Raw genomic sequence first — 67,736 nt, forward strand, 5'->3', positions numbered from 1 at the left:
CACCCTTTGTTTATTACGAAATACTTTTTACTACATTTTCCGTGGTCTCTGCTCTGGCATGCAGTACCTGTCCACCCAGCGTAACAGTAAATCATTATTTATACTGTCATTATTTATACTGTTATACTGTATATTTTGTATTTTTCATATTTTGTATTTTTCATTCTTTTTTAATAGATGTGTCTGCACCTACTATACCAAAACAAATTCCTAGTATGTGTTTGATCATACATGGCAATAAACCTTTTCTGATTCTGATTCTGAATCATTCAATAAATTAATAAACAGGACCCCCCCCACCTCAAAAGTTACTTCACTGTCACGTATTTTTATAAGAACTTACCAACTTAATATGTGTTGTTAAACATAAGTACATATGCATAAGTAGATTGTGAGCCAGTCTGGTTGCTGTGGAACCTGAGTGGGGGGGGGGGGGGTGCTTCATTTAGCTGGCTTAGTTTTTTTGGTTTTCTTCATACATCATATCCAACGCTTCAGTCGTGCATTTTTTTTTTCTTGGACGTAAGCACTTTGTTGCTTATCATTGTCGTGACATAAATGTGACAAGAAAAGAACACCTTGCAGCTTGATGTGACAATTTCACCGCATTTAGCTTTGTTCTTCTTACATCTGAATTCTGAGGAAAATGTCTCTTAAACAGAATTATGAGACAAAGCATCGAATTTTTCATAAGACAACCCCTTTCAGTACTGGCCATTTGAGACCATTTTGACTTATCTTAGCACAGAATGTTATGTTCTATATGCTAATATGTAAACCCACCAAAAGAAAGATTAGACACCAGTCTTTCATATTTGAAAAAAATTAGTTTGTACGTTTTTTCTTTCTTTAGTAATCAGAACATAGGTCGGTTTCGGGAAAATATCAGCTGCCTACTATAAACGGGAAAAAACAGCTTTATTTAAACAGATGTATTTACAAATATAACTATATGAGCTATTTACAATGTTCACATCAGCATCAGGTTCTCCAAAAAAACAAAAAAAAAACGCATTTATTAAAAACAGAAAAATATACAAACTTTTTCAGTGCTTTGGTTCCGATTTTCTACAATAAAAGCTCTGATAAAACATTCCACTGTTCTCAAATATCTTAATTTTTATTTTTCTGCACAAAATAAGATGAAAAATAAACAAATCAAGAATAAAGAAAATCAATCAATCAGTAATAAATAAATATAATAAAAATAATACAAAACGGCAAATAATAAAAACCACATATAGTTATTTATTCCAAGTTATTTCCTTTAAACTTAAATAGCCAAAAACTTACCACTTCCACACGGATAGGGAGGATAACTATTAACAGTTATTTAACCTTTAACATGAACATGAATCAAACGTAATAATTTTTTCTGGGTACATGATACCATACAGCATCCATATCAAACTTGCGCAGGCCGCACTAACATTAAACTTTCATATCAAGGCGGGGGTCTCAAACTAGTGTCCTGCGGGCCATATTTGGCCCGCGGGTTGCGTGTTTGAGACCCCTGCTCTAGAGGGGTCTGAATACTCCCATTAATATAGCGACAAAGTAGCTTCATTGTCAACATTGATCCCTCCTGCTACGTCTTCTTATTCCCATATGAACTGTAATAATAATAATAATAAAACGGCAAATAATAAAAACTTTAGAAACCACATATAGTTGGTGAGTAGACAAATGATTTTTTTCAGATTAAAATGAACAAAGCATTATTAGAGCCCTGTAGACATGACAAAACACGACTATAGTCACATTTATACTCTTTTTATTTACAACATATTGCGCAACTGCAGGGTCTTGAGACACATGCTAACTCGCAAACTAGAGAGCTAGCGACCTAAACGGTAGCCTTCAAGTTATTTCCTTTCAACTTAAATAGCCAAATCTTACCACTTCCACACGGATAGGGAGGATAACTATTAACAGTTATTTAACCTTTAACATGAACATTAATCAAACGTAATATTTTTTTCTGGGTACATGATACCATACAGCATCCATATCAAATATTAAACTTTCATATCAAGGCGGGGGCCTCAAACTAGTGTCCTGCGGGCCACATTTGGCGATAAGTAGGAAGTGTTGTGGTCTTCCTTTTCCCAATTAGCCTGACATTTATGACGGTTTCATTTTTGGTATATAATTTTTCATTACTGCGTTTATATACTGTATGGCTTCAATGTGTTCTGTGTACAGTGTGAGTGACTTAGGCATCCATTTTTTGTATTTCTGACTAAAACTTGACTTACATATTATTAGACCGATGTTTTGTACACTCACACGAGTACGCACCAAAGTCAGTTCTCTTTTGCTTTTCTCCCACTTAAACACTTAAAGTATGCACGAGCACCCGTCTCTACACATCTTGGAAGTAATTAGCATGATTGGATGGCGAGGAATGGATAGAAACAGGACGATATGGCGCTGATGAGACCCCCCCCCCCCGCCCCGCCGTGTAGCCTGCCTGGCGCCTCTCCACAGCAACCATCTTTAGAATCTATCAAAACAGAGTGTGTTGTGGAGGAGAGGCTCAATTAAGAACAAAGTTGATTACGCATTCATTAAAGCCCCAGCATCTTGTTCCCCTGCGCCCCTGGACTTATGTCCAAAATATGTGAACACATCGCGGTGTCTCATTCCGCCTTTTGACACAAAAAAAAATAGATGGACTAATATGATAATTACCTGGTACTGTCCTCTTCTCATGATGTCTATGATGCATGGACATTTTACAGTATATCACATTAGGACAAATTAGAGTGTCAAATTTAATTTGGTTGGGCGTGCTGGGATTCTAACGCAATTATTTAACCTTGTACTGACTTAAATAATACGCACAATGTTTTCATGCAGACAATGTTCCAAAACGCATTTATTAAAAACAAAAAAAAAATTTTAAAACATGCGGCCCGCGGGCCAAATGTGGCCCACAGGACACTAGTTTGAGGCCCCCGCCTTGATATGAAAGTTTAATGTTAGCGCGGCCCGCGCAAGTTTGATATGGATGCTGTATGGTATCATGTACCCAGAAAAAATTATTACGTTTGATTCATGTTCATGTTAAAGGTTAAATAACTGTTAATAGTTATCCTCTCTATCCGTGTGGAAGTGGTAAGTTTTTGGCTATTTAAGTTGAAAGGAAATAACTTGGAGGCTACCGTTTAGGTCGCTAGCTCTCTAGTTTGCGAGTTAGCATGTGTCTCAAGACCCTGCAGTTGCGCAATATGTTGTAAATAAAAAGAGTATAAATGTGACTATAGTCGTGTTTTGTCATGTCTACAGGGCTCTAATAATGCTTTGTTCATTTTAATCTGAAAAAAATCATTTGTCTACCCACCAACTATATGTGGTTTCTTAAGTTTTTATTATTTGCTGTTTTATTATTATTATTATATTTATTTATTACTGATTGATTTTCTTTATTCTTGATTTGTTTATTTATTTTTCATCTTATTTTGTGTAGAAAAATAAAAATTAAGATATTTGAGAACAGTGGAATTTTTTATCAGCGCTTTTATTGTTGAAAATCTGAACCAAAGCACTGAAAAAGTTTGTATATTTTTCTGTTTTTAATAAATGTGTTTTTTTTTTGTTTTTTTTTTTTAAAACCTGATGTGGCCCAGTCTCACCCAGACGCTAGCTCCAGTGGCCTCCAAGTAAATTGAGTTTGAGACCCCTGCGCTAAAGGGAGCTGAGTGGAGGCAGACAGGAAGTGATGTCAGGGATTCAGAGTTGAGTTTTCGCTTGCCACAGAAGCTCGTATTAGGGATTATTAGGCCTGTCACGATAATGGATACATTGATTTTTTGACATATAAAAATGACCTCTGGCTATATGTTAGTCTCTTTGTGATTCACAGGCTGGATGACATGAGGGTTCACTCTACATATGTCTGTATGCATTGGCTCTATATGAAGCAAACACAGAGAGAGTACAGCCTCCGTTTGATCCCATAGAAATCCCAAAATCCTTTGCGATCTGAGCAGTGAGCGCGCATAATAACGACATAATATTCAGATTTCTGTGTTTATGTAACATTGATACATTCATATGGCAGACATCAGTCATGTTTTTAATAATGACAAAATGACCTACATTTGGAGCTGGCAATCTGAATAAGGTTTACGTGTCTGTGGATTTACTGACCACCCGCCTGGTGATTCAGACACCCATTAAAATGTCTTTTGTTGATTAATAACCAAGCCTGGGCGATGGCGATGGCGATGGCACGATGGTATGTAACATCAATTTGTTGGAGGGAGTCCTGTCTAATTAACAACGAACTAGATTGAAATTTACACCCATCGTTACACAACTCAAAGCAACAGGTCATCAAATCAAACGCCTCCCTCGCTCACGGTGTGAGACTAACAAGGAACCAGATGTATGACCATTGATAATGTTTTGTCTTATACTACATATACAGATATAAAAGTAGCCTTTTGGGCTAATTCCGGCATATGTACATGTAACCGTAATTACACGGGTTGTTCATTCATTCATTCATTTTCTACCGCTTTTTCCTCACGAGGGTCGCGGGGGGTGCTGGAGCCTATCCCAGCAGTCATGATGTGCTATATTCATATCACTATATTGACACTTACTATGGTACCCATTATGTCATTGGATGCTCATATCATCTTTTAAAAAAATTAAATTAAATTTAAAAAACTTAAACTATATTTAGGAAAGCAGGAAGTGAACAAATGTAACAGTTACTGATTGTAAAAGTACCAGATGGAGGGGTAAGATTTAATAAGCTTTGCTTCTTCCTACTCCTTTTGGACATGTACGTGACAAAAAAAACAACAACAAAAAACAAACAAAAAAAACCCTTAAATGATATTAGGAAAGCAGGAAGTGAACAAATGTAACAGTTACTGATTGTAAAAGTACCAGATGGAGGGGTAGGATTTAATAAGCTTTGCTTCTTCCTACTCCTTTTGGACATGTACGTGACAAAAAAATACAACCCCCCCAAAAAAAACCTTGAACTATATTAGGAAAGCAGGAAGTGAACAAATGTAACAGTTACTGATTGTAAAAGTACCAGATGGAGGGATAAGATTTAATAAGCTTTGCTTCTTCCTACTCCTTTTGGACATGTACGTGACAAAAAAATACAAAAAACCCCCACAAAACCTTAAACGATATTAGGAAAGCAGGAAGTGAACAAATGTAACAGTTACTGATTGTAAAAGTACCAGATGGAGGGGTAAGATTTAATAAGCTTTGCTTCTTCCTACTCCTTTTGGACATATACGTGACAAATAAAATACAAAAAAACCCTTAAACAATATTAGGAAAGCAGGAAGTGAACAAATGTAACAGTTACTGATTGTAAAAGTCCCAGATGGAGGGGTAGGATTTAATAAGCTTTGCTTCTTCCTACTCCTTTTGGACATATACGTGACAAATAAAATACAAAAAAAACCCTTAAACAATATTAGGAAAGCAGGAAGTGAACAAATGTAACAGTTACTGATTGTAAAAGTACCAGATGGAGGGGTAGGATTTAATAAGCTTTGCTTCTTCCTACTTCTTTTGGACATGTACGTGACAACCCCCCCCAACAAAACTTAAACTATATTAGGAAAGCAGGAAGTGAACAAATGTAACAGTTACTGATTGTAAAAGTACCAGATGGAGGGGTAGGATTTAATAAGCTTTGCTTCTTCCTACTCCTTTTGGACATGGATGTGACAAAAAAATCCCTCCCAAAAAACCTTAAACGATATTAGGAAAGCAGGAAGTGAACAAAATGTAACAGTTACTGATTGTAAAAGTACCAGATGGAGGGGTAGGATTTAATAAGCTCTGCTTCTTCCTACTCCTTTTGGACATGTGGAACTGGGAACTGATTATGGGATGCACTCAATTGAAAAAAAAAACTTAAACTACATTAGGAAAACAGGAAGTGAACAAACGTAACAGTTACTGATTGTAAAAGTACCAGATGGAGGGGTAGGATTTAATAAGCTTTGCTTCTTCCTACTCCTTTTGGACATGTGGAACTGGGAACTGATTATGGGATGCGTTCAATTGTAATCTGATGCATGTTCAAATGAAATAAAACCATTACCATTACCATTACCATTACCATTACCATTACCATTACTGGTAATAATCTTTATTAACTGTGATAGAGTGAAACAGCAAAATCCAGATATACACCGAACTTCCAAGCATACCGACTTAGTTCGACACAAGGCAATGCATTTCCACACAGGAAGTGGAAAAAAATCTTCCAAAAGTTACAACCTCAATCCCAATCATCACCCTGATGTTAGCATCTGGGACCAGAATGATGGAGTGCTGGGTTCTCTCCAAATAACACAATTACCTCTGCAGGATGAGGACCAATCTAAGTGTCATTAACTTGAACATTACCTGTTGAGCCGAAGAATGGTCCTCAATTTGCCGGCGGTGAGAAGCCACTTTGTTGCACCATCTGCACAACACGCCTATTTTCTATTAGAGGCTCATTGACATGCACCAACACATGCGGACAGGAAGAGCCACGGCCCAACGGACTCCATATCCCCCTTTTCAGGAAAGAAGGCGTCAAGGGACAGGTTGCATTCACGGTCTAATCAGATAACACTCCAATTACATCATCTGTTGTGCTCTTGTTATCCTGGATCTTTCTGTTCTCTGCTTGTCTGATACCAAGGAGGTCAGTTCATCAGATCATTCGGTTTTGTCTCTCACAACTGATGGATTTCTTCTCATCGTTATCTCAAATTTAGACTTAGAAGATACTCGATCAAAAGATCAAAAATGGCACCTGGTTTTTTTTTTTTGTCATTTGCTATGAACTTCTGTACAAATCAACAATACATTATACCAAGGGTCTCAAACATGCGGCCCGCGGGCCAAATGTGGCCCGCAGGACACTAGTTTGAGCCCCCCCTCAAACTAGTTTGATATGGATGCTGTATGGTATCATGTACCCAGAAAAAATTATTACCTTTGATTAATGTTCATGTTAAAGGTTAAATAACTGTTAATAGTTATCCTCCCTATCCGTGTGGAAGTGGTAAGTTTTTGGCGTTTTTAAGTTTAAAGGAAATAACTTGGAGGCTACCGTTTAGGTCGCTAGCTCTCTAGTTTGCGAGTTAGCATGTGTCTCAAGACCCTGCAGTTGCGCAATATGTTGTAAATAAAAAGAGTATAAATGTGACTATAGTCGTGTTTTGTCATGTCTACAGGGCTCTAATAATGCTTTGTTCATTTTAATCTGAAAAAAAAAAAGTCCACCCACCAACTATATGTGGTTTCTTAAGTTTTTATTATGTGCCGTTTGGATGGCCGAGGGTGGAATTGAACCCTGGTCTCCTAGCTGCGAGGTCTGCATGCTCACCACTGAGGCCGCTGTGCAGCCTCCGCACGTGTTGTGCGAGTATCAAAATAAACGCACTACTACTACATGCAGAACAATACTATTTTTAGATTAATTCACAACCCACAAGGCATGCTGGGTAACTTTCTGTTGGGAGAGCGCGCTTGGATGTCACAACATGCCTGTTTGCGTGTATATTTTATTGTTCATTCATTCATTCATTCATTTTCCACTGCTTTTCCTCACGAGGGTCGCAGGGGGTGCTGGAGCCTATCCCAGCTGTTTTCGGGTGAGAGGCGGGGTACACCCTGGACTGGTGGCCAGCCAATCACAGGGCACATATAGACAAACAACCATTCACACTCACATTCATACTTATGGACAATTTGGAGTGGCTAAATAACCTAGCATGTTTTTGCACTACTATACATGCAAAACAATACTATTTTTAGACTAATTCATAACCCACAAGGCATGCTGGGTAACTTTCTGTTGGGAGAGTGCGCTCGGATATCACAACATGCCTGTTTGCATGTATATTTTATTGTTATTTATTTAAACATTTATTCATTCATTCATTCATTTTCTACCGCTTTTTCCTCACGAGGGTCGCGGGGGGTGCTGGAGCCTATCCCAGCTGTCTTCGGGCGAGAGGCGGGGTACACCCTGGACTGGTGGCCAGCCAATCACAGGGCACATATAGACAAACAACCATTCACACTCACATTCATACCTATGGACAATTTGGAGTCGCTAATTAACCTAGCATGTTTTTGGAATGTGGGAGGAAACCGGAGTACCCGGAGAAAACCCACGCATGCACGGGGAGAACATGCAAACTCCACACAGAGATGCCCGAGGGTGGAATTGAACCCTGGTCTCCTAGCTGTGAGGTCTGCGCGCTAACCACTAGACCGCCGTGCCGCCCTAAACATTTATTTCATTTGAAAAAAAAAACGCACATGCAAACTCCACCCAAGCGGAGGTTCGAACCCAAGTGTTCCTGATCTGTGTGGTCAACATAATATCTGAATATTCGAAGTAAATTCAACTTTTCGGCTGGTGCGACTTATACGATTATAACAAAAAAATGCAGGAACCAGTATACCGCGAGTTGGAACGCATATTTTATAATATCCAAATATAAAATATGTCAATTTTGAAATGATAAAGTCAGAATTGAACGCTCCAGAACCACAACTGACTAGAAGCCGGTTGACTTCTAAAAGCGGCAGGCTGTACTATTTTATGCTGTAGAGGTCATCGGGGGGGTACTGCTCAATAACACTGCTTGTTTTGACACTATTTATAACAGCAAGGACAACAACAAAACAAGACCCAACCATGTAGAATATAATCCTAAGTATCTTTTGTTACATTACAAAACAATTGAAGTGGACAGCAGAGAACATCCCCAGTAGAATAAAGCTGGCATTAAGTATTAAATTACTTCTTTCCATTCCAATAATACATTCCATTTGCTGCAAGGCTGTTTTTGGGACTGCCATAAATGTATATTTACCACATTTTGTATTTTTCGTAGAAGTCACAGACTGTCACAAATACATATTTTCATATTTTAGCATCCAGCTACAATGTTCACGTCACTATAGCACTGCACCATTTGTACACTGTAACATTATATTATATAAAAAAAAAAAAAATTTTTTAAATTGTGAATCTCCAGGTCACTGAAACAAGATTGCGGTCACCGTCAACTTGCATCGGTTCATATTTGTGTCTCGCTTTCACATCACTCGACGATGGAATTTAAAATAGCTGCTTTTGTATGCTGAGAATAGACCGGGACTGATGGGGGGGTAGCGACTGAGAGGGACGGGGGGGGTAGAATGATGCATTTCAACAGGTGATCACTGTGTGTGTCTGTGTGTACTTGTTCCGACCTGCCTGATTTAGGTAGTACTAATGTTGTCAATCAGTCATTTGCGATGCTATTGAATTTTTGATGTGTCGTTTCAACAATTGTTGCATATGTTTATGTGTCAGTGTATTTGTTTCATCATGCGGGATGTTAAATTTGCCTGATGGGCTTCCTCCGTGCACATTATCTAACTGTCCTTTTGTTGGGCACATGCAACGCGAGCTACCTCTCCGCTTTTACCGTGGTTATGCTAAGCAGTGCCGTGCATCGCTGTACATTAGCAGAATACATAATACCTTTGTCGCATTACAATATTGTTATTCACTTCAACATTGGACTAAATGGGAATACAGAGCAAAACATATGAATAATATCATAAATAGTACATCTAAGGTGTCCTTAGTCATTGGAGTACAGTGGAACCTTGGTTAGCGTACGCCCCGGTTAGCGTACACAAAAGATTTAGGGTTAATATTTTGCCTTGCATCTTGTCGTGTTATTTATCCACTGCGAGAGGCTAACTGTTTTCAAAAACAAAATATCTTTCTTGCTAATAGATCGTCGGCCATTGATTGTCAACAGTGGTTCTTTGCTAACTTAACCCTTTCATGCACGCATGATGATAACCTGCTTCAGGATTTTTTCCTTAAGTGTTTTTGTGACACTTTAGGCATGAAAAAAAAATCATCAACTTCATTTTTAAAAATCATGAATTTTTCAAGGAGTCGGTGAACCAAATATAGTTGTAAGTAAACCAATAAAAACAACAAAAAAATTGTAAACAACATAAAACATGTTTTTTTAACATATTCCAAAACTGCTAAATGTACTGCAAAAAACATTTAACCAAAGAAAAATTAACTTTTTTTGAATAAGTTAAGTTATTACTGTCTACTTAATTCCAACCACAACAATGAGGTATTCTCATTGATGCCTACTACTACTACTACTACTACTACTACACTATACTACTACTACTTATCAATTCCTCAAACCGCTTCATTTTACAATTTGTCCCGGAAAGGGTTAACATAACACTAACTAACATAAAACACATTTTTATGGTTTTACAATTTAGCAAATTTAAATGCATATGAATGATGAATGAAATGAACGCATGAAAACGTAGAGTTACTTTTATATCTTCACTCATAAATTCAATGTTGTTTCTAACCTTCTTTATGAAAATGCTGGCACTCGCAACTTTTTTTTGGCTCCATTTTGGCTTATTTTGGGCTGTGGTTAATAAAAAAAAAAAGCAGGCACTTTAATTACAGAAATAACTCATAGCAAAACACGAAGGTGGTGTCCAAGTTGATATGGTTGCCATTGTCATGACTTTGGCAACAATGAAGGTAAAAGTGACCTTAAATACTCATTTATCCCTTTCATTTGGAATAGTTTTCCAATGTAAAATCCTATAAATGTATTTTGTGTTAACATTTTTGGAATATTATTTCTTATGGGAAATTTGTATAGTCCGGTTACTGTTGATTCTTCTGGGATGGAATAATGACGCTAACCAAGGTTCCACTGTGTTTCCCTCAAATGTACTAAAAATGTTGAAACATGGAGTCCGATCAGTGGCGCAAAAAGGGGGTGCCTTGCATTACGGGGGGGTGCCAAAACAATGGGGGTTAGCATTCTGTATATGCATGTCTAAATGATGTGTTCAATAACAGAGGCAAGTCACTTATTAGGTCTGGAATACAAACCTGATATTTTAGACTGTAGATTAGATAGAATAGATTTGTTTTTAAGGAAGTTCATGTTAGTGCGCCATCTTATTCTGAGCTGATTGATAAATGTTCATTTATAACTTTCATTCATCATTTATATGTATTTTGAATCGTTTTCTGAATGTCAAAGTATCACTGAAAAATTAAAAAACATGTTTTGTGTTAATATTTTGGGCTTTCTGAAATGAATTAAGTGGATTTACATTATTACTTGGTTAGAGTACGTTTCAGTTAGAGTCGGACCTTCTGGAATGGATGTATAACGCTAATCGAGGTTCCACGGGTTGAGTTAAGTTTTGAATGATTTTAGGTCTACTTTTTAGTTTTCCGCTAAACGGCATTAAACACACAGCACGCTGGAACAAACAATAGCAAGGTTTGTACATATGCTAAGTTTTGCGCAAAGGTACGTTGTGTTTTGGAGTGAAAGTGTTTAGAATGCAAAGCGTGTTTGGAATCAATGTTTATCGTGATGAAATAGTCATGTTAACATTTTGGGCTTTCTGAAATGAATTAAGTGGATTTACATTATTACTTGGTTAGAGTACGTTTCAGTTAGAGTCTGACCTTCTGGAACGGATGTATAACGCTAACCAAGGTTCCACGGGTTGAGTTAAGTTTTGAATGATTTTAGGTCTACTTTTTAGTTTTCCGCTAAATGGTATTAAAATGTGTGCGGTAAACAAACAGCACGCTGGAGCAAACAATAGCAAGGTTTGTACATATGATAAGTTTTGCGCAAAGGTACGTTGTGTTTTGGAGTGAAAGTGTTTGGAGTCAATGTTTATCGTGATGAAATAGTCATGTTAACATTTTGGGCTTTCTGAAATGAATTAAGTGGATTTACATTATTACTTGGTTAGAGTACGTTTCAGTTAGAGTCGGACCTTCTGGAATGGATGTATAACGCTAACCGAGGTTCCACGGGTTGAGTTAAGTTTTGAATGATTTTAGGTCTACTTTTTAGTTTTCCGCTAAACGGCATTAAACACACAGCACGCTGGAACAAACAATAGCAAGGTTTGTACATATGCTAAGTTTTGCGCAAAGGTACGTTGTGTTTTGGAGTGAAAGTGTTTAGAATGCAAAGCGTGTTTGGAATCAATGTTTATCGCGATGAAATAGTCATGTTAACATTTTGGGCTTCCTGAAATGAATTAAGTGGATTTACATTATTACTTGGTTAGAGTACGTTTCAGTTAGAGTCGGACCTTCTGGAATGGATGTATAACGCTAACCAAGGTTCCACGGGTTGAGTTAAGTTTTGAATGATTTTAGGTCTACTTTTTAGTTTTCCACTAAATGGTATTAAAATGTGTGCGGTAAACAAATGCACGCTGGAGCAAACAATAGCAAGGTTTGTACATATAATAAGTTTTGCGCAAAGGTACGTTGTGTTTTGGAGTGAAAGTGTTTAGAACGCAAAGCGTGCTTGACAAATATTAGACTTCATCCCTGCGATAGTTCTTTTGTGTCCTGTTCCAGGTTGGCCCGAGTCCGTTGTCAGTCTCTGGAGCATCTCCGTGACGCAGACGAGATGCTAGCAGCTGTTGGAGTCAATGTTTATCGTGATGAAATAGTCACGACAGTGCTTCAGGTAATCATCACTGCTTTTCCAGGAGCGTCTGTTGGGGCTCCCTTGAGCCAAACAGGTGCTCAATCTTGACATGTCTCACTTGGGGGAGGGGGGGGACATATTGGCATGAAAATACTCCCAAACCTGAGGTCCTCCAGCTTTGTCTCTTTGCATGAAAACACTTGTGTGGAATGAAGAGCCGTGCACTGACAGCCTGCTGGTGTCATGTTTTAGCTCAGCTGCTCTAAAATAGACTTGTGAGATGGAGATTGTGTGATGTGTGCAATGCGAGGGCGGGTGTGACGAGCAGAAAGTTGCGTGAACAATCAAGCAGTGCATCTGCTTCTGTGTGCGACTTTTGACGTCGTCGTCATTCCCGAGTCTTTTCCACCAGGTTGTTTGTAAACGACGTTCCAATGTAAAAGCAATCCCTCGAACGTTTGCGTCGTCTTTTTGCACAACTCACAACGTCTGCTCTTGAAGGTTGTTATTGGAATAGAAGCTAGATCCCTCAGACACCGTTTTGGAGACGCTCCAAGATGAAGACCCGTTGGAGGTGAGCTCCAAAGAAGACACCACAGCGGCTCCAACAGGCCCAGGACCGACTCTGGCTTTTGGTTTGGAGTGCTCCATTTCATCCCCCACCTGGACCACCGTGGATACGGTGGTCTCCATTCGGCCGGCTTTGTAGGTGCTTGTCTGAGTTTGAAAGTAACGAGTGGACTTCAGCTCCAGACCTTCGTGTGAGCCTTGAGGGACACAGGGGCAGCAGCGGAAAGCTTGTTGAAAACCGGCACGGAACCTGCAGAGGAATTACAACAGAATTTAATTTATTTTATTATAGTTTTCTCTCCATATTATGTGAAAAAAACTTTTTAATAACAAAATGTAAACAGGAATTGTTTAACATTTACAGTGCCTGCAACTTTTAGTCGACTTGGCAAGAACATTAGTCAGCCTGTCGGCCGCAGACTTGCTCAAAAACTTGCTAAAATCTTTGCTGCTAATGTTAGCGATGACTATTAGCTTTGCATCGATGAAGCAGACTAAACTTGAGTTGCTTTGGTGGTAAGCAAATCAGTCATATGACTCAGCGTTTATCAATGGCGCGGTCCGAGTGTCTTTGAAATTTCCTCCATTCATTCGGTCCATAGTGAGTGTGAATGGTTGTTTGACTATATGTGCCCTGTGATTGGCTCGCCACCAGTCCAGGGTGTACCCCGCCTTTCGCCCGAAGACAGCTGGGATAGACTCCAACATGCCCGCGACCCTCGTGAGGATAGATGAAAACTTATTTTTAATCTGTGATTAAATGTGATTAATTCTGATTTAACTACGGCCACAGTGCGATTAATCGAGATCAAACATTTTAATCGTTTATATTGCTATTTCACAACATTTTGCATGAAAATCGTGGCAAAATTCCAAAATTGATATCTCTTTACATAAAATTTGATGTAATTATTGTAATAGCACATAGAATCATTTTTTTAGTAAGATTTCCTATACTTATTCTAGATGAAAACTTATTTTTTATCTATGATTAAATGTGATTAATTCTAGTTAACTATAGAGAAAAATAAAATTAATCGTGATCAAACATTTTAATCGTTTGATATTTCACAACATTTTTGATTTTTCCATTTTTAATAATGCACAAATTGGAACCCAGTTCTACGTACTTCTATTCCTTTCCTTTATCAATGGCGCAGTCCGAGTGTCTTTGAAATTTCCTATTCATTCAGTCCATAGGTATGAATGTGAGTGTGAATGGTTGTTTGTCTATATGTGCCCTGTGATTGGCTGGCCACCAGTCCAGGGTGTACCCCGCCTCTCGCCCTAAAGCGAGCTGGGATAGGCTCCAGCATGCCCTCGACCCTCGTGAGGATAAGCGGTTTAGAAAATGAATGAATTGACCGATAACCTAAACATGCTTCTCCATTTTCTCTTTGCCGCTCTGCTCCTCGCTGCTCCTCACCTTGCCCTCCCAACTACAATGGGATCTTATGCTAAACCAGGGGTCTCAAAAAAGCAGATATTTACTGTAAACCATAACTAGGACCATATATCCTACTTTTCTATTATTTTTTGTAAGAAGCTCACCATGCCATCTCACTGTCACACAAGAGCAGGAGGCTGTGATTAGTGAAAAAGTTGGTCACCAGCTGCTCTGCATTGTGGAAAATTAGGCCCATAAAAACAAATGTTTTTCCTCCCTAATTGTAGCTGTGCAGCAACACAAAATCTGAGAGGATTATTGGACTGGTTCCAATTGGCCAGAGACACACACATCCTAAATATGCAGATGCATTTGCACGCACGTGTTATCTTTGTGCAAACATTACGTTCAGCACTGAGGCCATATGACTTTTCTGATATTTAATTAAAGTTAGGTTTTTAAATGTAACCCAATGACACAATTCACATAGCTGCATCAAGGTGGCAACCGGAAGTGTGCCGGGGACCGCTTTGATACAAATACGTGTATTGTTGCACTCCTAATGTACAGTCAAAGTTAACACTTTAATGACATGATGTTTCCTTTAACAGCGGTAATTTTTTCAAAAAAAAATCTTTTGAGCTGACACTGTAATAAAAAAACATTTTAGTTTTCATGTGAGAGGTCTCACTCGCTCACATTTTGTATTTGCTGAGCGTTTGGGGGCGACTTTATAAGCGAATATGTTAATAATAAAGAAAAACAGTCATACAAAAATATGCTTGCTGACTGTATTGTTTTAAAATAATGGCCCAGAGTTCCAAAATTTATATCTCTTTATATAATATTTCATGTAATTATCATTGTAGTAGCACATAGAATCGTTTTTAGTAAGATTTCCCCTACTTATTATAGATGAAAACTTATTTTTATCTGTGATTGAATGTGATTAATTCTGAGTTAACTATGACTACAATGCGATTAATCGTGATCAAACATTTTAATCGTTTATATTGCTATTTCACAACATTTTTTCATGTAAAATCGTGGCAAAATTCCAAAATTGATATCTGATATATATATATCATATATATATATATATATATTGATATATATTCCAAAATTTGATGTAATTATTTTAATATAAATTATAATAATTGTAACAAGGAATCGTTTTTAGTAAGATTTCCTACACTTATTATAGATTAAAACTTATTTTTATCTATGATTAAATGTGATTAATTCCGAGTTAACTATAGATAAAAAATAAAATTAATCGTGATCAAACATTTTAATCATTTGATATTTCACAACATTTTTGTTTGAAAATCATGATTTTTTTTAATAATGCACAAATTGCAACCCAGTTCTACGTACTTCTATTCCTTTCCTTTCCCCTCTGGAAAAATGGTGTGACAATGTTCCAAATAAAAATAAAAGTATAGTATTTTACAAACTTGCTGACTGTATTGTTTTAAATAATTGCCCAGAGTTCCAAAATTGATATCTCTTCACATAAAATTTTATGTAATTATCATTGTAATAGCACATAGAATCGTTTTTTTAGTAAGATTTCCCCTACTTTATTACAGATGAAAACTTATTTTTATCGGATTAAATGTGATTAATTCTGAGTTAACTACAGACAAAATGTGATTAATCGTGATTAAAGATTTTAATCATTTAATATTTCACAAAACTTTTCATGAAAATTGTGATTTTTCTTAGTTTAGGCCCCCGCCTTGATATGAAAGTTTAATGTAAAGTTTGATATGGATGCTGTATGGTATCATGTACCAAGAAAAAATTATTACGTTTGATTCATGTTCATGTTAAAGGTTAAATAACTGTTAATAGTTATCCTCCCTATCCATGTGGAAGTGGTAAGTTTTTGGCTATTTAAGTTGAAAGGAAATAACTTGAAGGCTACCGTTTAGGTGGCTAGCTCTCTAGTTTGCGAGTTAGCATGTGTCTCAAGACCCTGCAGTTGCGCAATATGTTGTAAATAAAAAGAGTATAAATGTGACTATAGTCGTGTTTTGTCATGTCTACAGGGCTCTAATAATGCTTTGTTCATTTTAATATGAAAAAAATCATTTGTCTACCCACCAACTATATGTGGTTTCTTAAGTTTTTATTATTATTATTATATTTATTTATTACTGATTGATTGATTTTCTTTATTCTTGATTTGTTTATTTATTTTTCATCTTATTTTGTGTAGAAAAATAAAAATTAAGATATTTGAGAACAGTGGAATGTTTTATCAGAGCTTTTCTTGTAGAAAATCGGAACCAAAGCGAAGTTTATTCATTTTTCTTTTTTTTTTTTTTTTGTTTTTTTAGCTCCAGTGGCCCCCCAAGTAAATTGAGTTTGAGACCCCTGCTGTAACTGAAGCATGTTGCAATTGACGTATAAGGGACGTTCATTCGGGGGTTGACTTTCCGCAACACTTGCTGCTGGCAGGTGTTCATTTACATGTCTCATCATGCGAGGTTTACAGTAAAAAATTACAGCGGTGATAACCGGAACAACTGAGGCGAGGCATTGTGGAATCTCCGGGAGAGGGAGAGAGAGGGCAGTGAATAAAGAGGAGAGGGAAAGAGATAAGAAGAAATTGATGGCAAATGGAAAAGAGATAACCATTATTTGATTTAAATCATCTGAATTGGTGGAGACAAAGTTTATGACGAATGACTAAACCTCAGCATCTATTAGGACGCTCACATATTTCACTTTGTCGTGTTGAACGAATTTTCAAGGTGAAAATACCCACAGTGTGACGGCGAGGAGACGATTAACACCTTGTCTATTTTTTGCTAAGCTAAATATACACGACAGGCATTGTCCTTTCATAAAATAATATTTATTGCAAAACTGCTTTTTGTCTTCAATTGTGTTGCCATCGACTAACAATTTGATGAAGTGTGACAAACACGTACCACACCACGATATTTCTATTTGGTAGGGGTGTGTATTGGCAAGAATCTGCCGATACGATACGTATCACAATACGATATATCCCGATATTGTTAACAAGGCGATATTTTATTTATTTTTTTTTTCTTGTAGTTAAAGATTATTTCCTGGAAAAACTGAATTACACCAGCGATATGCACTTACTAAACACATTTTTTATTCCATTAGAACAGTATGTTATGCTGGATCACAAACTTTAGTCTGTAAAAATAAAGCTTTAACATCCAGCTTTAAATTTACACAAAAAAAACCCATAAAAAACAAATAAATTAAATGATGTCTCAAGATCAAGCTCAAATGTTCACATTCTATTAGCTGTGAAAAAATGCAGTCTAAGTCTAAGTCTAAGTCTCCTCCCTATCCGTGTGGAAGTGGTAAGTTTTTGGCTACTTAAGTTTAAAGGAAATAACTTGAAGGCTACCGTTTAGGTCGCTAGCTCTCTAGTTTGCCAGTTAGCATTGAAGCATTGAAAAAGTTTGTATATTTTTCTGTTTTTAATAAATGCGTTTTTTTTTTTTTTTTTTGGGAAACTTGATGCGGCCCAGTCTCACCCAGAACCTAGCTCCAGTGGCCCCCAGGTAAATTGAGTTTGAGACCCCTGGTCTATGATAAATGCATATCATACTTTTTATCGCCGAAATGATATTTTCTTCCACCCCTAGTATTTGGTATAAATATTTGATAGATATATCTGTTTTATATGAACAGATAATATTAACAGACTGTGCTGTATATCAGTTGAGAGTGCAGATACTGACCTGCTGTTGAGGCAGCAGTAGATGATGGGGTTGTACATGGTGGAACTCATAGCCAGCCACATAACGGCCAAGTAGACTTGCTGGATGAATCTTTCCTCAAACATATCGGGGAAAAACTGGTGCAACAGGAAGTACACGTGGTAGGGCAGCCAGCAGATGGCAAACGTACAAACGACCACGATCATCATCTTCACCACCTGCAACGCAAACAAAAAAAAAAAACAAGTCACATCGAAAAACATGTTTATAACCTTCTAAATATATTTTTAAACATTATTAGAGCCCTCAAGATATGAAATAACACCTCCTGTGGATAGGAAGTGAAGTGACATGGAGTTTTAGCTAGCCATAGGTTACATTAGCACATGTTAGGGATGATTGTTATTATTATTATTATTATTATTATTATTATTATTATTATTATTATTATTATTATTATTATTATTATTATTATTATATCTCTGCTAAATTGGGTGATACTAGTATAAAGGCAACTATAGGTGTGTTATTTCATGTCCAAGGCGCTCTATTAATATTAAAAACTGTATTTAAGACCGTAAAACAGATTATGCTCTAACAAAGAAAATCTTATTGTTAGGTGAAATGTGTCGTATAGTTGGATTTTTTTATTCATAAATTTGACATTTCCGCAGTTGGCGCATAGAAAAATTGTTTACAACTTTATGAATGTGTTTTTTTTTTTAAAACATTAGAGCAGGGGTCTCAAACATGCGGCCCGCGGGCCAAATGTGGCCCGCAGGACACTAGTTTGAGGCCCCCGCCTTGATATGAAAGTTTAATGTTAGTGCGGCCCCAGAAAAAATTATTACGTTTGATTCATGTTCATGTTAAAGGTTAAATAACTGTTAATAGTTATCCTCCCTATCCGTGTGGAAGTGGTAAGTTTTGGGCTATTTAAGTTGAAAGGAAATAACTTGAAGGCTACCGTTTAGGTCGCTAGCAGTCTAGTTTGCGAGTTAGCATGTGTCTCAAGACCCTGCAGTTGCGCAATATGTTGTAAATAAAAAGAGTATAAATGTGACTATAGTCGTGTTTTGTCATGTCTACAGGGCTCTAATAATGCTTTGTTCATTTTAATCTGAAAAAAAAAAAATTAGCATATTCGCATTAATACACAACAGCGTACCTTGCGTTTGGCGGTCAGCTGCTCCTTGTAGCGGTCAGAAGAGTCTCCCGGGATCTCGCTGGCCCAGAGACTAAGTCCCACCACCAGGTAAGCACAGCCCATCACCAACAGGGGAAGGAAGTAGATGAGGATGGCCACGCACACGTAATACCTGTGGAAATACACGCATGCATCTTCATTAATCAAGGATGCTCCATCCATGACCAGGGCAGACGTCTTCCTGCTGAATGATGACAAAAGCTGATGACATAGCTACAGCGCTAACGTGTAAGTCTTCCTTAATAGCAACATGTCACATAGGTCCGGTGGTTTTCCAACAACACCAGGTCTTCACCCTCCTAATGGCTAGAGGTTAGCCATTAGCTATTGCCTCAAAGTTAGGCACTGGCTACTTGCTAGAAGTTAGCCTTTAGCTAATGGCTAGAGGTTAGCCATTAGTTATTGCCTCAAAGTTAGGCATTAGCTAAAGTTAGCCTTTAGCTAATGGCGAGAAGTTAGCTATTAGCTAATGGAAATAACTTGTTAGCCATTAGCTATTGCCTCAAAGTTAGGCATTAGCTAATGGCTAGAGGTTAGCCATTAGTTATTGCCTCAAAGTTAGGCATTAGCTAAAGTTAGCTTTAGCTAATGGCGAGACGTTAGCTATTAGCTAATGGCTAGATGTTAGCCATTAGCTATTGCCTCAAAGTTAGGCATTAGCTAATGGCTAGAGGTTAGCCATTAGTTATTGCCTCAAAGTTAGGCATTAGCTAAAGTTAGCCTTTAGCTAATGGCGAGAAGTTAGCTATTAGCTAATGGAAATAACTTGTTAGCCATTAGCTATTGCCTCAAAGTTAGGCATTAGCTAATGGCTAGAGGTTAGCCTTTAGCTAATGGCTAGAGGTTAGCTATTAGCTATTGACTCAAAGTTAGGCATTATAGCTAAAGTTAGCCTTTAGCTAATGGCAAGAAGTTAGCTACTAGCTAATGGCTAGAAGTTAGCCATTAGTTATTGCCTCAAAGTTAGGCATTAGCTAAAGTTAGCCTTTAGCTAATGGCGAGAAGTTAGCTATTAGCTAATGGCTAGATGTTAGCCATTAGCTACTGCCTCAAAGTTGGGCATTAGCTAATGGCTAGAGGTTAGCCATTAGCTACTGCCTCAAAGTTGGGCATTAGCTAATGGCTAGAGGTTAGCCTTTAGCTAATGGCTAGAGGTTAGCTATTAGCTATTGACTCAAAGTTAGGCATTAGCTAAAGTTAGCCTTTAGCTAATGGCAAGAAGTTCGCTACTAGCTAATGGCTAGAAGTTAGCTAGTAGCTATTGCGTCAAAGTTAGGCATTAGCTAATGGCTAGAAGTTAGCCTTTAGCTAATGGCTAGACCTTAGCCATTGGCCATTGCCTCAAAGTTAGGCATTAGCTAAAGTTAGCTTTTAGCTACTTGCTTTAGCATTAGCTAAAGTTAGCCTTTAGCTAATGGCTAGAAGTTAGCCATTAGCTAATGGTTAGAGGTTAGCCATTAACTATTGCCTCGAAGTTAGGCATTAGCTAATGGCTTGAAGTTAGCCTTTAGCTGATGGCTAGAGGTTTGCCGTTAGCTATTGCCTCGAAGTTAGGCATTAGCTAACGGCTTGAAGTTAGCCTTTAGCTGATGGCTAGAGGTTAGCCATTACCTATTGACTCGAAGCTAGATATGAGCTAATGGCTAGAGGTTAGCCATTAGCCATTGTCTCGAAGTGAGGCATTAGCTAATGGCTTGAGGTTAGCCTTTAGCTGATGCTAGAGATTAGCCATTACCTATTGACTCGAAGCTAGATATGAGCTAACGGCTAGACGTTAGCCATTAGCTATTGCCTCAAAGTTAGGCATTAGCTAATGGCTAAAAGTTAACCTTTAGCTGATGCTAGAGTTTAGCCATTAGCCATTGCCTCGAAGCTGGCCATTAGCTAATGGCTAGAAGTTAGCCATTAGCCTAGCTTGGAGCCCTCAACTTCCTCTCACAACGCCCACAGTGCTTTCTAGTAGTAGTGGGCGTGGAAGCTCCTGTAACATCTAAATATACGTCTCATTAATGATAGAATTTATTTTATTTTTAGAATATCCCAAGGACCATGACAAAAAAATGCAGTGGGTCGAGAATGGTCTTGGTGCCGCACTTTGGCTACCATTGCTCTACCAGTCTAACCACGTTTGAGGACAATAAGAAGTATAGGACTCCTCTGTGGAGTTAACAATTTTTTGTTTTTTAGTTTTCAGAAAGTAAAACATTCTTCATTTTGAATGTGCCTGCCGTGTTTTTATGATTAGCATTTGTGGTCAAAAGGCTATTTTGGGTGCATTTAGCCAGACGGCAGCATACAATTTCAAGATAATCATGCTTGCCGGGGGGGGATTTTGAAGTTAATGGTTTTGGCAGTTGTGGCTCCCCCTATGTGTCGTCAATGGCGGCCATGTTTTTCAACCAATTTCTCTCAGATTTGGTGTACTGGTGCCAAGGTAATTAAAGATACAGTAATCACTTTGCACTTCATGAATTGCATGGTTTCACTCTGTAATGGTTTTTTCAAAAATATATTCATTCGTACATCATGCAGTTTCGCAGTACAATATCCCTGAAAAAATATGCATATTTTTGCCGAAATTAACAATTTTTAAGGATAAAAACATTTAAATGAAGCTACATACAGAAAGCATTTAAAAGACATATGGAAAAAAAAGTTTATGATAATGTGTACTAGTCTACATTGGTCACTAGGTGTCAGTAATGTTACTGATTGGGAGACACACAAGCACCAGACCTTAACAACAGGCTTTTATTGCAGGTTTGAATGATTACTCACTCACAATCGTCCCTAATATCAGACACTAATAACTAATAAGTAATAACCCACGCCAAGCTAAAACTCAACTCTGAACCACCGATCTCACTTCCTGTTTACCACTCGCCCATATTTATCATATTTATAGTAACACATGTCTTAAATTGCTTATTTTCTCTTATGATTTTAATATTATGTCTACTATAGTGGGTAATGTTGACTATAGGGGTGTTATTTCATGTTTAGGAATCTCTAATGTAAAAAAAAACCCATTTAGAAACAATTTTTCTATGCACCAACTGCGGAAATGTCAAATTTATGAATAAAAAATCCTACTATATGAACCATATTTCACTTAACAATAAGATTTTTTTGCTGTTTCACTCACGTTTTTTCAAAAACACAGTATATTAATTATTAAATCATGCTGTTTCATGGTTGAATATGGCTTCTTCATAGCCAAGAAAATATGTATTATATGTATACATAGCATATATGCATTCAATTGTAAATATTTTGGTCAGAATGAAACATTTTCAAGCATTCAAAGACACCGTGATGATATTCTGCAGCGGTCACTAGTTGTCAGTCATGTTGCTGTAATGTTTGGTGAGACACACAAGCACCAGACTTGAACAAAAGGCTTTTAGTGCAGGTTTGAATGATAACTCAGGCACAATCGTCCCTAATACCAGACACTAATAACTAATAAGTAATAACCCACGCCAAGCTAAAACTCAACTCTGAACCAACGATCTCACTTCCTGTCTACCACTCGCCCATATTTGTCATATTTATAGTAACACATGTCTTAAATTGCTTATTTTCTCTTATGATTTTAATATTATGTCTACTATAGTGGGTAATGTTGACTATAGGGGTGTTATTTCATGTTTAGGAATCTCTAATGTTAAAAAAACACATTTAGAAAAAAATTTTCTATGCGCCAACTGCGGAAATGTCAAATTTATGAATAAAAAAATCCTACTATATAAACCGTATTTCACTTAACAATAAGATTTTCTTTGTCAGAGTATAGATAATCTGTTTACAACCTTCAATAATTTTTTTTTAAATATTATTAGAGCACCCTGGACATGAAATTTAGCAGATATAAATAATTGTAAATAAGCCATAATGACATAAATAAGACTCGTGCTTATGTGTGTTGCTGTAAATGTGCTTTCCTAGGGAAGCATGAGTGGTGGACAGGAAATTACAGAGTTGCGTTTAATTTCTCCGTGGGTTATGGCCGCAACAGTAGCCTGTGTTTTTATGAGGGATTTGAACTGGGACTTATTGTGCTGTTACTGTTGCGACACAAACAGTAGAGAACGCTTTAACGCTTTAACTCTCGTACTGTATTCTTGCCTCCGGTGGTCTGGTGCAATGACAAAGTGGCTTTAAACCAGCGTACATTGAAGCTGTTTTAGACAGTAAATCATGCAAAAGTACTTTGGAACCCTAACACAATGCCCAAGGGAATTTTTTGCCGCATATTTGAATATTAGGAGTGTCGTGCAAAGTCAGAGCAATTGAAGCAGTTGCTAATAAGACTCTAACTTGGACTTTCTATGTTTGTCTGAAACCTGGTTAAAACCCTCAACTCCTATTTTTACTATTTTCCATGTACCTGGCTACAATATCTTTAGACAAAATAGGTCTCAAACATGCGGCTCGCGGGCCAAATTTGGCCCGCAGGACACTAGTTTGAGGCCCCCCGCCTTGATATGAAAGTTTAAGCGCAAGTTTGATATAGATGCTGTATGGTATCATGTACCCAGAAAAAATTATTACGTTTGATTAATGTTCATGTTAAAGGTTAAATAACTGTTAATAGTTATCCTCCCTATCCGTGTGGAAGTGGTAAGTTTTTGGCTATTTAAGTTTAAAGGAAATAACCTGAAGGCTACCGTTTAGGTTGCTAGCTCTCTAGTTAGCGAGTTAGCATGTGTCTCAAGACCCTGCAGTTGCGCAATATGTTGTAAATAAAAAGAGTATAAATGTGACTATAGTCGTGTTTTGTCATGTCTACAGGGCTCTAATAATGCTTTGTTCATTTTAATCTGAAAAAAATCATTTGTCTACCCACCAACTATATGTGGTTTCTTAAGTTTTTATTATTATTATTATATTTATTTATTACTGATTGATTTTCTTTATTCTTGATTTGTTTATTTATTTTTCATCTTATTTTGTGTAGAAAAATAAAAAGTAAGATATTTGAGAACAGTGGAATGTTTTATCAGAGCTTTTCTTGTAGAAAAAGTTTTATAAAAATTTTTATTTTTAATAAATGCATTTTTTTTTTTTTTTTTTTTGGAAAACCTGTTACGGCCCAGTCTCACCCAGACCCGAGCTCCAGTGGCCCCATTGACTATTCTGGTTGATTATTGCGGCGCATGTAGACACGCCATTGGAATATTCCTTTTCCATGTATACCATTGTTTTCGGAAAAGTCATTCAGAAAGATTCCATTCGGAAAGAATAAAAACTCATATAAACGTGGCTACTGACTATGTATACTTTGCATAATACACAAAGGAAAAGTAAAGTGAAGTAAACAACACTTGACGTCTTGTTCATCCATTTTAATCAAATGCAATCATAGCTACGTAAGTTCCCACACCACCTGAATGCGCCTGCAGACGTTTACACATTCACCGACTTTCCCCTGTGAGGATGAATATTATTCACTTTTTAATGTCGCTTTTAATGTCTTTTTGCTTGTTTTGTAAGCTCATCAGATGGAGTGGAAACATCTCAACCAAAGCTTTGGGAACTGTTCGGGGATTTTAATGACTTCATGAACAACAAGTGACAATTGGCTTCATGCATAATTGGTCATAGACAGTGCTTGATCATGTGTCTCATTATGTATAATACATACAGTAAAGTCTCGTTATATCGATATTCTCGAGAGTCGGAAAAAATACCGATATAACCGGACTATCCATATATCCGATCCTGCGCCGAACTGCATTAAAAGTGGGCAATAACGCACTCGACATTGTTCTATAGTATAGAACAATGTCGAGCAGCTTAAATCAATCTTTGCTTAAGGATTTCAATATGTGGGGCGGGTTGAGCATGACCTGTGAACCAGGAAGTGCGGGAATCGGTGTGTGTGGTGGAAGTGTGAAAAATAAAGTTGACTGGAAGCAGCCGTTCGCCGTGTTCTTTTTTGGTATTGAAATCCTTAAGCAAAGATTGATTTAAGCTGCTTTTGTATCGATATAAGCAGACCAAATTGGCTGGCGGGAGATGAAAAGGGCATCGTAGTAACCGGATTATCATAATAACCGGGTATCGTACTAACGGAACTAATTATATCATAAAAGACTAGAAATTTGCCGGGAAATGAAAATAGTATCATAATAAGTAGTAATTCGTTATAACCGATATCGATATAACGAGACTTTACTGTATTTTAAAAGATGGACTGTATGTGTAAGTATTTTTACAGTCGTATTAAAGTCAAAATCTATAAAAGAAAAAAGTTATTTTAAAGTAAACCAGAACAACAATTAAAATTGTAATTTTGGGGAAATTACATTGCAGAAAAAGTTATAATATTACAAGAATAAAGTCAAAATATGGAAATAAATTCAACATTACCGGAAGCCATCGTCATTGTAATTCACAGCAGGAATATTAACAAGAAGAGATTTTAAATTGTTGGGAATTTTTAAAAAAAACAGCAGAAACAAAAAAAAAAATTGAAATTCTATGACAATAAAATAAATATAAAAAAAAAATAATATTAAAAGAAAATGTCATATTCTAATGAGAAAAAAAGTCGCCATTTTACAAGAATTCTGTCATTTTAGTTGCAAAAAGTTAAAATAGTACTTTTTAAATTGAAATTTAATTTTAAATTCATCTCTATGTGAAACAAATAAGTTATAACATGATGACAATAAAATAAAACGACGATAGGAATAAAATCATAATTATGAAAAGAAAAGGAAAAACTAACCAAAAACAAACAAAAACAACACAAATGTGAGAATATCAAAATATTAACAAGAAGAGATTTTAAATTGTTGGGAATTTTTAAAAAAACAGCAGAAACAAAAAAAAAATTTAAATTCTATGACAATAAAATAATTACTAAATATTAAAAGAAAATGTCATATTCTAATGAGAAAAAAGTCGCCATTTTACAAGAATTCGGTCATTTTAGTTGCAAAAAGTTAAAATAGTACTTTTTAAATAGAAATTTTATTTTCAATTAATCTCTATCTGAAACAAATAAGTTATAATATGGTGACAATAAAATAAAACGATAGGACGATAGGAATAAAATCATAATTATGAAAAGAAAAAGAAAAAAAAACAGAAGAACAAAAACACTAATGAGAAAAAATCAAAATATTAAGAAAAAACAAGCAACAAAAAGTCACAATTTTAAGAGAATAAACTTAATAAAAGAGTAGCACAAATTTGAAAAATATTGAATATGTATATTAAAGTGCACATTTTGGATTGGCCTTTTACTGTGGCCAACCTAGTCATGTTGTCTCATCAGCGTATTGATTGACATGCTGCACCTAACAGTATGACTTGGCTAGATTATGAATCATAAAAGATGAATGCTCACTAACACAGATTTATGAACAATATTTGCCTTTTGTTGAACACTTTTTCGATCTTTGACGTTAGCTTCTGTAAAATAGAACTGAAACAAAAGTAAAGAATTGCGGTTTTCTCGCCGGAGTCCCGGATTCTTTGAATAAAATCCTTCATAAATCTCAGGGTTGTGGTGGCACTGAAGCAGAGGAAAGTAACATATCTATAAAAGTCACGACTGTCATCTATTCCGAGGCAATGGTTCAAGTAGGACCTTGTAAGCAGCTGACAGAGCCATCTCCTGAGAGCTTTGACTGAAGGTTGAGGTTTTATAAAAAAAAAAAAAAAAAAAAAAAAAAGAGTCTGCACTCTGTCGCCTCCCAGTCACTCAAGCTGAATCAATAAAACCTTGGTCAGCACATAACATCACATGACAAATTATACACAGTCGGGCCGCTGCTTCATTTCTTTACCAAATATGAAAGCTTGCTTTAAACGTTGGGATGGAAGTATTGTATACACGGAGTGGGAATGTGTACAAAAAACGCAAACATCCGAGGAAAAACAAACTTCAGGTCAGCTTGATCAAGTTTATACATCCACAAGTATTTGGTAGAGTGGCTGAATTTGTAGGATTTTGCCTGTACACAACCCCCAACCCCCCCAAAACGCTTGCTTGGACTTGGTTAATTGGATCTTAAGGAGGTTCTAAATCAGGGGTCTCAAACACGCGGCCTGCGGGCCAAATGTGGCCCGCAGGACACTAGCTTGAGGCCCCTGCCTTGATATGAAAGTTTAAGCGCAAGTTTCATAGTATCATGTACCCAGAAAAAATTATTACGTTTGATTCATGTTCATGTTAAAGGTTAAATAACTGTTAATAGTTATCCTCCCTATCCGTGTGGAAGTGGTAAGTTTTTGGCTATTTAAGTTGAAAGGAAATTAACTTGAAGGCTACCGTTTAGGTCGCTAGCTCTCTAGTGTGCGAGTTAGCATGTGTCTCAAGATTGCAGTTGCGCAATATGTTGTAAATTGTTCAGGGTGTACCCCGCCTCTCGTCCTGAAGACAGCTGGGATAGGCTCCAGCACCCCCCGTGGTAGAAAATATCATTAATTCAATAATAATAATAATAATAATAATAATAATAATAATATAATATTAAATTATATGAATTAATATTAAAATTAAATATTATTAATTAAATATTATTTTCTCAATTTATATGTATTTAAGTAAAATTAGTTATTTACGAAATAATTTTGTAAAAAGGTTTTCCCTGGCTTATTTTCTCGCTCTTATATTGACTAATACGAGTTTAAAGGTGACTATAGGGGTGTTATTTCAGACCCTTTAGAGACTCAACTATCAATAAACACCCTGGACTGGTGGCCAGCCAATCACAGGGCACATATAGACAAACAACCATTCACACTCACATTCATACCGATGGACAATTTGGAGTGGCTAATTAACCTAGCATGTTTTTGGAATGTGGGAGGAAACCGGAGTACCCGGAGAAAACCCTCCCTATCCGTGTGGAAGTGGTAAGTTTTGGGCTATTTAAGTTGAAAGGAAATAACTTGAAGGCTATTATTTGCCCTTTTATTATTATTATTATATTTATTTATTTATTACTGATTGATTGATTTTCTTTATTCTTGATTTGTTTATTTATTTTTCATCTTATTTTGTGTAGAAAAATAAAAAGTAAGATATTTGAGAACAGTGGAATGTTTTATCAGAGCTTTTATTGTAGAAAATCGGAACCAAAGCACTGAAACAATGAACAAATTAATGTCAATTATTACCCACTTAGGGTGTTTTCCGTGTGTATTTGCTGTATAGTTCTACCTTTCTTCAACACGATACAAATGCATTCTCTGTTCTTGCATTTGGTTTGCCGCGTCAGAGGTTGAAAAGAAAGAGAGTGGCCATTAGAAGGTGTTGAGAGGATGGGCTAGGTCAATGTCACCCTTCCGAGCAGCTCTCACAAGTCAACCACAAGGGAGCATTTGATGTATTTGCTAAAGTGCACAAGCATGCTTTGTATCCTTTTTACGTATGTACCCGTTCGTGTTATGCCGCCACCTGAATCTTGAAGCTTGCACTAAAAATAGCCCTCATACTGCGATTCAGTTCACTTCTGTAAGCTATTTGCATTGTCCAAATTTGTGAAGCATACAAATCGTACTGTAATCCCTCGCTACTTTCACAATTTCACCCTATCACAGTTTTTCAAAAATATATTAATTAATGTACTATGTTGTTTTGCGGTTGGATACAGCCTATTGGTTAAAAAAATGCATACAGTAAAGTCTCGTTATATTGATATCGGTTAAAACGAATTACTACTTATTACGATACTATTTTCATTTCCCGGCAAATTTCTAGTCTTTTATGATATAATTAGTTCCGTTAGTACGATATCCGGTTATTATGATAATCCGGTTACTACGATACCCTTTTCATCTCCCGCCAGCCAATTTGGTCTGCTTATATCGATACAAAAGCAGCTTAAATCAATCTTTCAATTTCAATACCAAAAAAAAACACGGCGAACGGCTGCTTCCAGTCAACTTTATTTTTCACACTTCCACCACCAGAGTGCAGCACACACAGCGGAAAACACCCGTCCCTCGCGCCTACCCCTCCGGGTGCCATATCAAAGATCCGCCCATTTTTAATGCAGTTCGGCGCAGGATCGGATATATGGATAGTCCGGTTATATCGGTATTTTTTCCGACTCCCGAGAATATCGATATAACGAGACTTTACTGTATTTAACGTACTCATGATACAACATTTTTGTTATACTGTCATAAATAAACAGAATCAAACAAACGCAGCCATGAACTAACAGCAAAGCCAGAAAGTGACAACAATAACACAATCATACCATTCAATGATATTATGTTGTGATGATGAAAAATTGGTCACAAGTATGTTTTTTTTTCAGTAAGTGACTATGTAGACTGAAAAATAAAATACCAGTGATCAGTGATTGCTGCTGGAATGAAACCCCATTCTATTATTCTAATATTCCGAGAATAAATCAGAGTCAAAAATATGGATTTAATTACTGAAACTGAGACTATACATTCACACTGCAATGTAAATATGATGCATAATTCAGATTTTTGGGTTAAATCCATGCTGCACGGTTGTCGAGTGGTTAGCGCTCAGGCCACACAGCTAGGAGACTCAGGTTCAATTCCACCCTCGAGTACTCCGGTTTCCTCCCACATTCCAAAAACATGCTAGGTTAATTAGCGACTCCAAATTGTCCATAGGTATGAATGTGAGTGTGAATGGTTGTTTGTCTATATGTGCCCTGTGATTGGCTGGCCACCAGTCCAGGGTGTACCCCGCCTCTCGTCCCGAAGACGGCTGGGATAGGCTCCAGCACCCCCACAACCCTCGTGAGGATAAGCGTTAGAAAATGAATGAATGAATGAATGAGTTCTCCTCTTATGTTGTGTGGAAGTGGTAACTTTTTGGCTTCTTATTTTCTTTCCCCACCCTCGGCCATCTCTGTGTGGAGTTTGCATGTTCTCCCCGTGCATACGTGGGTTTTCTCCGGGTACTCCGGTTTCCTCCCACATTCCAAAAACATGCTAGGTTAATTAGCGACTCCAAATTGTCCATAGGTATGAATGTGAGTGTGAATGGTTGTTTGTCTATATGTGCCCTGTGATTGGCTGGCCACCAGTCCAGGGTGTACCCCGCCTCTCGTCCTGAAGACAGCTGGGATAGGCTCCAGCACCCCCTGTGACCCTCGTGAGGATAAGCGGTAGAAAATGAATGAATGAATGAATGAAAAAATATTATAAATTAAATTTTAATTAATATTAAATTATACATATAAATTATTATTAAAATTAAATATTATTAATTAAATATTATTTCCCCAATTGATATGTATTTAAATAAAAAAAAAATGTTATTTACTAAATAATTTTGTAAAAAAAAAATTCTCGCTCTTATATTGAGTAATACGAGTTTAAAGGTGACTATAGGGGTGTTATTTCAGACCCTTTAGAGACTCAACTATCAATAAATTTAACGACTTTTTCTGTGTTCTTGGAGACTTTCCGCCCTTCTCAACGAGCAGCGGGCACCTCTGTGGGGTCTTCCGCCATCACAAAGCAGTGACAGGCGGTCGTGGGGGGTGCTGGAGCCTATCCCAGCTGTCTTGAAGCGAGAGGACTGGTGGCCAGCCAATCACAGGGCACATATAGACAAACAACCATTCACACTCACATTCATACCTATGGACAATTTGGAGTCGCTAATTAACCTAGCATGTTTTTTGGAATGTGGGAGGAAACCGGAGTACCCGGAGAAAACCCACACATGCACGGCGGAGAACATGTGAACTCCACACAGAGATAGCCGAGGGTGGAATTGAACCCCGGTCTCCTAGCTGTGAGGTCTGCGTGCTAACCACTAGACCGCCGTGCAGCCTAAAACAAAAAGTTATGTAACAAAAAAAAAAGCAACAGAAAAAATTTTGGATAGTGGAACCTCGGTTAGCGTACGCCACTGGTGAGTGTGTTTGGCCTTGGTTTGCATACATTTTCCTGGATAGAGTACAATACAGTATGGCGTGCATCTTGTTGTGTTATTAATACACAGCGTGTTCTTAGCCTGGTTAGCAACTTACTAATTCACCGGAAACAGGAATTTAACTCCTCGCCACGTTTATGTCATCAGTGGTTGACTTTTTTACTTATTTCTCTCCCACAATGTTATTTCTCTCTCCTACTGCGTCCATCTCAATTACACGGCCAATCATGCAAATCTGACGACCTCCAACATCAAGCTCCATGATGAGGTGAAATTATTAGCCGCGGAGCTCTGTAGGACGGTTCTACATCGCAGCAGGCAACAATACCTGTAGTGGGGCAACGTGGAAACATGTAAGAGCTCACCCTGAGTCGGTCCTAATCAGCGACTCGGCTTCCCCTGGATGATTTTAGCAGATGTTGCACATTCACTTATCTCCTATGTTCTACTGAGGCTTTTTCATTAAAAAAAAAAAAAAAAAGTAATACGAGCGAATGAGGAATCCCATCATGAAGAAATTAAACTGCTGCAGCGCAATTCATCATAAAGTATATTTCCATGGAGAAATATACAAAAGAAGCCGTAAAACTGCTTTTAAATGGCTGCTCGGCTCCTGAGCGGGATAAACACATCGGTTGTCATCAGCCTTGTGCGTCACTGCTTGTGTCTCCAATGCAATGAATCCATCTGCAATGGTATATGTCATATATATATTTTTCTTTATTATTAGCATTTTAGCTCTTAAACGCTCATATACAGTATATACCTGTACCGTATTGTATGTATTGGCTGGTTGAGGGGGGGGGGGATAAATCACTTCCAAGCATGCCGCGTTTATATCTGGTTATATCTGGTAAAAAAATTATTTATTAAAAAAATTTAAATATTTTTCTTCAGAATACTTGCATTTTTCTCAATAGTTAACTCAGAATTAATCACAGTTCAACTTTTTGTAAATTTTTTCCTTGTAATATTTTGACTTTATTCATATATTATTGCCCAACCGAACTTTATTTTTATTTTATTTTTTATATCTGTTTTTCATATAAAAAGTAATTTTAAAAATTACTTATTAAAAAATTAAAATATTTTTCTTCATAATACTTGTATTTTTCTCAATAGTTAACTCAGAATTAATCACAGTTCAACTCTTTGTAAATTTTTTCCTTGTAATATTTTGACTTTATTCATATATTATTCCCCAACCTAACTTTATTTTATTTTTTATATCTGTTTTTCATATAAAAAGTAATTTTAAAAATTACTTATTCAAAAATTTAAATATTTTTCTTCATAATACTTGCATTTTTCTCAATAGTTAACGCAGAATTAATCACAGTTAATCGCTGATAGAAATATGTTTTAAGAAACCCTTTCTTTTTTCAATATTGAAAATATGGGCCATTATTTATAACAATAAAAGTATGCAGTCAGCAAGCATATTTTTGTATTACTATTTTTCTTTATTATTAGCATTTTAGCTCTTAAACGCTCATATACAGTACATACCTGTACCGTACTGTATGTATTGGCTGGTTGGGGGGGGGGGGGTAAATCACTTCCAAGCATGCCGCGTTTATATCTGGTTATATCTGATTAAAAAAATATTTATTTTATTTAAAAAATGTATTTATTTTTATTTAAAAAAATGTAAACCAACACATGTAGATATGCTAAGAAGATACAGTTATTATTATTATTATTATTACCATTATTGCTGGAGTTTTCTCCCAAATATTTCAACTCTTTGTAAATTTTTTCCTTGTAATATTTTGACTTTATTCATATATTATTCCCCAACCGAACTTTATTTTTATTTTATTTTTTTATATCTGTTTTTCATATAAAAAGTAATTTTAAAAATTACTTATTAAAAAATTAAAATATTTTTCTTCATAATACTTGTATTTTTCTCAATAGTTAACTCAGAATTAATCACAGTTCAACTCTTTGTAAATTTTTTCCTTGTAATATTTTGACTTTATTCATATATTATTCCCCAACCTAACTTTATTTTTATTTTATTTTTTATATCTGTTTTTCTTATTAAAAGCAATTAAAAAAAATATTTATTAAAAAATTGAAATATTTTTCTTCATAATACTTGCATTTTTCTCAATAGTTAACTCAGAATTAATCACAGTTAATCGCTGATAGAAATATGTTTTAAGAAATCTTTTCTTTTTTCAATATTGAAAATATGGGCCATTATTTAAAACAATAAAAGTATGCAGTCAGCAAGCATATTTTTGTATTACTATTTTTCTTTATTATTAGCATTTTAGCGCTAAGGTTAATTTCATTCATTCATTTTCATTCATTCTCTGTTGCTTATCCTCACAAGGTTCGCAGGCGTGCTGGAGCCTATCCCAGCTGTCTTCGGGCGAGAGGCGGGGTACACCCTGGACTGGTGGCCAGCCAATCACAGGGCACATATAGACAAACAACCATTCACACTCACATTCATACCTATGGACAATTTGGAGTCGCTAATTAACCTAGCATGTTTTTTGGAATGTGGGAGGAAACCGGAGTACCCGGAGAAAACCCACGCATGCACGGGAAGAACATGTGAACTCCACACAGAGATAGCCGAGGGTGGAATTGAACCCCGGTCTCCTAGCTGTGAGTTCTGCGTGCTAACCACTAGACCGCCGTGCAGCCTAAAACAAAAAGTTATGTAACAAAAAAAAAAGCAACAGAAGAAATTTTGGATAGTGGAACCTCGGTTAGCGTACGCCCCTGGTGAGTGTGTTTGGCCTTGGTTTGCATACATTTTCCTGGATAGAGTACAATACAGTATGGCGTGCATCTTGTTGTGTTATTAATACACAGCGTGTTCTTACCCTGGTTAGCAACTTACTAATTCACCGGAAACAGGAACCAGAATTTAACTCCTCGCCACGTTTATGTCATCAGTGGTTGACTTTTTTACTTATTTCTCTCCCACAATGTTATTTCTTCTGCTTACCCAAAGTCGGGCAGCAGCCTAAGCAAATAAGCCCAGACATCCCTCACTATGGCTATTATACCGGTGGATCCCGAGGTGTTCACAGACCAGGTGAGAGACATGACCTAAACACCTTCGGCGTCCAGGAAACACTTTGACCAGAACCACTTCAACTGGTTCCTCTCAATGTGGAGAAGCACAGGTTCTATTCCGAGTTTCTTCCAGATGGCAGTGGCAGTGCTTCTTGCCTTATCTCTAAGGGAGAGCCCAAAACTCATTTCATCCGTTTGTACCCACAATCTTGCCCTTTTGGTCACTATCCAAATCCCTCAAGGTTGGAACATACGTAGATCCATTGATAAATTGAGAGCTTTGCCTTTTGGCTTAGCTGCTTCTTCACCACAATGGACCGTTGACGACAGTTACTCTTTTTGTTATTTTTAGATTGTTATTGTTTTCATTTGCCTATTGGAGACTTCAGATTAAGCCAGGGGTCAGCAACCTGTGGCTCCAGAGCCGCATGTGGCTCTTCAGCCTCTTTATTGTGGCTCCCTTTGCGATTCTTGAATATTTTTAACACCCGAGTGGGGAAAATGCACGTCTTTTGTAATGAGTTTTAAAAAATCCAACTTTGTCTGAGACCATGAATGCATCCTGAGTGAGTTCTGACTGCTATCCAGTTCAGTACATGAAAAAAAACAAGTAATACTTACCTACAAATCTAAAAAATAAATTCGAGATAATTTAAAAACAGCGGCATGGGAACTTGTTTTTACGTTTACAGTAGTTTACACATACATTTATGTAAGTTTATCTCCAAAACTAGCAAGAGTACTCCAACTCGTCTTTTCTTATCTGAACTACTTTGATACCCCCAAATTCCCTCCAATGTTGTTTTAAACATACTATATGTTTTGCGGCTCCAGGCTATTTTTCTTCAGTGGGCATTGGGTAAAATGGCTCTTTTCATAGTAAAGGTTGCCGACCCCTGGATTAAGCCCAATGAACTGGCAATCGCACAAGATTAGACACATTCAATCCAGACAATGATATATAAATGTCACAAAAAAAGTGGGCTAATAAATTGACAATAAAAGCACAAATACTGCGGATGTCAGAAAATAACAGATGGAATGATACAGCACTCTACGAGAAGCAATGAAGTCTGGAAAATTTAAAAAAATTATTAACTATAATGATGGAAATGGTAATATTAATGATGGGGGCGACACGGCGGTCTAGTGGTTAGCGTGCAGACCTCACAGCTAGGAGACCAGGGTTCAACTCCACCCTCGGCCATCTCTGTGTGGAGTTTGCATGTTCTCCCCGTGCATGCATGGGTTTTCTCCGGGTACTCCGGTTTCCTCCCACATTCCAAAAAACATGCTAGGAATGTGAGTGTGAATGGTTGTTTGTCTATATGTGCCCTGTGATTGGCTGGACACCAGTCCAGGGTGTACCCCGCCTCTCGTCCCGAAGACGGCTGGGATAGGCTCCAGCACCCCCACAACCCTTGTGAAGATAAGCGGTAGAAAATGAATGAATGAATGAGTTCTCCTCCTATGTTGTGTGGAAGTGGTAACTTTTTGGCTTCTTATTTTCTTTCCCCACCCTCGGCCATCTCTGTGTGGAGTTTGCATGTTCTCTCCCCGTGCATGCGTGGGTTTTCTCCGGGTACTCCGGTTTCCTCCCACATTCCAAAAAACATGCTAGGAATGTGAGTGTGAATGGTTGTTTGTCTATATGTGCCCTGTGATTGGCTGGCCACCAGTTCGACCCGAAGACAGCTGGGATAGGCTCCAGCACCCCTGCGACCCTCGTGAGGAAAAAGCGGTAGAAATGAATGAATGAATTATAATGATGGTAATAATGATAAAGATTATAACAATAATGATAATAATAACAATAATAATATTACAATGATAATAATAACAGGGGAAAACATTTATAAGCTTTTGCTTCAGCCTACTCCTTTTGGGCTTGTCATCATATAGCTGAATACAAATGTAAATAATGGAAACAAATAAATATAATAAAAAAAAAAAATAAAAATCTGGAAAAACCTAAGCAGTTCTCTCAATCTGTGTTACCGCATGACTTTTAATAAAAATAAACAAAGCGTAGTTCCGACACTGGACCCAAAAACGATATACACTCACATCTTTTTGAAGTCGCATATCGTGTATTCCGGCCAGTCGATGTAGCACACCACACGACCGGGGAGCTGATCCGTGTTGGAATAGTAGTACTGGGGAAAAGCCAGGAGCAGAGCCAGGACCCAGATGACTCCGACGACCACCTTGGTCTCTGTAGACGACATGCGTTGCTGAAGTGGGTGGATGATGGCCATGTATCTGCAACGGGAACGTACAACAACCTAGCTTAGAAGGCAGTAGTCTTTGTAGTTCACTACATTTTGTGTGTATTTCAAAGGTTTTGGTATGAGCCAGTACATCCGGACATCAGGATTAATTAAACAAATCAGTAGCTATCTAATTTGCATATTAGGCTCCAAATTTGTTAGATCCTTGTTTTCCACGATACCAGCTCATCAAAATCTTTGATGCACTTTTGATACTCTTATTCATCTCTCAAGCAAACCCGGCCATCATCATCATCATTTACAGGAGGATCTTGAACATCACTGCTGCCTGCACTAAACAATGGCAGTGTTAATCATTCATTCATTCATTCATTCATTCATTCATTTTTTACCGCTTATACTCACGAGGGTCGCAGGGGTGCTGGAGCCTATCCCAGCTGTCTTCACGCACTGGTGTCCAGCCAATCACAAGGCACATATAGACAAACAACCATTCACACTCACATTCATACCTATGGACAATTTGGAGTCGGCTAATTAACCTAGCATGTTTTTTGGAATGTGGGAGGAAACCGGAGTACCCGGAGAAAACCCACGCATAAATAAATATAATAATAATAATAATAATAAAACGGCAAATAATAAAAACTTAAGAAACCACATATAGTTGGCGGGTAGACAAATTTTTTTTTTTCAGATTAAAATGAACAAAGCATTATTAGAGCCCTGTAGACATGACAAAACACGACTATAGTCACATTTATACTCTTTTTATTTACAACTTATTGCGCAACTGCAGGGTCTTGACACATGCTAACTCGCTAACTAGAGAGCTAGCGACCTAAACGGTAGCCTTCAAGTTATTTCCTTTCAACTTAAATCGCCAAAAACTTACCACTTCCACACGGATAGGGAGGATAACTATTAACAGTTATTTAACCTTTAACATGAACATTAATCAAACGTAATAATTTTTTCTGGGTACATGATACCATACAGCATCCATATCAAACTTGCACGGGGCCGCACTAACATTAAACTTTCATATCAAGGCGGGGGCCTCAAACTAGTGTCCTGCGGGCATCATTTGGCCCGCGGGTCGCGTGTTTGAGACCGCTGGTTTAGATCTTCTGCCCTCCTTCAAGTTATTTCCTTTAAACTTAAATAGCGAAAAACTTACCACTTCCACACGGATAGGGAGGATAACTATTAACAGTTATTTAACCTTTAACATGAACATTAATCAAACGTAATAATTTTTTCTGGGTACATGATACCATACAGCATCCATATCAAACATTAAAATTTTCATATCAAGGCGGGGGGCCTCAAACTAGTGTGCCACGTGTTTGAGACCCCTGCTCTAAATCAAATACCTTCACATCAGGTCCCAGCAGCTAGAAGGCGAAAGTATACATTCATTCATTGAATTATCCACGCATAGCACCTAACCTGCACCGGCAACGCAGTGGTTCAATATAAACACCATGAGGTTCCTTTTCCTGAAAAGAAGTAAGCCACTAAAGAAGCAACCTTCATGCCTGGCATTTGAAACTAAGTCGGAGTAATTGGATCACACATTTTTTTTTTTTTCCACTGGTTTATTGGCCTTTCAGGCAATTCTTGTTTTGCAGAATACGTAAAACTCCAAAAGGGAAATAGCCTGGGGAGTTTCTATATGAGGGTGTAATGGTACGCATTGTTTTTTTCATGATTGCGTATGCATATATTTGACTACTTCATGGACTCGTCGATATCAGTCAGCCCCCTTTGCAAAATCAATTTCCATCTATATTCCAACACATCACCTCGTCTTGTTTTCTGCTCTCTTGCCACAGTAGAACACGTTTAAGTCGACGCTGTTTATGTCCACAACCCCTGTAGTTAACCAACAGGCTTCTTATTGCTTGTTATTGTCACTTTATTGACAGTTACTATGGTACCCATTATGTCATTGGATGGTCATATCACCTCGTATTTTAGTACGGGACAAAAAAAAAAAAAAAATTTTAGGAAAGCAGGAAGTGAACAAATGTAACAGTTACTGATTGTAAAAGTACCATATGGAGGGGTAGGATTTAATAAGCTTGATTAGTGCAACCTTGATTATAACTCATTATAATTCATTCAATCCCATCCAGTACCTCCAGAATGGAATATTTTGTTCCGGTGCGACACAATCTATCGTCTTTCATCAGAAAAAAAAGTTTGTTTCTACATTTTCTCGTTTTTTTTAGTAATCAATAATCAAAGATTGAGCAGAAGTTTCAGCAAAATATATTCTGATCAACTTTTATCTGATGTGTGTGAATATCTTGTATTGCCTAAAAAACACAAATAGGAAAAAAAACATTCACATTTGAGAGGTTGAAATGGGAAGATATGGGAAGATCAGACGGAACTTCCGGAATCACAAACAAAAAATAAACTGTGTACAAATATTTATTCTGTTTATTCTGTATAGTTTGTATTTTCATTCTTTTTTTTTTAATAGATGTGTCTGCACCTACTTCACCAAAACAAACCAAAAATAAACCCTTTTCTGATTTCTGATATTTACTAGAGATAAGCAAATACACCAATATCTGCATCTGAATCTGTTCACCCATCTAAATGATCCGTATCAGTATCTGTACTTATTGTTTACTATTCAGCTATATAAAAATATATACTGCGTATGTGTGTTAAGTGTTAAGTCTAGTGATATTTTTTTAATTGGCCATGAAAAACAGGAAAATAATCTGTCAGCCTTTTCTCAAAAGCACCACATTCACTACAAGCAAAGATATCCAACTGACTTTTTATAGAAGCAAACAGTATGTCTTGTCAAATGCACCGCCTACATGGCGAAACAAGTCCACCCGACTCACGTTAAATATCCTACCAACCAAAATAGAGAACGTGAAATGAAGTTGAGCCAAGTGAGCAAACGGTCATTGTCGCTATTGTGTTTGCATCATGTGTGAAAGACGTGTGATGGCTCCTCTCTCTAGTCTCCGTCTCGGTCACACAGCGTGAGTGAATACATATTAATAGTTACCCAATGAAGATAAAAAAAAACGTATTCATAATAAGTCATATAAAATAATTTATTTAATAATTAATTTTAATAATTAAAATTGAATAATTATATTAATTATTAATAATTATATTAATTTATATATTAGAATTATAATTATTTATATATAATAATTATAATAATTATATATATTATAATAATAATTAATTTAATAAATTATTTATTTATTTAATAAAAAGATTAGTTACCCAATGAAGATGAAAAAACCTTATTCATAATAAGTCTATTAAGATAATTTATTTAATAATTAATTTTAATAGTTAAAATTTAATAATTATATTAATTATTAATATAATTATATTAATTTATATATTATAGTTATAATAATTTATATATTATAATTATAATAATTATATATATTATAATAATAATTTATTTAATAAATAATTTATTTATTTGATAATAAGATTAGTTACCCAATGAAGATTAAAAAAAACGTTATTCATAATAAGTCTAATAAGATAATTTATTTAATAATTAAAATTTAATAATTATGTTAATTATTAATATAATTATATTAATTTATATATTATAATTATAATAATTTATATATTATAATAAATATATATATAATAATAATAATTAATTTAATAAATATTTTTTTTATTTAATAATAAGATCAGTTACCCAATGAAGATAAAAAACGTTATTCATAATAAGTCTAATAAGATCATTTATTTTATAATTAATTTTAATAATTAAAATTTAATAATTATATTAATTTAAATATTATAATTATAATAATTTAAATATTATAATTATAATAATTATATATATATATAATAATAATAATTAATTTAATAAATAATTTATTTGTTTAATAATAAGATTACGAGCTAATACCACAAGCCAATCGGATGAAAAGCAAAACAAAGTAGAGTCTGTCCAAACTCGTGCCATTTCTCAAGCTCCAATCCCATCCCATTTTTCCATGATGAGACTGGTGTTGTATATCCGGGGTGACATAGCTACCAGGCATTGTTTCAACATATCTCCATGTGTGACATTGACTCTGATTAGGACTGATGCGCTAAAAGGGTGTCTTTTTCACCCAAGGAGGACTCAAAAAGAGATGAACTCAAATGCTTTTTATGTGATTAGTGATGAATAATTCCCACTTTGGAGATGTGATGAGAAGAAGAGGGCCAAAATTCCATGTCATGATTATGCACCGTCATCCATGGGAAAAACACAAAGCCGATGAAGTCTACTGAAAAATGATAAAGGAAGCCAGACAATGATAACACAATGATAAGATGGTTATCAGGTTGCAGGAATGGAACCATTCATTCATTCATTCATTCATTCATTCATTCATTTTCTACTGCTTATCCTCACAAGGGTCACAGCGGGTGCTGGAGCCTATCCCAGCTGTATTCGGGCGAGACGCGGGGTACACCCTGGACTGGTCGCCACACATATAGACAAACAACCTGTTACACCCGCAAACGTAATACAAATTTGCAGCTTTGAATGTAATAATCCCGCAAATGTAATAAATTTCCCACAAACGTAATAAAATTTGCCTACTGCAAACGTAATACTGAATTTTTTTTTCAATTATTATATATGTGGGAAAGTATAAATCTGTAAATGTAATAACTTCCCACAAATGTAATATGAGACAAAATAATGATCTTTATTGTTGTTGTTGTTTGTTCTTTCTTCTTTTAATGAGGGAGAAGGTGTAGATGTCATTTTGAGGATTCTAACAAGATAATTATTTTTTTCCTTTTTTTGTGGAAAAAATATTATTCAAAGAGTATCATTTGAATACATTAAAGGAATATTTAATTATTAAATTATCATTTATTTTAAATAAAAAGATAACAGGCGGCACGGCGGTCGAGTGATTAGCGCGCAGACCTCACAGCTAGGAGGACCAGGGTTCGGGCAGGGAAAGGAAGGGTGCTATTTTTGCAGCTGCGCTGTAATAAGACCTGCTTACTTGTAGGCATACAGGGACGGCAGATAAGCCTGGACGTCTGTATTAGGTATTGTTGTCAGGAATAAACAATCTGGTTCTCATTCTATGATTTGGTTCTTTAAGATTCCCTTGTCGGGCGGCACGGCGGTCGAGTGGTTAGCGCACAGAGACCAGTGTTCAATTCCACCCTCGGCCATCTCTGTGGGGAGTTCGCATATTCTCCCCGTTTTCTCCGGGTACTCCGGTTTCCTCCCACATTCCAAAAACATGCTAGGTTAATTAGCGACTCCAAATCGTCCATAGGTATGAATGTGAGTGTGAATGGTTGTTTGTCTATATGTGCACTGTGATTGGCTGGCCACCAGTCCAGGGTGTACCCCGCCTCTCGGCCGAAGACAGCTGGGATAGGCCGCGACCCTCGTGAGGATAAGCGGTAGAAAATGAATGAATGAAAAAGATAACATAATTTTTTATAAATTCATTATTTCTATTATTATTATTATTATTATATTTTACTATTTCTATTATTTCCCATATACACACAAAATCACACATACAATAATATACTGTAACTAAAACGCACATGTACACCTACAAACAAAATGTAGTAATTTCTGGCAAATGTAATAGTTATTACAGTACAGGAAATTCAGTATTACGTTTGCAGTGATCAAATTTTATTACGTTTGTGGGAAATTTATGACATTTGCAGGATTATTACATTCAAAGCTGCAGATTTGTATTACGTTTGTGGTTTATTACGTTTGCGAGTGTAACACAACCATTCATACCTATGGACAATTTGGAGTCGCTAATTAACTTAGCATGTTTTTGGAATATGGGAGGAAACCGGAGTACCCGGAGAAAACCCACGCATGCACGGGGAGAACATGCAAACTCCACACAGAGGGTGGAATTGAACTCGGGTCTCCTAGCTGTGAGGCCTGCGCGCTAACCACTGGAACCAGTTAACCGCAATAAACGAGGGACTACTTTATCTCCTATGGAAATAGAAATATGTTTTATTCTTCATTCTATCCTCCGGATGAAGCACCCTGCCATGTACAATCTTAGCTCATCTCACCTCTTATTATTTCACGTAGGTGTTTAATCAGACAGACACATTGTGTGGGTGAGGGGAGGTGGGACGCTTCAATGGCACTGAGTTTTTAAATAATTTTCCGATGAGAAAAATAACTTTTTAACTAAAATCTGTGAGTGCCTTTCCCCAATTCGTACACTGCAAATAATACATTTTAATGACCTATAGGTTGGATACAGTATATGCTAATTTAACAAGGCATTTCTGCAAATATTGTGCCTTATATAGTTTAACAATTAGATAGCCACTGATTTAAACTGCCACCGCGATCTCACAGCTAGGAGACCAGGGTTCAATTCCCACCCTCGGCCATCTCTGTGTGGAGTTTGCATGTTCTCCCCGTGCATGCGTGGGTTTTCTCCGGGTACTCCGGTTTCCTCCCACATTCCAAAAACATGCTAGGTTAATTAGCGACTCCAAATTGTCCATAGGTATGAATGTGAGTGTGAATGGTTGTTTGTCTATATGTGCCCTGTGATTGGGGGGTGTACATTGGTGGGGTACAGGGTGTAGACCAGGGGTGGGCAAACTTTTTGACTCGCGGGCCGCATTGATATGACAAAATTTACAGGGGGGGGGGGGGCAGACTATATATTTTACACGTAACAGTCCACCTGGTATTATTGTATCTGTAAAATTGTCATGCAATCTGCTATTATTATTTATTATTTTATATTTATATTTAAATATTTTTAAAATAATAAAATATTATAATAATTACAATAAAATTAAAATAATAATAATTATATTATTATTTTGTAAATATGCAAATATAACAATAATATTATATATAATTAATACAATAATTAGCATTAATATAATAATTATAATAATCATAATAGTTCTAATAATTATTATAATAATCTAATAATAATAATAATAATAATAATAATAACAATAATAATAATAATAATTATTATTATTATATAATAATAATAATAATAATAATAATAATAATAATAATAATAATAATAATAATAATAATAATAATAATAATAATAATATAATTATAATAATTAATAATACATAATAATAATAATAGAAGAATAATAATAATAAATAATAATAATAATAAATAATAATAATAATAATTATTATTATTATTATTATTATTATAATTATTATTATTATTATTAATAATAAATAATAATAAATAATATAATATAATAATTATTATATAATTAATAAATATTATATAATAATATATAAATAATAATAATAATAATAATAATAATAATAATAATTATTATTATTATTATTATTATTATTATTATTATTATTATTATTATTATTATTATTATTATTATTATTATTATTGTTATTATTATTATGCGCTTGTGTCCCTTTTTTCAGGAGCACTTTGTAAACAACAGACCAAAAAACGAAATTGATAAAACCATCAAAAGGTTGGCTCAGGCCATGATGCCAGGTTGTATGTTGAGTTTAAATGAAATACTTTGGAAAGATTGGGCGGGCCGTATTCAAACACTTGGCGGGCCGGATGTGGCCCCCGGGCCGTAGTTTGCCCACCCCTGGATTAGACGGTTATTAAGGGGAGTGGAGGGGAACGAGGGTGGATGCAGCAGAGCCACCGAAATGAGTTATGAGTGGAGGTGTCTTGTGCTTTTTTTTTCCCCTGGAGGAGCTTTCACTTCTAAAATGTTGATTTCCGGGGACAAGCCATTTAATTAGGTGGGGGGGGGGCGTATATATAGAGTCAGCCCGGGTCGGCATCACACTTTCAGTTGCCGTCACTTTGAGTTTATGCGTGACGTCTCAGATGTGATGGGACAATTACGACAAATTACCTCTGCGGGGGCTGATGTGTAATGTGTTATGTTAAAAGCAGATATATAAAGTTTTTTTTTTTTTAGAATCTCGTTCAAACAACATCATTGAATTATGTTGTGTGCATAAACACCTTAAATTAATTTACTTTTAATTTCCATCCATCACGGGTAGAACATGCAAACTCAAAATTCCATGCAGATTCAAAAAATCCAGGATTTGACTGTGTGGCCTACATGCTAACCACTCAATCACCGTGCAACCGAGATGTCAAGTCATTCATTTTCTACCGCTTATCCTCACGACGGTGGCGGGTGGTGCCGGAGCCTATCCCAGCTGTCTTCATGCAAGACGCGGGGTACACCCTAAACTGGTGGCACATATAGACAAACAACCATTCACACTCACATTCATACCTATGGATAATTTTGAGCTGCTAATTAACCTAGCATGTTTTTGGAATGTGGGAGGAAACCAGAGAACCCGGAGAAAACCCTCGCATGCACGGGGAGAACATGCAAACTCCACACAGAGATGGCCGAGGGTGGAATTGAACCCTGGTCTCCTAGCTGTGAGGTCTGCGCGCTAAGCACTCGTCCACCATGCAGCCTCAAACAAAAAGTTATGCAACAAAAAAAAGCAACAGAAGAAATTGTGTATAGCGGAACCTCGGTTAGTGTACGCCCCTGGTGAGTGTGTTTGGCCTTGGTTTGCATACATTTTCCCGGATAGAGTACAATACAGTATGAACGGAATTGGACTCGAGTCTCCTTGCTGAGAGGCCTGCGCGCTAACCACTCGACCGCCGTGCAGCCTCAAACAAAAAGTTATGCAACAAAAAAAAGCAACAGAAGAAATTGTGTATAGCGGAACCTCGGTTAGCGTATGCCCCTGGTGAGTGTGTTTGGCCTTGGTTTGCATACATTTTCCTGGATAGAGTACAATACAAGTATGAACGGAATTGGAATTGGACTCAGGTCTCCTTGCTGACAGGCCTGTGCGCTAACCACTCGACCGCCGTGCAGCCCAGAAGTATGACATCATACCAAAAAATCCAATTACGATGACGCTGTAGTTCATTGCTAACTTGGACAAATACACCACAGACCTCCGGTTCTCCTGACCTCCATAGCGGCTCAGAGAATGTGCCCAAATATAGTGCACTCTGCTGGGCCACAGCAGGTGGCTCCCTCTGCTCTGTACTGTGGTTCTCCTTATAGTAGTGATATGGTAGCAGTAATGTTATGATAAAATCAATAGGTACAGTTGGTCAAATCCAAATTTGTTCGAGTCCTTCTTACCTCCAGGTGTGGAAATACCATGTGGCAACAAGATGTGTTTTGTTATGAGCTATTTCTTGAATTCTTGAGTATTTGATGGGAATACTAAAATAAGCACGTTTTTACCACTATACACACTACTATCTTATTGGAGATGAGCATACCCGGCTTTTGGGCTGCCATCCAGACAGAACTATGAATGGATCCATTCAAGTCGTGCTGAAGACTGAAAATGAGGGAGTAATCATAAGTGAGTCACACTAAAGGCCAACACTGGTATCAGCGACAGCCACAGAAGAGACCAGTTCTTAGGAGAATAAATTAGCCTCTCGAAATGAGATCAGGAATTTCAGTGTATTTTGTCGCTGTTATAAAATGTCAATCCATCTGTCCCACATACTTCCTAATTCCTTTTCATGTGCCATGATCCGATCGTCGAGCCTACTGACTGAGATTACTGTGAATGATGCCGAAATGGACTATATAAAAGGATTATACAGTAAAGTCTCGTTATATCGATATTCTCGGGAGTCGGAAAAAATATCGATATAACCGGACTATCAATATATCCGATCCTGCGCCGAACTGCATTAAAAGTGGGCGGATCTTTGATATGGCATGTAATTTTCTCCTTGAGTTCATGGATTGCGTATCTAGCATGCTTTTGTACTGTAGTGAAGTGAAAAATAAACTTATGCATTAAATAAAAACGTCTTTACACTTTTTTAATGACTATTTCTTTTCTAAAATTCAACCAATGCAAAATCCTCACGCTTCAGCAGACAAAACCATAAACATTGTTGCAAAAAATTATTGCATTCATATACATAACACAATTCGGTTAAAGTCAGATGGGTCACATTTTTTTCATCATTTATTATTTTCATAACGCACTCTTGCAATAGTGACTCTGAGTAAATATTCAATAATGCACTCGACATTGTTCTATACACACGAGAGAAACCACGAACGCCAGCATGTACATATGAAAAACAGTGATTATTGCAAGCGATAAAAAGATATCTGAATACAACACAATTAAATACATGTATGGAGTTAGCCGAAAATCAAACAATACGCCGTTTATAGATTTCGCTAATGGTGGTATTGAAATCCTTAAGCAAAGATTGATTCAGCTTTAAGCTGCTTTTGTATCGATATAAGCAGACCAAATTGGCTGGCGGGAGATGAAAAGGGCATCGTAGTAACCGGATTATCGTAATAACCGGGTATCTTACTAACCGGAACTAATTATATCATAAAAGACTAGAAATTTGCTGGGAAATGAAAATAGTATCGTAATAAGCAGTACTTCGATATAACCGATATCGATATAACAAGACTTTACTGTATTTTTATAGTAAAAATAGAAAAAAAGTAAAACAGCAAAAAAAATTGAGAAAAAAGTCATAATTGTACAGGAATGACATAAAATTATGAGGGAAAATAAATTGACAAATTAAAATTAATTTTTTTTTTAATTATTTAAATTATTATTTACATTTTTTTTAATAATAAATTTAAATTATTTTTTAAATGTTAATTTTTGAACATCTAAAAACAGCAAAAAATGTGAAAAAAAAGGCCAAAGACAAGTCGATATGCCTTTTCACGCATATGACAAAGCTGAATTAAATCGATTTTCAGAAGTGTACTAAAATTCCACTTCATTTGGATCCATTAGTACATACATATTCAATTCAATTAAACTTTATTTATTTGCAAACAGCAGTAAAATTATATTTTTTTTTCATCAGATTATAACATTTTTCCCTTAATAATTTGATGTTATTGCTGTAAAATTAAAATTAAAAAGTTTTTGTGGAAAGTGAAAGCTGATATACATATATGAATATCTTTTTTTTTTGCTAAGGGAATTAAAAAATACTATAAATATATTAAAAATACACATTCCATCTTTATCTATTTAATATATTGGCAATAATATTGGCAGTGCAGGCAGCAGTGATGTTCATGATCCTGCTGTAAATGATGATGATGATGGCTGGGTTTGCTTGACAGATGAATAAGAGTATCAAAAGTGCATCAAAGATTTTGATGACCTGGTATCGTGGAAAACAGGGATCTAACAAATTCGGAGCCTATCTAATATGCAAATTAGATAGCCACTAATTAAAATTGCGCACGTTCTCCCCGTGCATGTGTGGGTTTTCTCCGGGTACTCCGGTTTCCTCCCACATTCCAAAAAACATGCTAGGTTAATTAGCCACTCCAAATTGTCCATAGGTATGAATGTGAGTGTGAATGGTTGTTTGTCTATATGTGCCCTGTGATTGATTGGCTATCGACCAGTCCAGGGTGTACCCCGCCTCTAGTCCGAAGACGGCTGGGATAGGCTCCAGCACCCCCACAACCCTCGTGAGGATAAACGGTAGAAAATGAATGATGAGTTCTCCTCCTATGTTGTGTGGAAGTGGTAACTTTTTGGCTTCTTATTTTCTTTCCCCACCCTCGGCCATCTCTGTGTGGAGTTTGCATGTTCTCCCGGTGCATGCGTGGGTTTTCTCCGGGTACTCCGGTTTCCTCCCACATTCCAAAAAAACATGCTAGGTTAATTAGCGACTCCAAATTGTCCATAGGTATGAATGTGAGTGTGAATGGTTGTTTGTCTATATGTGCCCTGTGATTGATTGGCTGGCGACCAGTCCAGGGTGTACCCCGCGTCTCGCCCGAAGACAGCTGGGATAGGCTCCAGCACAATCGGTATAGAAAATGAATGAATGAACATCCTCATATTTACCAAACTGCAAGCTTTCTATTTCTCACCACAAATAGACGCAGGAAGCATGGCGAGGTAGGATGGGAGGGGGGGCGGGGGGGGCACACTATATTCTGTCAAGCAGATGAGAGTGCTGAGAGCACACTGGCATTACAGAGGAAGAGAATGACAGATAATGGTGGCTTCCTGTTGTTCAAAGGATTCTATATAGTTTACACACACACACACACACAAGCCTATAGCTGCATTTATGCAACCAATTTTCATTCATCCTCATTGACGGAAGAACCGCCCATTGATGAATTGCCCTCCCACACACACACACACACACACACACACACCATAAAAGCAATTCACTGTAAATACATGTGGCAGGCCAGATAAAACAACATGGCTTGCATAATGAACACATGTTACATTTTAATTACCTTCATTTTATTATTATTATTTTTTTTTTTTTTACATTCACATTTATAAATCCCCACTTGCAGGTTATGAATGAGCCAAATAATAACATTAACATTGATGAATGTGAACATGATTAATATTGATTTATTTTAATGACCTTCATTTTCTTATGACTGCAGCCACAATTAGCACTCATTTACATAAATACCCACTCAAGTACACGAGTGCTACAAAATAATAACATTAATATTGATTAATATGAACGGGATTGGCGGCACGGGGGTCTAGTGGTTAGCGCGCAGACCTCACAGCTAGGAGACCAGGGTTCAATTCCCTGCTCGGGCATCTCTGTGTAGAGTTTGCATGTTCTCCCCCCCATGCATGTGTACTGTATTGTACTCTATCCGGGAAAATGTATGCAAACCAAGGCCAAACACACTCACCAGGGGCGTACGCTAACCGAGGTTCCGCTATACACAATTTCTTCTGGCGCTTTTTTTTGTTGCATAACTTTTTGTTTGAGGCTGCACGGTGGTCGAGTGGTTAGCGCGCAGGCCTCTCAGTAAGGAGACTTGAGTCCAATTCCGTTCATACTGTATTGTACTCTATCCAGGAAAATGTATGCAAACCAAGGCCAAACACACTCACCAGGGGCGTACGCTAACCGAGGTTCCGCTATACACAATTTCTTCTGGCGCTTTTTTTTGTTGCATAACTTTTTGTTTGAGGCTGCACGGTGGTCGAGTGGTTAGCGCGCAGGCCTCTCAGCAAGGAGACTCGAGTCCAATTCCAATTCCGTTCATACTGTATTGTACTCTATCCAGGAAAAGGTATGCAAACCAAGGCCAAACACACTCACCAGGGGCGTACGCTAACCGAGGTTCCGCTATACACAATTTCTTCTGTCGCTTTTTTTTGTTGCATAATTTTTTGTTTGAGGCTGCACGGTGGTCGAGTGGTTAGCGCGCAGGCCTCTCAGCAAGGAAACTCGAGTCCAATTCCAATTCCGTTCATACTGTATTGTACACTATCCAGGAAAAGGTATGCAAACCAAGGCCAAACACACTCACCAGGGGCGTACGCTAACCGAGGTTCCGCTATACACAATTTCTTCTGTTGCTTTTTTTTGTTGCATAACTTTTTGTTTGAGGCTGCACGGCGGTCGAGTGGTTAGCGCGCAGGCCTCTCAGCAAGGAGACTCGAGTCCAATTCCAATTCCGTTCATACTGTATTGTACACTATCCAGGAAAAGGTATGCAAACCAAGGCCAAACACACTCACCAGGGGCGTACGCTAACCAAGGTTCCGCTATACACAATTTCTTCTGTTGCTTTTTTTGTTTGAGGCTGCACGGCGGTCGAGTGGTTAGATAGCCACTGATTAAAACTGCGCATGTTCTCCCCGTGCATGCGTGGGTTTTCTCCGGGTATTCCGGTTTCCTCCCACATTCCAAAAACATGCTAGGTTAATCAGCGACTCCAAATTGTCCGTAGGTATGAATGTGAGTGTGAATGGTTGTTTGTCTTATATGTGCCCTGTGATTGGCTGGCCACCAGTCCAGAGTGTACCCCGCCTCTCGCTCATAGACAGCTGGGATAGGCTCCAGCATCCCCCGCGATGGCTCATTTAAAACACTTATTGTGGATTAATGTGTGATATGAATATGTATAAAAAAATAGCATTAAATATAATGCAAGATATTGCAAAGTGCATTATTACCTGTCCAAGGCGATGGCGGTCATGGAGTAGATACTGGCGAACACAGCAGCGATGGGGAAGAAGTTATGGAAGCGGCAGTACACCAGTCCGAAGTACCACTCGTTGTGCACGGCGTAGATGAAGTTGATGACGGTGTTGAAGGCGGACATGGAGGCTTCGGCAAACGCCAGGTTGAGCAGGAAATAGTTGGTGACGGTCCTCATGCGTTTGTGCGCCATGATGATCCAAATCACCGTCGCGTTGCCTACAACCGAGACCACCACGATGCAACAGTAGGCGATGGCCCACAGCGCGATTCTCCAGGCGGGTTGCACAAACTGGTTCCAGTTCGTTTCGTTGAAGGAGTCCGCGCTCCAGTTGCCTTCGTCCGCGGTATTAAAAACCGGATCCATTATGCTACGCTACATACACCTCATAAACTTGAACTTTCATCGCAATTTATGAAGTTTGTAAGGTAGAAATGTGAATTAGTTCGGTGCGTAAAAAGCAGCGCGTATTTTACGCACGCTTTCGTTCTCTGCGCTGGAAATACGCAGCGTTGTTTTCCATGCTGTGAGGAGTTCTGCTCGGTCCTGTGTGGACTGTCATGCCTCTTCTCCTCTCTCCGCTCCCACAGAATGCACACACGCAGGAGAAAGCGAGCCCACGTATAATATAACCTACCCCCTACCGCCCCCTGTGGTTCCATTATACTGACTGTCCTCATAGAGCCTGGGTCTGCAGTCATAATAATACTTTTTAGTATTGGAGAAACAAAATGGTGCTGAAAAACGAAAAGAAAAAATAGTAGATATTCATCAGAACATTTGTAGATATTAATAATAATTAATAATTAATATAATAATATTAAAATATTTTATTTTCTTAGATAATAGGACATTTTTTTCCACATGTAGGAGCTATTTAGTAGTGTGTTCCTAGCTTTCTAATATTCATTCATTCATTTTCTACCGCTTTTTCCGCGTTTGTCCCAAATAGTATTAAATTGTTTCCCAAAAAAAGGCAAAAAAAAAAGTTTATTCTTTATTTTCCATAAATACGTTGAAAAATGTACAGTTAATCCATATGATTGTTACCGGCCAATCTCACTCATGGATCTATCCACTTCACAGGTGTGGCACATCAAGATGCTGATTGGACGGCATGATTATTGTTATTGCACAGGCGTCCCCTCGGTGGGGCACATTAATTTGTGAACATTTGTTCAGTTACTCCAGGGTGTCTCGCCAAAACCCAGTTGGTATAGGTTCCAGCTGACCCCCTAATAAAGACAAGCACGGTCTTGGCTTGATAGGACTGTTGAAAGTGGAAAGAATAAATAAAGCCTGTATCAAGTGTGGTTGCACGGCGGTCGAGTGGTTAGCGCGCAGACCTCACAGACCTCGCTCGGTCATCTCTGTGTGGCGGAGTTGGGTACTCCTCCCACATTCCAAAAAACTGAGATTACTGTGAATGCTGCCAAAATGGACTATATAAAAGGATTATATTTTATAGTAAAAATTAAAAAAAAAGGAAAACATTTTGAAAACAACAGCAAAAAAAATTGAGAGAAAAAAGTTAAAATCTAACGAAAAAGTCATAATTGTACAGGAATTACATAAAATTATGAGAAAAAATAATTGTACAAATATTGTTTAAAAATAAAAATTTTGAACATTGAAAAGCAGCAAAAAAAATTGAGAGAAAAAAGTTAAAATCTAACGAAAAAGTCATAATTGTACAGGAATTACATAAAATTGTGAGAAAAAATAATTGTACAAATATTGTTTAAAAATAAAAATTTTGAACATTGAAAAGCAGCAAAAAAATTGACAGAAAAAAGTTTAAATCTAACGAAAAAGTCATAATTGTACAGGAATTACATAAAATTATGAGGGAAAATAATTGTACAAATATTTTTTTTAAATAAAAATTTTGAACATTGAAAAGCAGCAAAAAAAATTTAGAGAAAAAAGTTTAAATCTAACGAAAAAGTCATAATTGTACAGGAATTACATAAAATTATGAGAAAAAATAATTGTACAAATATTGTTTAAAAATAAAAATTTTGAACATTGAAAAGCAGCAAAAAAAATTTAGAGAAAAAAGTTAAAATCTAACAAAAAAGTCATAATTGTACAGGAATTACATAAAATTATGAGAAAAAATAATTGTACAAATATTGTTTAAACATAAAAAATTTTGAACATTGAAAAGCAGCAAAAAAAATTTAGAGAAAAAAGTTAAAATCTAACGAAAAAGTCATAATTGTACAGGAATTACATAAAATTATGAGAAAAAATAATTGTACAAATATTGTTTAAAAATAAAAATTTTGAACATTGAAAAGCAGCAAAAAAAATTGAGAAAAAAGTTTAAATCTAACAAAAAAGTCATAATTGTACAGGAATTACATAAAATTATGAGGGAAAATAATTGTACAAATATTTTTTTTAAATAAAAATTTTGAACATTGAAAAGCAGCAAAACAAATTGACAGAAAAAAGTTTAAATCTAACGAAAAAGTCATAATTGTACAGGAATTACATAAAATTATGAGAAAAAATAATTGTACAAATATTGTTCAAAAATAAAAATTTTGAACATTGAAAAGCAGCAAAAAAAATTGACAGAAAAAAGTTTAAATCTAACGAAAAAGTCATAATTGTACAGAATTACATAAAATTATGAGAAAAAATAATTGTACAAATATTGTTTAAAAATAAAAATTTTGAACATTGAAAAGCAGCAAAAAAAAATTGACAGAAAAAAGTTTAAATCTAACAAAAAAGTCATAATTGTACAGGAATTACATAAAATTATGAGGGAAAATAATTGTACAAATATTTTTTAAAAATAAAAATTTTGAACATTGAAAAGCAGCAAAAAAAATTGAGAGAAAAAAGTTTAAATCTAACGAAAAAGTCATAATTGTACAGGAATTACATAAAATTATGAGAAAAAATAATTGTACAAATATTGTTTAAAAATAAAAATTTTGAACATTGAAAAGCAGCAAAAAAAAATTGACAGAAAAAAGTTTAAAAAATAAAATAAAGAAAAAATAATTGTACAAATATTGTTTAAAAATAAAAAATTTGAATGTTCCTGAAAATGTGAGGAAACTGAAGTATCCTCAAGCTCCAAACAGAGATGCTCCAACAGAGATTCAAACCCTCTATCTCCAGACTGTCAATCTACCATGCTCACTATAATTCTTACCGTTGTCCACGTGTGCCAAATTGCTTTACCATTGCTTTATCAATTTCATTAGCAGGATGGTTCCGGCCACATTTTATTTCCTCCGGGGTCCATTCAGCGAAGAAATGTGGGCGGGTCAATGAGGTCATTAGAGTTGATTATTTTGCAGTCGGGCTCCTAATGGCACTTCAGAATGAGGTATGCGTTAAAGAAACACATTTTGATAATAATACATTGGAGATATTTAATTTGTCAACTTAGTTAACTGTCATACTTACTGTCAGGATGATATTTCGGATAATAAACGCTCATATGTTGATTTACAGTCATGTACAGGCTGATTGCTGATGTCATATAGCACGATACAAATCATATTCATAATAGACCTCATTAGCGTTAATTTTTTTTCAGAGCACGGTTGCACAAAGGGCAAATAAAACATTATATTAACCCTTACATACAGTTCAAATCCGACATCAGTAAAAATGCCCTAAACGTCACTCTTTTAGGCCAATGGTTCTCAATCTAATCTAGAATACTAGTATAGATATACAGTATAAGTGCTGGAAAAGTACAGGTAACACTAGAAAATGGCAAAAAAACTGTGATTAATTGAGATGTCCGTAAAGATCTTAGACCAGGGGTTTCAAACACGCGGCCCACGGGCCAAATGTGTTTCCCGCAGGACACTAGTTTGAGGCCCCCGCCTTGATATGAAAGTTTAATGTTTGATATGGATGCTGTATGGTATCATGTACCCAGAAAAAATTATTACATTTGATTAATGTTCATGTTAAAGGTTAAATAACTGTTAATAGTTATCCTCCCTATCCGTGTGGAAATGGTAAGTTTTGGGGTTTGTTATGGATGCTGTATGGTATCATGTACCCAGAAAAAATTATTACATTTGATTAATGTTCATGTTAAAGGTTAAATAACTGTTAATAGTTATCCTCCCTATCCGTGTGGAAGTGGTAAGTTTTGGGGTTTCATATGGATGCTGTATGGTATCATGTACCCAGAAAAAAATTATTACGTTTGATTCATGTTCATGTTAAAGGTTAAATAACTGTTAATAGTTATCCTCCCTATCCGTGTGGAAGTGGTAAGTTTTTGGCGATTTAAGTTGAAAGGAAATAACTTGAAGGCTACCGTTTAGGTCGCTAGCTCTCTAGTTTGCGAGTTAGCATGTGTCTCAAGACCCTGCAGTTGCGCAATATGTTGTAAATAAAAAGAGTATAAATGTGACTATAGTCGTGTTTTGTCATGTCTACAGGGCTCTAATAATGCTTTGTTCATTTTAATCTGAAAAAAATCATTTGTCTACCCACCAACTATATGTGGTTTCTTAATTTTTAATTATTTGCCATTTTATTATTATTATTATATTTATTTATTACTGATTGATTTTCTTTATTCTTAATTTGCTTATTTATTTTTCATCTTATTTTGTACAGAAAAATAAAAATTAAGATATTTGAGAACAGTGGAATGTTTTATCAGAGCTTTTATTGTAGAAAATCGGAACCAAAGCACTGAAAAAGTTTGTATATTTTTCTGTTTTTAAAAAATGTGTTGTTTTTTTTGGTCCGGGTATTACTGTACATCACACTAATGCACTTAAGGAAGAAACTACTTGACCAAAACAGACATTTCGTCCTCTTCTAATAATAATAAAAGAATATAGAACAGGCTGAATAGGTGTAAGATATGCTAACATAATGCTTATTCAGCTACACAAAAAATAAACATAAACAAAAAAAGGTGTCCAGTGTTTATGTAACATAAACACTTTTTTTCATTTATAAGTCGCTCTGGAGTATAAGTCGCAGGAACAGCCAACCTTTAAAAAAAAGTGCGACTTATAGTCTGGAAAATACGCTATATATATAAATATATTTATATATTAGTTACAGTGCATGTTGTTTGCATGGTGTGTGGTTTGACAAAGCCCTGTCGACTCGTCTTGTGTGAGTAAGGGTGTAAATGTCAAACTGATTCACTGCATATAAAGAGCACTTCCTCAAGCTAGCCTCTGGCTACTTGCTGTGCAATTCCAGCCTGCCTCAGTGTGCTGCCCATCAATGGTGTTACGTAGTACGCTGACATTGTATTATTCATTACTATTTTTTATAAGCTATCACACAATTTTTTTTTTTTTTTGAGTTGAGTTTTCTGTCACATGAACAGTCAAATTATGGAGATTTTTTTTTTTTAAAAAAGAGCACTAAAAGGTTTTCCCACCCAATAAATTGATTTCATCAAAAATCTGCACAGCTGCACGGCGGTCGTGTGGTTAGCGCGCAGACCTCACAGCTCGGCTATCTCTGTGTGGAGTTTGCGTGTTCTCCCCGTGCATGTGTGGGTTTTCTCCGGGTACTCCGGTTTCCTCCCACATTCCAAAAACATGCTAGGTTAATTAGCGACTACAAATTGTTCATAGGTATGAATGTGAGTGTGAATGGTTGTTTGTCTATATGTGCCCTGTGATTGGCTGGCCACCAGTCCAGGGTGTACCCCGCCTCTCGCCCGAAGACAGCTGGGATAGGCTCCAGCACCCCCGCGACCCTCGTGAGGATAAGCGGTAGAAAATGAATGAATGAATGACTACATCTTGGCTGCACGGTGATTGAGTGGTTAGCATGTAGGCCACACAGTCAGGAGATCGGGAAAAACCTGGAATCAAATCTCCACTTTGTGTTTTAGTTTGCATGTTTTCTGCATCTTCATGTGGGTTTTCTCCGGGTATTCCGGTTTCCTCCCACATTCCAAAAACATGCTAGGTTAATTAGCGACTACAAATTGTCCATAGGTATGAATGTGAGTGTGAATGGTTGTTTGTCTATATGTGCCCTGTGATTGGCTGGCCACCAGTCCAGGGTGTACCTTGCCTCTTCTTCAGCTGGGATAGGCTCCAGCATACCCGTGACCCCAGTGAGGATCCATGGCATAAAAAATGGATGGATGGATGGTGTTTGGCACATTTTGAAGGCAGTTGTTTTGATTATGTGCCCCAGATTAAGGACAAAAAAACACTGTGACCTCGGTTTAAGTCGATGTACAGTACAAATTTTTGAATAATATAATTTTTCATGCCAAAGACCAAGGCTAGCTGAACAGGGTGCTCATCCGTTTTGTATCTGGCAACTAATCCGTCAGTGTCAATCACTACCAGTCAAACCTATATCTATTGTTCCAGATTTTTTTTTGTGTGTGTTATGAAGTATTATTATGATATTATTATTGTCTTCTTGTTCTTTCTTGGCTTTGCTGTGCGTTCATAGCTGAGTTTCGATGAGCCAGAAAGTGTTCTCGCCATGTTCTCAACAGTTCAGATCGCTCGTATTTTATAGTTGTTTACTGGCGGGTGACAGCAGTCTCAAAATTAAGTACATTCTTTCATTAAAAAAAAAAAAAAAATTGGTGTCAAGAGCACTTTGAATTTAATAAGATCCTGTACAAAGTTCATGCATATATTAATCATTTAACATTTCAAATAATCTCATTTAAAATCTGTCACTCACTTCTTTCGAGTTGACGCCTTCCGGGTGACAGTTGGGGAATAAATATTATGTAGCTGTGGCAGTCCTCTTTCCACAAAAGCGGTGTTCATCTCCTGGGAGATGTTTCGATCATCTCTCAAGTGCCATAGCCGGTGCCAAGTGTCATGGCGGAGACGGAAAGACTTGCCAGGAGACCCAATATAGATGACTGATAGCAGCGAGTCTCCATTTGCTGCTACAGCGCATCTGTACAAGAAGATGATACCTCAGCCTCTGAAATCTTACTTATGTATGCGTTTCAAATGTTGTACATCAGGGGTCTCAAACGCGCGGCCCGCGGGCCGAATGTGGCCCGCAGGACACTAGTTTGAGGCCCCCCGCCTTGATATGAAAGTTTAATGTTAGTGCGGCCCCGCGCAAGTTTGATATGGATGCTGTATGGTATCATGTACCCAGAAAAAATTATTACGTTTGATTAATGTTCATGTTAAAGGTTAAATAACTGTTAATAGTTATCCTCCCTATCCGTGTGGAAGTGGTAAGTTTTTGGCTATTTAAATTTAAAGGACATAACTTGAAGGCCACCGCTAGCTCTCTAGTTTGCAAATTAGCATGTGTCTCAATACCCTGCAGTTGCGCAATATGTTGTAAATAACAAGGACACTAGTTTGAGGCCCCCGCTTTGATATGAAAGTTTAATGTTAGTGCGGCCCGCGCAAGTTTGATATGGATGCTGTATGGTATCATGTACCCAGAAAAAAATATTACGTTTTTATTAATGTTCATGTTAAAGGTTAAATAACTGTTAATAGTTATCCTCCCTATCCGTGTGGAAGTGGTAAGTTTTGGGCTATTTAAGTTTAAGGGAAATAACTTGGAGGCTACCGTTTAGGTCGCTAGCTCTCTAGTTTGCGAGTTAGCATGTGTCACATGACCCTGCAGTTGCGCAATATGTTGTAAATAAAAAGAGCATAAATGTGACTATAGTCATGTTTTGTCATGTCTACAGGGCTCTAATAATGCTTTGTTTATTTTAATCTGAAAAAAATCATTTGTCTACCCACCAACTATATGTGCTTTCTTAAGTTTTTATTATTATTATTATATTTATTTATTACTGATTGATTGATTTTCTTTATTCTTGATTTGTTTATTTATTTTTCATCTTATTTTGTGCAGAAAAATAAAAAGGAAGATATTTGAGAACAGTGGAATGTGTTATCAGAGCTTTTATTGTGGAAAACCGGAACCAAAGCTTGTATATTTTTCTGTATTTTCATATGATTAAAATAGCATATGTGCATACTAACACATAGTATCAAAATAACACCAAAGTACCAAAGCAGTCCTACAGAGTCCCTGCACCCTGCCATGGGTGTACCTACTCCACAGTCAGTCATACTGCGTAATTTCAAGGGTTGACTAAATCCAAACACAGCTGGCAAATAATAATGTAAAAAAAAAAAATTGAAGTTACTCTCAGGTGGTGTTAATTAGTCTGATTATGATCTCAAGTTGTTTATTTTTCCCGATGATATAATCCTGTTGGGGATGCAAATGAAAGACTCTTTGCTCGTCAGTCATTAGGAACTCTTCTTCCAGAACGTACAATTAAACAGTCAATCATGAGAACCTTTTCAAAGTCAAACAAGAACCTGTTTCGCTTGAGCTCTCACAGAACGATGCAGAACTCTTTATTGAAATAAATATGCACACGTGTCCATTTATTTTTTTCAATCTGGCATAAGGACGATAGGTTGTGGGAACATCACATCGGTCAACGATCAGTCACAGCATGCAGCTGAATAAGTATGATATGTATGCTATATCACTGTATGTGCAATAAATGTATACAGTAACAGTTCACATGACTGGACATGCTCAGGGGTTTTCTTTAATGAGAGACAGGGAAACATCAATGATGGAAGGTCACTTGTGCGAAATCCAAAAGAAACACAACTGAATAGGTGCAGATACTGTAAGAAATATAAAGCTTTGTGTGATGGTTATTGTGTGTAGCTGTTCTAAAGGAGTCCACAACAAAATTTGCACTATATGTCCCCTTTAATAAAAAGTAGGGCTGTCAAATTATTTTCAAAAAATTAATCAGATTAATCAGAGTTGTGACAAATTAATCACGATTAATCACCATTCACAACTATGTCTGAAATATGCAGATTTTTACTGTATTTGATGAATAGAAAAATAAAGAAAACCATGAACTTGGACTTGGATGTGTTAATTCTCATCTTCAGTCGCTTTTATCCAAAATAAACACAACTGAATAGGTGCAGATTCTGGAAGAAATATAAAGCTTTGTGTTATTGTGGTTATTGTGTGTAGCTGTTCTAAAGGAGTCCACAACTCAGTACAAAGTACAAAATTTGCACTATACGTATGTCCCCTTTAATAAAAAGTAGGGCTGTCCAATTATTTGTAAAAAAATTAATCAGATTAATCACAGTTGTGACAAATTAATCACGATTAATCGCCATTCACAACTATGCCTGAAATATGCAGATTTTTACTGTATTTGATGAATAGAAAAATAAAGAAAACCATGAACTTGGACTTGGATGTGTTAATTCTCATCTTCAGTCGCTTTTATCCAAAATAAACACAACTGAATAGGTGCAGATACTGTAAGGAATATAAAGCTTTGTGTTATTGTGGTTATTGTGTGTAGTTGTTCTAAAGGAGTCCACAACTCAGTACAAAGTACAAAATTTGCACTATATGTCCCCTTTAATAAAAAGTAGGGCTGTCAAATTATTTGTAAAAAAATTAATCAGATTAATCAGAGTTTTGACAAATTAATCACGATTAATCACCATTCACAACTATGTCTGAAATATGCTGATTTTTACTGTATTTGATGAATAGAAAAATAAAGAAAACCATGAACTTGGACTTGGATGTGTCAATTCTTATCTTCAGTCGCTAAACACAACTGAATAGGTGCAGATACTGTAAGAAATATAAAGCTTTGTGTGATGGTTATTGTGTGTCGCTGTTCTAAAGGGGTCCACAACTCAGTACAAAGGGTGGGAAAATTTGCACTCTTTGTCCCCTTTAATAAAAAAGTAGGCCTGTCAAATTATTTTTAAAAAATTAATCAGATTAATCAGAGTTTTGACATATTAATCACGATTAATCACCACTCACAACTATGTCTGAAATATGCAATTTTTTCACATAGTTTAAGTTTAACCCTAGAGCAAGATTATTTTTATAGGAAAATATTCAGTTTTGGGCTGCATGGCGCAAAAAGTGGTTAGCGTGCAGGCCCCACAGCTAGGAGACCCGAGTTCAATCCCACCCACGGCCATCTCTGTGTGGAGTTTGCATGTTCTCCCCGTGCATGCGTGGGTTACCATTTCCATCATTATAGTTAACAATTTTTTGATTTTTTTTTTATTATTTAATTTTACAGACTTCATTGCTTCTCGTAGAGTGCTGTATCATTCCATCTGTTGTTTTCTGAAATCCGCAGTATTTGTGCTTTTATTGTCAATTTATTAGTCCACTTTTTTGTAACATTTACATATAATTTTCTGGATTACATGTGTCGAATTAAAAAACAAGAACTTGAGACTGTGTCTGGACAGGTGACCAACAGTCTTCACTTGCTGTGTACCTAATCTGGGTTGTTTGCATTGTAATTTATCGTAATGGTTGTTGTATTTTGATGTATGTAGATCATGTTTTTAATGTTTTTAAATGATATTTTTAATCACCACCTTTCTTTGCTTTATCATCAACAACCAATTGTTGCAAACTCAATATTTTGAAGCAATGATGTCTTGCTGTATTTGTGTATGGACATAGAGATAAGAGAGTCTTACGATATTTTCTTTCAATATTTTCATGGAGACTCAATAATTGATAAGAGTTAATGTTCTCACAAGGTTGGAAAACACAAACTTTATGGATAAAGGAATTGATTCAGTAGAATCTAATCAGCGACATACAGCCAGCTCCACCATCAACATGGACACCGCACATCACTTGAAATATATAATCTATACCTCTTACCCACACGGCTTGAAGAGGATTCTAAACAAAAAAAAACAACAACGTAAAGATAAAATAAATGCAAAAAGAAAAACAACCAGACACTGTTAATCTCTCCAAGGTAAACTTGACACGTGTCCAGCTTTGTGACGGTGTAAACCCATTTGTAAATGTGTCAATCATCAGCACGCCAAATATATCCACAAGTGGTGGCAACAACTGGTGCAACCTGAAGCAAGAGCCAGGGATTAGTTTTTACACGGACAGTGGGAGTTGGTGCAATAGCATGTATGCATACTTCTGCACTTCATGGGCCGATTTCCACCAAATCTCACATTTTTATAAAAAAAATGTAAGTGTGATGCACATTGATCTGATTGATCATCAAAATAAAATACAATTTAAAAGATTCATTTCAACTACCTGTTTGTCTATATGTGCCCTGTGATTGTAATAAAAAGTAGTGCTGTCAAATTATTTCAAAAATTTAATCAGATTAATCTTGTTTTGGCAAATTAATCACGATGAATCACCATTCCCAACTATGTCTAAAATATGCCGATTTTTACTCTATTTGATGAATAGAAAAATAAAGAAAACCATGAACTTGTCTATATGTGCCCTGTGATTGGCTGGCGACCAGACAGCTGGGATAGGCTCCAGCACCCCCCGCGACCCTTGTATAGAAAATGAATGAATTAATGAATTTCAACTACCTTGAACACTGCAGAATTACCGTTTTTACCTGTCCACGATTCCTAATATTAAAGTTTACCATAAAATGAGGTTCTCATTGAGAGTGACCATGATGGATAGGATCAGAAACAAATCCATCAGAGGGACATTACATGTTAGAGGCCTTGGAGATAAAGTCAAACAGGCCAGACTGAGATGGTTGGGACATGTCCAGAGGAGAGCTAGTGAATAAGGAGGCATAGAGGAAGACCACAAAGGAGGTTTATGGATGTAGCAAAGGAGGACATGAGGGTAGTTGGTGTGAGAGACACTCATGCCGAAGTCAGGGTTTGATGGAGGCGCTTGATTTGCTGAAAGAGAAGAGTTTTCCATAATTTTTTAAAATATTACAAATATATCCATCCACCTTCTACTGCTTATCTGAGATCAGTACACTTTATCCAGCTCCTTCTGGCGGATCCCGAAGTGTTCCCAGACCAGCTGGAAACGTGTCCTCGGTCTTCCCTGAGGCCTACTAATGGGCGGATATACCCTGAACATCTCCCCAGAGAGGCATCCGGGTTTCATCCTTATCAGATGCTTGAACCACCTCATACGGCTCCTCTTGATGCTGAGGATCAGAGGTTCTACTACGACTTTCTCCCAGATAACAATGCCTCTCACCTTAGCCCAGCCACTCTGGGGGGGGGGGGGACTCATTTCGGCCGCTCGTGTACAATATTGTCCTTTCGGTAACCACCCATAGATCATGACCACAGGTGAGAGTAGGAAGGTAGATTGACCGGTAAATTGAGAGGTTTGCTTTTTGGCTCGGCTCCCTCTTGGCCATAATAGCCTGATCCAGAGTCCGCATCACTGCAGAAGCCGCACCAATCCGCCTGTTGATCGTGTGTTTCATCTTTCATCTTCCCTCACTCGTGAACAAAAGTACCCAAAGGTACTTAAACCTCCACCTGAGGAATGATCTCATCCCTGACCCCTTTTTTTGGATGAAAACCATGAACTTGGACTTGGGTGAAAATGAAAATTTGCACTATATGTCCCCTTTAATAAAAAGTAGGGCTGTCAAATTATTTTTTAAAAAAATTAATCAGATTAATCAGAGTTTTGACAAATTAATCACAATTAATCACCATTCAAAACTATGGCTGAAATATGCAAATTCTTACTGTATTTGATGAATAGAAAAATAAAGAAAACCATGAACTTGGACTTGGATGTGTTAATTCTCATCTTCAGTCGCTTTTATCCAAAATAAACACAACTGAATAGGTGCAGATACTGTAAGGAATATAAAGCTTTTTGTGATGGTTATTGTGTGTAGCTGTTCTAAAGGAGTCCACAACTCAGTACAAAGTTCAAAATTTGCACTAAACGTCCCCTATAATGAAAAGTAGGGCTGTCAAATTATTTCAAAAAATGTAATCAGATTAATCAGAGTTTTGACAAATTAATCACGATTAATCACCATTTACAACTATGTCTGAAATATGCCGATTTTTTACTGTATTTGATGAATAGAAAAATAAAGAAAACCATGAACTTGGACTTGGATGTGTTAATTCTCATCTTCAGTCGCTTTTATCCAAAATAAACACAACCGAATAGGTGCAGATACTGTAAGAAATATAAAGCTTTGTGTGATGGTTATTGTGTGTAGCTGTTCTAAAGGGGTCCACAACTCAGTACAAAGTTCAAAATTTGCACTAAACGTCCCCTATAATGAAAAGTAGGGCTGTCAAATTATTTACAAATTTAATCAGATTAATCAAAGTTTTGACATATTAATCACGATTAATCACCATTCAAAACTATGTCTGAAATATGCAGATTTTTACTGTATTTGATGAATAGAAAAATAAAGAAAACCATGAACTTGGACTTGGATGTGTTCATTCTCATCTTCAGTCGCTTTTAATGAGAGGTTGATATTATAAATATACGTACATAAAAAATACAAGTCATTAGCAATTATTTTGTGTAATAAAAGCCTGTTGTTCCGACAATCAAGTCTGGTGTTTGTGTGTTAGTAACACTGTGGAATGCTACATATCATTCACAGCAAAGTGTCCTGTGGATAGATGCCTTTATAGTATTTTAGTATATAGTTTTTTTTATATATTTAGTATATAGGATAGTATTTTGTATTTTAGTTCACTTAGCCTTGAAAATACTTAATTTAGGCAAAAATATGTAACATTTGCTTCAATATGCATTTTAACTAATATGACAGTACGATAATGTGATTTATTAATAAAAAATACTTTTTAAAAAATGTGATTAGAGTGGGGCAACAAAGTGACAAGGGACCACTGTGTGTTTATTTTTATACAAATATATTTTAATGCAAAATTGATTGGATCACAGTTATAATTCTTTCTAAAAACTCACTTACATAAATGTTTCCCAGACACATTTGGGCCAATTGTGTATTATCAGATTCAAAGTGGAAAAAACGAAATGTAAGGTTATTTTGTGAGAGTTGTCCCACATCCGGTGATATGGCTCTCATAAATATTAATCTTTTAATACAGTGAGCTATCTTGTAATATCATGGCTGAAATGCTAAAAATGTATCATGCATATAAATCTTTACTACAAATAGCGTACCACAAACGCTTAGTTAACCGGAGTGTTTTTTGAGTGTACTGTCTCTTTAAGAATGTAGTCAAAACAAAGCCGGCTGCACGGAAGTGGTGTTGTTGCCACGGTGTGAAATGAGCCGATATAGTTTGAAAGAAAAAATACATCACTCGCTCGAAAAATGCGGTTAATCTTGTAACGGTCACTTATTTGTTTTTTCTTGTCAGTACCTTGCAATCGCTAGAACTTATCGAAGGGATAGTTTGGGGGCTACCTTGCTAGCTTCACCAACACAAGCGGCCATGCCTCCCTACTCTGAATTGAGGAAAAGCAACCACTTCTACTACTTCATCAAATTCACCCTAAATGTCTATTCGATGCTTTTTTCGGTAAGTGTTCTTCATTTAATTTCATATTAACACCCAATTGGTAAAACAATCACTTGCGACGTGGCTCTACATTGTCAACGCGAACCACCCAAATAGTACACCAGACTACAATTGGGAATACGTGCTTTTAAACAATGGTCTTCTAAAGGCATACATATAAGTTTTACAAGACGCATTTGTGTCGATTATGAATCCGGATTAGTTATCATATTATTCGGCATAACCCAACAAGTCTTAATACCTCACATTTTAACCCACGTTTATTGTATAGTTATGAAAGCAGAGTCCACGATTAGGCAGCGTTACCGTATATGATATGATATATATAAAGATTCTACATCGATATTAAACACGTTGTCCTGAATAACGCGAATGATTATGTTTATTATTGTGCTTATCGCAATGCTATAACCCATTTCATCCTGTGTCTTCACGCTTTGTTTGTGTCAACTTAAATCGCCATGTTTGCTAACGGGATTTTGTATGTACACCTCCGGGGTCTTGCTAGCTAGCCACTGAATGATCATCTCTCTGTGTAAATGTATACTCTAGAAATCTCTACAAATGGTGGTTATTCGTAAACCTTCAACACGTTTTATTCATTGCTGGATAATGTGCAATATGAAGATCAGTTATTGTTCGTAGCGTTTGGCATCGTTAGCATCACCGCCGGCTAATCAACAGCACCGTGGTGCAGGGCGTTGGACCTCTTAAAGGGAAGATGATGCTCTTTTTTTGGTGCTGCCGACACAAAATAAAAGACGCCCAAAATATGTTTTTTGTTGTTGTTTGGACCAATAAATATATATAATACGAGTCATTTAATGGGCAAAATGTCAGGACAATTCATTCTTAGTCTTCATCAGGTTAATTGTAAATAACAAACTTAACCCATCTGCATCTAATCTATCTTCAGGAACATGTGCAGAATATTGATCCATTTGCAGCATCACATTTTATCTCAATATTGCTGAAAATGACTCCAAAACATTACTAACATAGTTCTGCTGGGACTTGAGAGTTCCCTTTTGTGATAATTACATCCATTTACAAAGCCCATTCATGACAGGTATTTGGCCGCATTGCTACACCCTTCCATTATGTTTGAACCTGTTAGACCTAGAAACGCATCACGTTTACGAACCACTGTTCCATGTTTTCACCATTTGTGAATAATGGCTCTCGCTGTGGTTTGATGGAGTCCCAGCGTCTTAGAAATGGCTTTATAACATTTTCCTGACTGATGGATCTCACTTTAGCTCAGTTAAGTTAGGTTTGGATTTTTTTTATTCCCGTAATATAATTTTTTTTTATTTGAAAATTGTTGAAATTTGTTTTATTTGAAAAACAGTTGCGTTGTCATTGACTAATAATGACATTTTTTGATGATATGATACATTTAAATGTGGAATTGCACTGCTAATGATGTGTTCAGGTCAGAATAAAGTTTAAAACAGGACACACGGGCGGCACAACAAACATAACAGCAACCATGTTCGTCACCGTCAGAGGCGGGGAGCACCCTGGACTGGTGGCCAGCCAATCACAGGGCACATATAGACAAACAACCATTCACACTCACATTCATACCTATGGACAATTTGGAGTCGCCAATTAACCTAGCATGTTTTTGGAATGTGGGAGGAAACCGGAGTACCCGGAGAAAACCCAAGGGGAATCAAACCCGGGTCTCCGAGCTGTGTGGCTCAATATTTATTTTTGTTTCCAAAGACATGAGATGTTGTGTTTTCTGAATGAGTTTTAAACAGTGTCACTGTTTGACACCAACTAAAATCCCGTTTATACTTGTGTTGTACGAAAACAGTCTCATTCTGTATTCTGGTTAAAATATGCTGTAAAAAAAAGTCCATCCACTTTCTATACCAGGGGTGGGCAAACTTTTTGACTCGCATTGATATGACAAAATTTACGGGGGGGGCAGACTATATATTTTACACGTAACAGTCCACCTGGTATTATTGTATCTGTAAAATTGTCATGCAATCTGCTATTATTATTTATTATTTTATATTTATATTTAAATATTTTAAAAATAATAAAATATTATAATAATTACAAAAAAATAAAATAAGAATTATTATATTATTATTATGTAAAATATGCAAATATAACAATAATATTATATATAATTAATATAATTTAAAATCTGTCAATTAATTAGATAATTGATGAATGATCAATTTCTTGTTACAGCTTTAATGTACAGGTCATTGTACATCTAATATTTCAATACTGTCATGTGTAATAATGCATGACCAAGTCAGTTGTTGCTTTTTCAGGCCGTTTGATAGGCCAACATGCGTATGACTATCTGAATATCTTTTTATGTGGTACGTATGAGGTGTACTAAGAAGCAGAGGTACAATGTCACCTTCTGTACGAAATTGTCACAATAAAAATAAAAAATAAAAAAAAGAGCCAAATCCATTGGTGGCTAGTAAAACCACCACAGATTTCACAATGGAAATCATCAGCACAATAGAAGTGATGGGACAAACAAACAACAAACGACCTTACTTTTTTATGACTATAATGTAAGAGAAACCCCAACTGTGTGCCTTCCATTTCATTATTAACTGGCAAAGTGTGCAGTTTTTAGGAATCCATGCTGTCGGTTAGTTTAAGCCACAAGGCAATCAATCCTCTACAACTCAACCTTGATGATTGATAGTTTATTCAAAGGTACTATTTTAGTTGTGCCCCATTCTGGAATCGATTGGATCAATCA

General features: G+C 36.5%; 2 protein-coding genes across 2 annotated transcripts in view; one reads left to right on the top strand and one right to left on the bottom strand.

The window, feature by feature from the left end:
• Positions 1–12,993: 12,993 nt before the first annotated feature.
• tacr1a (tachykinin receptor 1a) lies at positions 12,994–51,218 on the bottom strand. The gene is made up of 5 exons (XM_058069883.2): positions 50,623–51,218; positions 36,416–36,610; positions 19,372–19,522; positions 18,225–18,421; positions 12,994–13,350 (listed from the first exon to the last, which is right to left on the bottom strand). Exons 1-5 carry the CDS (start codon positions 51,012–51,014, stop codon positions 13,011–13,013), a joined length of 1,275 nt encoding a protein of 424 aa, XP_057925866.2. The 5' UTR covers positions 51,015–51,218; the 3' UTR covers positions 12,994–13,010.
• A 13,457-nt stretch (positions 51,219–64,675) lies between these two features.
• The window catches only part of LOC131128558 (tetraspanin-15), a 20,760-nt gene continuing 17,699 nt past the window's right edge, over positions 64,676–67,736 (top strand). Inside the window, exon 1 of the mRNA XM_058071500.2 lies at positions 64,676–64,987. Within this exon, the coding sequence (XP_057927483.2) occupies positions 64,901–64,987 (87 nt within the window). The 5' untranslated portion in view covers positions 64,676–64,900. The remainder of the gene's footprint in view (positions 64,988–67,736) is intronic.

This window comes from Doryrhamphus excisus, linkage group LG3 (assembly GCF_037039965.1).
Source record: "Doryrhamphus excisus strain RoL-2023G ecotype Guam linkage group LG3, RoL_Dexc_Guam_v1.1, whole genome shotgun sequence".
Taxonomy (NCBI): Eukaryota; Metazoa; Chordata; class Actinopteri; order Syngnathiformes; family Syngnathidae; genus Doryrhamphus; species Doryrhamphus excisus.

Coding starts and splice junctions, on each gene's coding strand:
- tacr1a (XM_058069883.2), bottom strand. CDS start 51,014: ATGGATCCGGTTTTTAATACCGCGGACGAAGGCAACTGGAGCGCGGAC. Junction 36,611..50,622: donor ACCGCCATCGCCTTGGACAG/GTAATAATGCAC, acceptor TTCCCGTTGCAG/ATACATGGCCATCATCCACC. Junction 13,351..18,224: donor TACTGCTGCCTCAACAGCAG/GTCAGTATCTGC, acceptor ATTCCTCTGCAG/GTTCCGTGCCGGTTTTCAAC.